The 72,089-nt window shown below is 37.0% G+C and overlaps 1 protein-coding gene, 1 long non-coding RNA gene and 1 other non-coding gene across 5 annotated transcripts; 1 reads left to right on the plus strand and 2 right to left on the minus strand.

The window, feature by feature from the left end:
• Positions 1 to 4,580: 4,580 nt before the first annotated feature.
• On the minus strand, positions 4,581 to 6,230 carry LOC122034154. Its single transcript, XM_042593277.1, has 7 exons — positions 6,132 to 6,230; positions 5,980 to 6,066; positions 5,674 to 5,874; positions 5,402 to 5,572; positions 5,282 to 5,335; positions 5,050 to 5,196; positions 4,581 to 4,955 (listed from the first exon to the last, which is right to left on the minus strand). Exons 1-7 carry the CDS (start codon positions 6,228 to 6,230, stop codon positions 4,581 to 4,583), a joined length of 1,134 nt encoding a protein of 377 aa, XP_042449211.1.
• A 1,762-nt stretch (positions 6,231 to 7,992) lies between these two features.
• Positions 7,993 to 22,640, plus strand: LOC122033322. 3 transcript variants are annotated; one of them, XR_006126495.1, is made up of 3 exons: positions 8,058 to 8,663; positions 10,173 to 10,356; positions 21,605 to 22,640. It is a non-coding gene; the product is annotated as an uncharacterized LOC122033322 (long non-coding RNA). The 3 variants fall into 3 exon arrangements; XR_006126497.1 differs by lacking the exon at positions 21,605 to 22,640 and adding an exon at positions 16,179 to 16,340; XR_006126496.1 differs by lacking the exon at positions 21,605 to 22,640 and having other exon boundaries at positions 7,993 to 8,663; positions 10,173 to 10,440.
• A 26,569-nt stretch (positions 22,641 to 49,209) lies between these two features.
• On the minus strand, positions 49,210 to 49,315 carry LOC122035614. Its single transcript, XR_006127144.1, has one exon. It is a non-coding gene; the product is annotated as a small nucleolar RNA R71 (small nucleolar RNA).
• Between the last annotated feature and the right edge of the window lie 22,774 nt (positions 49,316 to 72,089).

Below are 72,089 nucleotides of genomic sequence, written 5' to 3' on the forward strand. Positions count from 1 at the left end.
TCGGTGGGCGTGCATTAGTTCCTTCTCCGTCCTATATAAAGAGGCTATTGTTTCGCCAAAGGTACGCATGAGACAAGCTTGGCAGCCACTTTTTCCACCACTTACCTGACTTGAGCGTCGGAGGGTCGTCGCCGGGAACCCCTTCCCGGCTAGACTCTTGTGCAGGATCGCCGGAGCTTCGTTCGACCAGCCGGAGATTCACTCCATCGACTAGGAGCGTGCCACGTGCCCAGCGTCCTTTGGTTCAACGATTCGGACAGGATCAATATGCATGGATTGCATTTATTGTTTGTGATTGCTGCATTTTTGTAGTTGCATATGATTGCCATGCATACAGGGACATGAGGTATTTGGTTTGACGAACCTTATGTCAGGATAAGAGGCCCTGGTGAGTACAACTTATTTGTTTGTTCAGTTTTTGCATTTCCTGCTATTGATCAGGAGACTGTACTCCATGATTTTTACTGTTAGATATATCTTGCTATGCATGTCAGCTTAATACCCGCTAAGTTATTGAACTCACCCCGTTGCTTTATTTCTATTTCAGGTTGAGACTGTCAGGAGGTTCCAGTTATTAGTCCCCCACCTCGTGTATATATGGTTTTCTACTTGCAGACTTGGTTTCCTTGTTTTGTGATCTACATACTTGTGATGTGTAGATCTTGTACTCGTGGATTTTACATCAAGTTTTGGTCTACTACCCTTGTTTTTCGCTACGATGATTTTTTGTTGTGGGTTGTGTTTTCCTCGAGTAGGGAGTATGTTAAATTAAACTGTGTGGTTATGAGTTGATATATTGTCAGCCTGAGGCTGTATGATTATAAACTGCCCTGGAAAAGTAATCCACGCAGTTTATAATCATACAGCCTCATGCTGACAATATATCAACTCATAACCACATAGTTTAATTTAATATACAGCCTCAGGGGCGTGACAGGAGACTGTAGGGACTCCCCCGGGGTGTGACATAATCGATTTTTCTTTGCACACGGATATACATTCGGACGGATTGTGTGTAACGACCACTCTCCTTACTACTACTCTCTAAGGGTGGACGTTACTTAACTACTCATTCTACTTAACTGATATTGCTTACTCTAAAGATAGTAACACTTAACCCCCTTTAACTACTCCGGAAAATAAGAACAGAACATGTAACTTACAGCAACTAATGCATGCAATTCAAGTGTAATGACTGTATCATATTAAAATTTCCAGGCAACCTTAGCTAACAATAAGGAAAATAGTTAACCCATCAATGAATTCCCTAGCAGCACGAAATAGAAAATCCGATTCCAAAATTTTCTTATCAACTTAAATAAGGAATTAATCTTAATAAATTCTTTAGCAAGGTCCCAAGGCTTCCATAGTCCAGACATCACACATCCATCCCACACCTCCTTGTCGCCTTCCTTCACTGTAGCTTTCCTTTTCCTTTATCTGTAGTAAGAGGAAATGCAACTATAAGCGGATGCTTAGTAAGCGCTATCTAACTCGTAAAACTCGGATATGCATGTGTACAAAAAGGAATCTAGAAACTGAATGCTTTAAAAGAAAAGCTGCTCATGCTCATCTAATAGCAAAGGAACCGAAATCAAAGAAATCAATACTACAAAGCTAAAGGACCGACTGGTCATACCTGTCAAGCTAACAGAGGAATCAAAACAGACTGAAATGCTAAACATGTAAGGCTGCTCATGCTTGCAAATAGCAGTAAGAAAGTCTAAACAGCATGCTAGAATAAAAGAACTAAACTTACTGGTTTTTAAACCTATGTGAAGCTTATTTCATTTATTCCCAAACTTATACTCTTATACTTCAAAATAATAATCTCTTGGGCCTAGGCTTAGTACCATTGCACGCTCTCTAATAGAAACTGAGGTAGCGAGCCACCAGTCCTAAGAGGGTAAAGACCTTGGTCTTACCAGGGCCAAGACCTCGGAATTGGTCACCTGGATTTATTTAACGACAACCTCGGAAGTCGGGTACTAGCCTTTTCAAATAAAATACATATTATCTTTAAATACTTTTAAAATGAAGCGCCTCGGCATTTCTTCAAACACTTGGTGTATGTTTGATCTCAAATTCTGGAATTTGGGATCAAATTAAATCCTTGGTCTTTTCTTACTTATAACTACTCAAATATATGATCTGTTCATGCTTAATAACTCAACACGAACTAAAAACAAGCAAATTGGGATGCTAAAGGAACATTTAAAACTATATGCTGGAGCGTAGGTAAGGTTGTCCGTTCTAATTGGAAAGCAGAAAAGGTCTAAACGACATGGTTAATAAAGTTGTTCTTGTTCATTGTAGTAACAGAGCAAACCAACATGGTATACTTAAAACACAGGCTATTCATGCTCCCTAAATCAGTAACAAAACTAAAAACTGAAATACTAACATGCACAATCAAGAAGCAAGAAAACTCAACTAACATGCTAAGGGTAAGGGATTGTTCGTACTCCATAAATAGCAAAAGAAAATCTAAACTTGCTGGAATTAGACTTCTATTAATTGTCTGTTGAAAAACTCAAACCAAAGAAGGAAACAAAGATCCGAAACTACTTCTACTACAGGCGAGAGCACTTACCTATGTGTTCTTGAACTTACAGCCGAGAAGAGAAGCTTCTAGGGTTTCAGAGGGCTTGAAATCTCGGCCTCTTCTTTATGCCTACGGGTTCTCCTCGACGAGAGGGTCTCGAATCTGTGAAGAGCTCACGGAATTACCCCTTGGCCAGCCGCCGGAGATGAAGCTGCTTCGTTTTCGCCCGAGCAGCGCCGTCGCACGCGAGAGAGGAGAGGATGAGAGGGTTTTGGTCGTGAGGAAATAACCCGATTCCTTTTTATACCAATGGGTATTCTCGATTTCAGTTATTACTTAAATTTATTTCGCCATCATTTTGATTATGAAACACTTGCTTAAGTGCTTGGCTATCGCGCTTTGCTTAAGTCTTGGATCGGGTCGGAGGTTGCGGGTTCGAACCTCGGTTGAACTTCTTTATTTTTTGCAACTTCTTTCTTTTGGTAAAAATACCAAACGAACTCCGAAAATTTCATAAAAATATTCTAAAATTTCCTAAAAATCTCTAGAATATTCCTAAAGCATTTCTAAATATTTATAAGCACTTTTTAGAACTCCGAACAATGAAATTTGGGGTGTTACATTGCGACCACCGGAGGAAGTTGTCACCATTTAGACGGATGCTAGTGATCTGGACTGAATGAGAGTTGGAATGATGTTGTAGGTCTCAGAAGGTTTTACCATAGTGGCAGAGATTGTAGTAGTTTTGGACATGACTTCTGACATAGCTTTGATACTAACTTAAAAAATGAGGAAGAAATAATTGCTTATACAAAAGAATAGATAACTCTCTTGTTTATAAAGAAAATTTATCATCGAAAAAAAACTAATGAAAAGAAAATTAAATAATAAGAAAACTAATTAAAGTTAATAATTGATAAATATTTTTTTACTATTTTTTCTGATTCGCATATCTTTGATTTTAATAATGACAAAATTTTCAACACTAGCAAATAATAATTATGATTTAATTAGTTTAATTATTTACTGAACATGTTGTTTCGGCTATTGACAACTCCATAGAGATAAATAGTGTTCCACAATAATTTGTTCCCCCTGCAAACAAGTTTGCTTTGACCTTTATCTCCAAATTCAGAAAAAAAAAATGCAATTGTTTTATAGAAATTTATCAAAAGATGAAAGTTTTTTAAGGGTAACATTGGTATGGTCGAGAATTCTATTAAAATCGAACTTATCAAACTAATCATTTATTTTAACAAACCGAACTAATTCAAGTTTGTCACTAAAATCGTAAATCGAACTAATATAAAATAATTAATTTGGCCGGTTATCAAATTAATCAAAGCACTTTCACACTTGATTATAATGTATCAGTTGACTATTGACAGTTCAATTTAATTGTTTTACCTGAATTTAAATTTTATAATTGAAATTGAACAGAATAAATTGAGATTAATTTTTTAAAAATATAAATTTTTGATTTAACCGAGTCAAACTTTTAAAATAAAATGATTCGTTCGATTATTTAGATTTAACTGAGATTTTGCTCACTCCTAAACATGGGATGGTAATGAAGAGGTAAACATCAGTTATCTTGATGCAACCAAGCTACCACAACCAATGCAAAGTGCACTCTTATCTTCGATGGGCTCTAAGATAGAAATGCATGTGCATCAATAGGATTTACAACCATTAACCTAGTTACAATTGATGCACATGCACGAGTTCATATTTGAGTCTAATCCATAGATGTGAATACATAATTCCTCTCTATAAAAGAGAGAATCTCTTGGACATTTGGAAAAGGATTATGATGTAGAATGACTTTGATATTACAATGGAAGGTTGGGTTTGGGCATGAAAAGAATCCATTTTGGATCTGGCCAGTGTTTTATTTTGGCGCGAAATAATTCCATTAAAAAACATATATCTCAATTTAATAAAATTTTCTTGCACAATATGGAACAATAGTAAAAAAGAGTTGACATAAATTTATTAATGAACCTTAGATAATTTGTTACAAACAAAGTTGGTATCACTTTTTGAATCCTCCAGGTCCTCCATAATTAAAAATATATTTATCTTTATCATCAACATAACGATAACCTCCTACACTATAATAATCTTCGATATCAGCCTCAGGATCAATAAAATCCGGATTCAAACCGTACAAGTTATTCATGTGATCCACAAATTGAACTTGAATGAAAGAAGCAGTTTTAGTACGTCCTTCTTTAATTGGATGACCACTACCCATCGGAGGGCTTGGGACATTCAAGTGAGAGTAAACACGTCCACCCATTTGAATAGCGCTTGCATAGTGATCCATCTTAGGAAGTAATTCCTTAGGAAAATACCCAAGAGGTAACTGATCATTATAAGTAACCCACCAATTCCCTGTATTAGAATCCTATAAATGAAAACACACACAATTTATTAATAAGGATTAACCTTCAATAAAAATAACATAGCACATTTAGAAAGGAAAAAAATAAATAAATTACCCTAGCAATTAATATGGGTAGATATTTTTGTTCACCGCCATATGTGGAAAATTGAGAAATAAAACTTCCAGGTCCATAAATATTAGTGGTGCTAACAAAACCAGCGCATTCCAAATTCAAGCATCCTTTTTCCCCATACCCATCACTCTGAAAACACGTAAATAAATAATTTACCTAAGAATATATATATGAAGCTAAAAGAATTAAAAATATATAAAATATTTATACTTACTGTCCAAAAAGTAAAAAATCGAGGATAACTAGAATTGTACAAGGCGGGTAAAACCTGTGAAATTAGTATTAGTGATGATATAAAACTAACAATATTAATAAATGATTTATATTAACTTACATGCCAACCCACTTGGATCACATTGACTTCATTGTCTGGAACATCTGTATCACCATAAAGATATATAGCGCTGGATGATGATTGATCAGGTTGTAGATCTGGAAGCTTATGAGTTGTCATTTTGGCGTACGCTCCATAAAATGGACCGCTCAGAGCTTGCATAATTGCATACTATGTATAATACAAATATTATTTATATTTGAACTCTATAAATAATGAATAAAAATTAAAATAATAATAAGAATAAAAGTGAAAAAAAAATTATAACTCACATGCCTTCCCTCCACCATTATGTGGTTATCTATGGCTTGTGTTCTAAATTGGTTTTTCAAGAGCTGAGAGTCAATGAAATCTTGTTTTTGAGCACGGTGGATAAGAACAGTGCCAAAAGGACAAGTATCATTGAATCCATAAAAAGAAGCTGGTTCAGATTTTGTAAGTTTCATTCCTTTTGGAAGATTACTTGGTTTTAACTGCATGTAAAGATTATTAGGCCAGTTAAAGAGCCAAAGGAACTATATCATGCAATAAAAAGCATCATGTATATCAATTTGACAAAATTTTTTAATACTCAGTACCTGAAGAGTGTGATTTTTCAACAGCGGGTGGTCAAATGCTGGTTGCTTGTACATATCAACACAGTCAAATAGATCTCCAGTTATTGTCTGACAAAAAAAAATATCAATAAAAACATTAATTATAAATTCTCAAAAGAAATATTAATAATGACCTGAATGGTTTTAAGCGAATGCTTAGCTTTCTTGTTCCATGATCTTGCTTGTGTCCCACCAATTGAAATAAACACAAGAAATAAAATACGAAGTAACATGATGTGAAATGATATGAAAGTTTAGTATTGTGATATGTTGTAAATCTTGGCCTATTCTCTTGTATATATATAGAGACAAAAATATAAAAATCATAACTAAAATAAAATAATGAAAGGGAAATTATCTGTATTATTTAAATGTTTACTCATTATATCTTAAAATATATACTTAGTAAGATATAAGAATTATTAAATAAAATAAATAAATAAAAGGAAAATTATTTGCAATCTTTTAAATGCTTAATTTATCATTAATGTAGTCTTGAAATTTATATAAAATTATTGTTAAAATTTATTTAAGCTTATCTTTATTCATGTTAAAATAATAAATTTCAAATACCAAATATAAGCCTCAAAATAAAAAATTAAAATTTATACAAAACGCAAGTAATTATATCTCTATTAATACAATCTTAAAATTTAATATTAAAATTAATGTCTTTAAAGTAATAAATTCCCTTCCATTTATTTTTTATTTAAAAATAAACAAAAATATAAATTACAAACTTAATTAAAATATACCAATGATTTCATTTGTATTTATTATTTTATTTAATGATTCCTATATCTCGCTAACTATTAATTAACTTTTTGGTATGTATGTAGGTAAAAGAGAAAGGTATTTATGACATATTAGATTTGCTATGAGATTCTATCTAAAAGGTTTCATATCAATATAGACTTCTTATATCCTTTTAAACACATAATATTTTTCATATATTTTGAATGTGTAACTTTGATTGTATCTTTAACAATCCTGCCCTCAAACGAAGGACCACAATTATTCTGATGGTCTGGACCTCTCCGTTAGCATCTAGTTATTCTTGATTAGTTCTGGATCTCTCTGATCTGCTCTGGACCTCCCCACAAGTATTTGGATCTGGTTACTCTTGACTTGTTTTGTTCCTCCTCGCGCGCAACCGGTCACCCTAACCTGCTTTGGGCCTTCCCGCGAACATCCAGTCACCCTGACTTGCTCCGGGCCTTATCCGTAAACATCTTATCACCCATTACAAGAAAATCAGCTATTAGCAACGGATGTTTAATTTCTTTCTCTATATAGCGATAAACTTAATAATTACCATCGTTATTAGTGATAGACTTACAATATCCGTGGCTACTAATAACGATTGGGCGATAAACTCCTTTTTTGCTTCCGGGATAACGACAGATGTATGACTCTCACTAATAGAGATGAAAGATTTAATTATCCTTTGTTAATAGTGATGATTTATTTAATTATGCATTGCTGATAGTGACAGATAATTAAATATTTCACCGCTATATTTTATATATGTATGCTGACATAATCTTTTGCTTGTAAATTGAAGCATTAGATAATTAAATATCTGCGACAAATTAATTTTTTTGTGCTATATTTGGGATATTTGGATTCGCTGATAACTAGTATTTTGATGTGATATTTTAACTCTCATACTTGACATTTTTATCCTCTCATTTGCTTAAATCCTGCTTAATATTATGATTCATGAGTTAGAATATATTTATGAGCTTTTTATACTCTCTCCCTAATTTTGACATTATTTTATGATTTTGTAGGGAATTAAAGAAAAGCCATGGATATGAGTCAAGTCAAACTGATTGGCTCAAAACTATAGATCTAAAGTTAATTCAATTTGAGAATATTTGGTCCAAGTCAAATGAAGAGTTGGGTTCATCTAGCTCAATCAAAAAAGATATCACCTTCGAATGGTTTCAACCTTAAATCCAATCCTCAAGCCCAATTTTGAAGTCCAATCTTGAAGGCCAATTTCATAGTCCAATATCAATCTCTCTTATCAAATCCAGATCCAAACTTCCTATGAACCCAAAACCTAAGTCCAAAATCTGAAACCCATTAACCTTACCTCTTCTCCCAATTCCCACACACGGATGCACATCTTGGTTCTTCTTCATTTTAGGGTTCGCGACAAGCCATCACCCGCCGCCACCACTTCTTCCTCCTTCACAATCGGATAGCGGCCTCTTCCCTTTCCTTCACTGCCACTGGCCGTTCATCCACAGTCCATTCTTCTTCTTCTTGATTCCAAGTGGTGAGCGGCAGCGACAATCTTTAAGGCAGTAGTGAATTTCGGGACGACTCCGTTTGAGCTCAGCTCATCAGAGAGGTTTCTTCGGTGTTCTCTTCTACTTCCCTTGCTCCCTAGAGTCCTTACTGTAGTGACAGTAGCAGCGCACTTCAAGAGGCAGTGGCGGTAGCGAGCTTCGAGCATCTACCTCACCAGAGGGGTTCTCCGGTGTGACCTCCACCTTCCAGATTCCTTCAGACAACTTTACCATATGAGGTTCAGGCGGCAGAGCAAGAAGGAGTAGCGGTAGTTCATCCCATTTCACAAAGTATTCTCAAAGCCGGCCAACTTCATTTGGAGAGGGTTTCTTCAAGTGAAGAGTCATCTCATTGTTGTTGTCAAAGTAAGTAGCAGACGGATAGTGTGCTATTGTTTACCAGAGTTAGGGATTCTATCTCTGGGCCCTTGTGTGACGGCAAGGGTAGTCCTTTGGCATTGAAAGTTGAGTGTGGATTGTGGAGTGGTAACTTACTTTTATTCATGTTGATATTTATTAATTATGGTTGAATGCTTGTATTAAACTTGATTCTCCATGTTTGAATTGCACGTACTATTCTTAAATAGTTTCATGCACACAATTGATTTGATGAAATGCTCCAATCATAGTTAGGTTCTAATTCATGCATGTCATGTGTTCGGTGAAATGTCTCTTCAAATAGTTAGGTTCAATTTGATGCATTTTTGTTTGCTTAACTCTTGCTTTGTATTGCTCTTTTAATTGCTCAATTCTATGACTTCATTTAAATATTTTGTTAGATTAGATTAGATTTCTTTAATGCTTAGTTCGTTATCTTATCGCTTTACGCTTTCTATAATCCTGGTGCAATTGTAGTTTAGGTTAGGTTAGCTTTCCTTTACTTGCATTGGCTTTCATTTACTATATTATATTTCATTTAATACTTTGTTATTCCATTCCTTAGTTTAATTATGTTGATGGTGAAATTGTAGAGTAGAGTGACAATGTATTGTGATATCACTATTAATGGGTAGATAGGATGTTGTTCATTTCATTAGGATACATTTCATACTTATTTTTCCATCTTATTTGTTAGGTTTTGAATCAAAATCTAAAATTTCCATTTCCATATAAAAAATCCAAAAACATAAATAACATACAATCCTATGGTTATCATTCCATCGTTGCATTCATTGGTAGATGACTCAAGTGAACCCTATTGTTTAGGATTGTTGACTGGATAGAAAGGGGTTGAATAGATGTTGGCCCCAAAATCATTTACCTTCTAACAATGTTAGTGCGTAGTAGAATAATAACAATAAAAACTAAGAGAGAAAGTAAACGCTAACAAGATTATGTAACATGGTTCGGATATTGCTTGCTCCTACTCCACGAGTTGTCCTTGAGGTGGATGATCCCTCAATCCGTCGGTGGATTAGTCTTCGACAATCTTCGGCTAAAGCTTTCTTCTTCTCGGTGGAGCAAAATAAATTCCTACCTACTGGATTTATCAGACGTTTTTGTGGTATATAATTTCTAGGAATTTTTCTAATTTGGTTATTGTGAAATCTAAAATACCAATTTAGTCATTGAAAATTTTTAGAATTATGATCATTTGGACATGCATAGTTCTTTTTTAATTTTTTTAGTTGATATTTTAATTTTTCATTCTCAACCTTAAGTTTGTTAAAATTTTCCTTTAGGCATTCATATTTTTCCTTTGATTTTAGATATTTAGATCTACTTTTACACAAAAATCTACTTAGCATTTGAATACACTTGTTCAGTTGATCTGAATGAAGCTTATATACCTGCCTTACCATATTGCATTTGTCGGTAGACATTCCCCCTTCATCAATGCTCTCCTTGAAAGTGGCTTTGTCTTTGGGTACGTAGGTATTCGGCTACTAGTACTGTGTCGGTGATCTCTTCGGTCTTGAATTCCTCTGATGACGAGGTGATGTCCATCGAAGAGTCGGATGATGAAATGATGCCCATCGAAGAGTCAGATTCTTCTTTTCTTGGATTGTGGAGTTCCAAGAACTTTCGTAGGCGTCGATTTTTCTGAGTTCTTGAGCAGGTAACACACTCAAAAGATGAAACTCGGCCTTACCATTTGTCATAAATTCTTCCTATTACTTGTTAGTCCAATAATGTTACTCAAGTTCTTTTCCATCTTTACTTTTGGACACTTCAAAGCCAAATTTAATTATTAATAACATATTGAAATCAATTTTAAAAAATATGTCCACGTGTTTCTTCCAAAAAGCGAACTCCCCTTCGAATATTATTGGGTAGATGCTAGATCCAGTCATTTCTTATTGTTTTAGTCAGTGGTTAGTCCTTCTAAAATGCCCTCACTCTGATACCACTTATAGGTCCTAGTGCGGCCGGCAAAAGAGAGATGAATTGCCCTGTAAAGAAATTTAACCCTTTATTTTCCTTTCTTATTTAGCAAAGATGAACACACGTTAAGTAGTTAGAAAAATAAACATAAATTAAAGAATAAGAGATAGAAGATTTACTTGGTTTACAACCGGAGAGGTTGCTGATCTAAGATAAAGTAAGCTCACTAAATTACTCCTTCATTAAAGGCAGAGTAGTCTCTTACCGATATTGAAAGCTTAGAAAAGAAACTGCATAATAAGAAAATGATAGTACAGTGCTTGTATTCAAGTGTTCTTATAAATCTCGAGCCCCAAGCCTTATTTTAGAGCTTCACTAGTCAAAGTAACCATTTGCTAACGTTGCGAATCCCGGGCCCCCAGATCGGGTCCGGACACCCCCAGCTAGTTGTCTCAATCTACTTCGCAATGGCTAAGTGATAAATCATTTTTCCAATCCCAGGCACCTAGACCAGTCTAGGCACCCGGATCAGTATTGACGTAGATCCCAAAGTGATCCGTAGCAACGAGGTACATGTTTGGCACCAAGGTAGTCCGAGCACTCAAACCCTCTCCAGGCGCTCGAAGTTCGAGCACCTCGACTTGGTTCAGGTGCTTGGACAAGGTCAACTCAGAGTTGACTTTGTCTGACTTCGATTCTAATTAATTAGGTGATTCTTCAACCATCCAGAGTTGAGCTCATTCGAACCCAAGTCCGGCCTTCTCCTTGAGCAGTCTTCCACTCTGGTTTCTTGTCCCTCAGAAATGTTGCGCACATCCTTCTCATCCGCCGATGTACTCTTCCGCAGCACCTCATCCTTTTGATGCAAAGAAACCATCGACTCGCTTCCTGTGCTACCCTTCTCCCTAGCTATATCATATCTTTCGCTCGACTTTGCATGTTCCTAAATTCCTGCACATTTAGACACAAGGATCAAAATATAACAAGATCTAACTTGACTTGGTTGACCACATAAAAACTAACCCGGAGTACTTACACTTATATCCACAGCAAATGAGATACATGTCTACAATTGACGAGATGCAATCAAAAGGACGACATTACATTATGAATTGTTAAAAGATTAATCAAACTTGTATGATTTACCCGTCTGTATCTAACTACTGCCTAGGATTAGCATTATCACATTTTGCCATAGATTAAAAGATTAATAAAATTTGTAAAACTATGCACAAAATTAACAATGCATGAGGAAGAACTAGAAGAAACATCGGTCAAACAACCACTTGCTATATTGCTAACAATGGGATAGTAGTTTAGAACAATGAGGGGTTGCTTGAATTTATCAAATACTAAATATTCATTTGAGTATACTTTACATTTATCGCGCAACTTGTGTTCCATTAAGATTGCTGAACGCCTCACTTTCCAAGAATTTAAAGTGAGATCTGACATCTATAGAAGGCATGTGGGCCTTCGAAGACACAGCCAAGGGGTCTTCAGAACTGCCAACACCGCCCCCTTCAATGATGGGTGAATCCTATGGGACGGTAGCCGAGCCCTTTGGGGTTGTGGCCGAGACTGAGGTCCTCGACATCTCTAACTCTATCCCTTTAGTAGTCGAGGTGTCGGCTCCGGTCATTAAGTTGGGGAAGTCCCCCGAGATCATCGAGTCCGAGACTGAGCCTGAGATTGAGGCTAGAACCAAGGTCTGACCCAAGAAGAGGAATTGGACGCCTAGGCAGAAGTCATCTCCCAGATAATTCCAAACAGCACTTAACGACACCGGTTTTCGAATCAGTTATTAACCGGTGTAGTATCACTTAACGACACCGTTTCATCAACGGTGTAAAACCGATGTACTAGCGTATGTTAATAACACCAGTTTTGGCAGCGGTAAATGATCGATGTAATATTAGTTAATAACACCGGTTTTGCAGCGGTGGAAAACCGATGTAATATGTATATTTTTTAACAGCACAAATTTGATTTCCGAAACAATGAAAAACCGACAATAACAAAAAAAATACACAAATATTCACAAATTATACAAATATTCTTCATTCAATAATATCCATAAAATATACAAATATTCACAAATTATATAAATAATCTTCTTACAACAATATCCATAAAATACTCAAACATTCTTTTTACATCAAAAGTTAGCTAATAGATATCAAAATCAAGGTAGAACATTCTTTTAACACATCAAGGTACAACTGTCTCAAATGTAATCTAGCATGCATTCAGCCCACTCGAACATCACTTCATCAATTTCAACTCTGGAGTACTTGAGATTTGTAAACTGTAAAAACACATAAATCCACCATATGTCAAATAACTAAAACAAATGTGCACATGTATCAAATAAAATAGAATACTGAGTTTTTAAAGGCTGCTGTGGAAGATAACGAATATAACATAGAATCTAAAACTTTCATATATGACACTTAGTATATGATGCTTAGAATATAACATAGATAATTTGCTCCTTCTAATTCAAGTGTATAGATTGATAAGAACCGACAACATCATACAACAAATTACTAGGCATGATAATGGTTGAACAAAGAAATATGACTACACAACAAATCTAGTGAAAGAAGCATAGAAGAACAAAGAAAATGTTAATAGTTAACAAGCAAATGAAGAGATATACTATTTATTGTACTACCTCTGATGCCATCTTCCAAATCTCATAAGCAAGAATGCAACTGTGCCCTTTGTATACACATGGCTAATAGACATAATACAATAAGGAGCAAAAGCTATAAAATACATGGGGGTCTAAATCTCTGTATAGGAGATTTGGATGGTTAAGTAGTTTCTATTACTGGCTTTTACTGTAACAGATCAACTGAAAACTGTATATCTGGTTAATTTACAAGTAATGAAGTATTCACAATCAGGAAGCTATTTAATGGTCTTCTTTCTTATCAAGAGCAGGGAATTTTCTTGATGCAAACTAGCCAATTACTGTAATCATAGGGCACTAGGTCACAAAACTCAGAAACATCGATTATGATAGGACGCTAAGATCCTAAGCAGCAATTTTACTTCAGAAAAACCTTGGAAACGATCCCAAATTCAAGAACATAAAGATCCTAACATATCTCACTTACATCCGTCAACTCTGCCTTACAGCACAGCGGACAACAAGAGTGGTGCATGGTCGCCAATTGCACTAGTGAAGGTTCTCCTCTCTTTTTCTCTCAAATTTGATTGGCTGACTATTTATCCTAAAAGCTAAGTTGTTAGGAAAGAGAGAAAGAGACTAAAATATACATTGATATCCTTAATAATCTCCATCTCTTTCTCCAATTCTAATTCCCTCTTTTCGGCCACTCTAGTTACTTTTGAGGGCATTTTTACTAGACTTTGGTTGGCTATTACTGATCTTATTCTTAAGCCAAACCAGCTGATTAGATTGACAAATATTCATTTATGAATCTCTAGTAGCACAATCGAAATCTGATTAAAGACAACCTTAACAGATTGTCCACACTCCAGATTCTGCGAACCACCAGATTGTCAATTGAAGCAAAAAAAGAAACATGATAGCATCTAATAAAGTAGGGTCATACTTGATGGTAGATGTACAAAAAAAATTGGTTCTCAAAATTCAGAAAATACACTTAAACAATAAAAAAAAACTTAGTTTCGAGTCACAAAATGAACCTTTTGCTATGAAACAGGAGCCCAACATTTAAACAATCAAATTAAGATTAGTATTGATTACCCATTTATCTTAATAGGTTAGGTTAAATTCGAGTATCAATGTGTTAGATATTTAGAGGAAGTTGAGCAAGTTCAAAAAATGTAATCAATCCTTTAATCCTAAGGTTACCATTTAAGATAGCTTATCCAGCCACTCTACTCACTGCAGCTCCTAATCTCTAATTCCTTTCTTCTTAGGCAATCATTTAGTCTCCAACTAGTATCTGGTTTGTAACAAAAGCATAGCATCTGGTTTGTATCAAAAAAGTCATAGCAAGCACCAGGGGAAAAACATAGAAATTATCAAAATCACCAGGGGTAAATATTGTATTATTACCATTACTGGAAGTGAATCCTTGTGGTCAACTCCAAAATTTTCAATTATATCTTTCATATATCGCATGATATAAAAACCACATTGCTCCACATCCGGTTGTTGAGGAGCCTATGTTAGAAAAGAAATATTGGAATAACTCCTTCAAGGATAGTGAAACAGTTGCTAATCAAAAGGACATACCTTGACAACTACCTATGTTGGTTGTTTTTTCCCTTTCCTTCCAGCCTCCGCATTATACATTTTCAAGGCCCTACATGCATATAACCCGTGGGAATTGTATTGCCACATCAAAATACTTACATGTTTCAACAAAGGTAAGAAAAGAAGCCAAAAAACTTGCATGTTGACAACATATTTCCAATCTTGATCACGAATGCGGTGACTAAGAGGATCCAACAAAAAAATAATCTCCTTCTCAACATTGATGATAATCAAAATCCAGTGAAAACTACACAAAGAAATATAATTAGTGTATATATGCATCTTGCAAGTTCTCAAAATATGCAAGTGAGAGTGATATATAATGTTATTCTTATTCACCCAACGTTGCATGACACAACAACCAATTGACCAGATGAGGTACCAATTAGCCTACTGCTTAAGTAATAAGCCCTTTTATTCAACTGTTCTTGGATGAAATCTCTATTCTGATTTCTTGATGGTACATATTCCACAGGCACTGGATCCACCAATCTGAAATCCTGCAGCAACATCTTTTCCTGCATCTTTCTACCACTCCAATAACCAATGCTTTAGGAGCACCCACTCCAAATAAAGAAGCACGAACAACTTTACCATGAAATTTCACCTTTTTCTTTGCCAAACAAGTAAAAGAACATCATACATATTTTCCAAGTAGATTAGACATCCGTGGAAGCTCGTTGATTTTCCAGATGAATCAACGTTGATTTCCGCCGAAATCACATTATTCACACCCGCTCCAGAAAACCCACACAGATACCTGCCTGTTCACTGAAGAATACTGGCGACTCAAGTATGGGGCCCGTGATATTATTTATCATCTTGATTTAATCGAATTAAAAAACATCCAGCAATAGTTAGTTATTAATTGACGGATTAAATCGGGATAAGATTGACTAAACTCTTTTAGTTAGAAAATTAATGAATAAATCAAGAATTGTTATCTTCAAGAAAATTAATTTTGAGGTGCTCTAGAATACCTTATCTATCTCAATGCTAGATATAGATTGAGTGCAATCCTTGCAACAACAAGAAAGTTATCCACCAAATATTGTTCAAAGTCTGATTGATACAAGCCTGAACTCATTTCACTTGTTCTAAAAGCTTCCCAACTTGGGCATCTACATGAGATTGAAGTAAGAACAGGAAGTCAAACCATTAAATTTCAGTCTAAAAAATTCCAATTCGATCATAATCAATGATAGCAATTAGTATTACCTCTCCCTTTTTCTTCATTCTGAATCACTCTTCATGGACATGGCCTTTAATCCTCTTCTCCTTTGCGAATTATGGAACAGGAAACAAAAGAACATGAGATGTGAATGGGATGCAGGAATGAGACGAGCAAATTGGTCGAAGGTAGAGAGAGAATTTCTACCTTTCTTGATCCCTTCTTCTCCCTGACTACATACCTCTCCTGTGAGAGATCTGACAGCTATGCTCCAGGACTCACCAACTAGATCGAGTTTGTGAAAGAAATTAGAGGAAAAAAATCAGTTTTTTCGACTGTTTGATCTTAAAAATCGGATTTTTGGAGGGAATGGAAGCGTACGAGTATGCATTTTTGGACGAATTTGGATCTCTTCTTGGGTCGTTGTGGCAGCTTGCAGCCCTTCATCACCATGAAGTCCTCCTCCTTCTCCTTGTTCGACAGCGAAACGAAGAATCGAGGTAGAGAGGCTGCCGAGGCTCTTTCGTCGGTGTTCTCGCCCTTGCATACCAACGCCGCCGATCCCCTGGTCGTGTAGCAACGGTCATCCTTATCCGGCGACGACGAGACAAATCGGGAGTTATGGTTCTCGCTCCCGGCCGATTCCGACCTCCTGTGGATAAATCCGAGCAGTGGTTACTTCCATATCTCACCGGCGACACCTCAAACTAGATCAAACCCTAACTTTTCCGGATCAACCTCCGATCTATTACCTGAGGGGATAAAGAGGCGGGTGCAGGGGGGAATCTTGATCTGCGATGCGGCGGACATTCCGAGACGCGATTCCCCTCCGGACGCCAGATTTTGCGACGGATCCTTTGTCCCTGACCTTGATGCGGCGGAGGCACTTGCGGCACCCCCATTGCAGAGTGATGCGAGGACCGTTGCAGAGCCCATCGCGGCGGAGGAGAGACTGTTTTTGTTTTTTCCTCCTCCTCCTTCTTCTTCTTCTTCTTTCAAACAGGTAAAGGAAAGTGCTGCAAAATCTAAACTCGAGAGTAAAGAAGCATACATAGAAAGCAACCACCACTCCAGCCACGTAATCGGAGGGCAGTTTAATGGAGGCACTAAAGAATCCATGGAGGTAGAGATCTTGCGACGCAAAAGCAGCACCTGATCACAGAACAAGTTAGGTTCAAAGATGTCCCTTTCTTTTTTTTTTTTTAAAAATCTTTTAACAGAACCTATTCGCTGGTCGAGGGAGAGTTGGACAGTCCGGCTGTCGCCGTGAAGCATGAGGTTGGAGTCTCCGAACAGTTGGGTGTAGCCTTCCTCAAAGGAGATGGTGGCGAGGTTGGGCAACTCCGAGAGGAAAGAAGCCTCATGGGAAGGGAGCAGAACCGAACACAAAAACAGGAGGAAGTAGAAAGGAAAAGATAAAGTATGGACTACCGGAATGCGAAGAAGGCCTCCTCTTCTCAACCAAATGGAGGAGTTGGAGGAGATGCGGTGTGGTTGGACGGAGAAGCAAGTTCGTCGTGTCTTGATCCTGATCGGGAGAGGATCTAGGAAGGGGGAAGAGGGAGATGAGGTTGAGTGAGATGGTCGGAGGTTTAGGTTTAGGCTGAGAGAGATGGTCGGATGGTCGGAGGTTTAGGTTTAGGCTGAGAGAGATGTCTCGGTTTAGGTTTACGCGAGAGAGATGGTCGCGCGGAGGAAGGGGCGGGATAAAGATTTAGGTTTGGAGGGAATTCACAGTGTGCAGATTTTGGCTTGTGGGGAAATTAAAATATTTTATTTGGGTTCATTAACATCGGATTTTAAAAACCGATGTTAAAATCGGTGTCTATTAACGAAAAAAAGGGCGCTCATAGACATCGCCTAAAAAATCGATGTCTATGAGCTAAAATCTACGCTCATAGACACCAGTTTTTAGAAAAATCGGTGTAAAATATTCAAAGACATCGGTTTTAGCCTAAAACCGTTGTTGTTCCACTGATGTCTATGAGGGATTTTGTTGTAGTGTATAAATCATTTTCAATACGGGACTATATTTATAATCTTACAACCCCAATAATGCACGAGTTCATATTTGAGTATAATCCATAGATGTGAATACATAATTGCTCTCTATAAAAGAGAGAATCTCTTGGACATTTGGAAAAGGATCATGATGCAGAATGACTTTGACATTACAATGGAAGGTTGGTTTTGGGCATGAAAAGAATCCATTTTGGATTGGCCAGTGTTTTATTTTGGCGCGAAATAATTCCATTAAAAAATATCTATCTCAATTTAATAAAATTTTCTTGTACAATATGGAACAATGGTAAAAAAGAGTTGATATAAATTTATTAATGAACCTTAGATAATTTATTACAAACAAAGTTGGTATCACTTTTTGAAACCTCCAGCTCCTCCATAATTAAAAATATATTTATCTTTATCATCAACATAATGATAACCTCCTACGCTATAATAATCATCGATATCAGCCTTAGGCTCAATAAAATCAGGATTCAAACCATACAAGCTATTCAACTGATTCACAAATTGAACTTGAATGAAATACGCAGTTTTAGTAGGTCCTTCACTAGTTGGATGACCACTACCCATCGGAGGGCTTGGGACATTCAAGTGAGAGTAAACACGTCCACCCATTTGAATAGCGCTTGCATAATCATCCATCTTAGGAAGTAATTCCTTAGGGAAATACCCAAGAGGTAACTGATCATTATAAGTAACCCACCAATTCCCTGTATTAGAATCCTAAAAATGAAAACACACAAAATTTATTAATAAGGATTAACCTTCAATAAAAATAACATAGCACATTTAGAAAGGAAAAAAAAAAAATTACCCTAGCAATTAATATGGGTAGATATTTTTGTTCACCGCCATACGTGGAAAATTGAGAAATAAAACTTCCAGGTCCATAAATATTAGTGGTGCTAACAAAACCAGCGCATTCCAAATTCAAGCATCCCGTTTCCCCATACCCATCACTCTGAAAACACGTAAATAAATAATTTACCAAAGAATATATATATGAAGCTAAAAGAATAAAAAATATATAAAATATTTATACTTACTGTCCAAAAAGTAAAAAATCGAGGATAACTAGAATTGTACAAGGTGGGTGCAACCTGTGAAATTAGTATTAGTGATGATATAAAACTAACAATATTAATAAATGATTTATATTAACTTACATGCCAACCCGCTTGGATCACATTGACTTCATTGTCTGGAACATTTGTATCACCATAAAGATATATAGTGCTGGATGATCCTTGATCAGGTTGTAGATCTGGAAGCTTATGAGTTGTCATTTTGGCGTACGCTCCATAAAATGGACCACTCATAGCTTGCATAATTGCATACTGTGTATAATACAAATATTATTTATATTTGAACTCTATAAATAATGAATAAAAATTAAATTAATAATAAGAATAAAAGTGAAAAAAATTATAACTCACATGACTTCCCTCCACCATTATGTCGTTATCTATGGCTTGTGTTCTAAATTGGTTTTTCAAGAGCTGAGAGCCAATTAAATCTTGTTTTTGAGCACGGTGGATAAGAACAGTGCCAAAAGGACAAGTATCATTGAATCCATAAAAAGAACCTGGTTCAGATTTTGTAAGTTTCATTCCTTTTGGAAGATTACTTGGTTTTAACTGCATGTAAAGATTATTAGGCTAGTTAAAGAGCCAAAGGAATTATATCATACAATAAAAAGCATCATGTATAACAATTTGACTAATTTTTTTAATACACAATACCTGAAGAGTGTGATTTTTCAACAACGGGTGGTCAAATGCTGGTTGCTTGTACATATCAACACAGTCAAATAGATCTCCAGTTATTGTCTGACAAAAAAAAAATCAATAAAAACATTAATTATAAATTCTCAAAAGAAATATTAATAATGACCTGAATGGTTTTAAGCGAATGCTTAGGTTTCTTGTTCCATGATCTTGCTCGTGTCCCACCAATTGAAATAAACACAAGAAATAAAATACGAAGTAACATGATGTGAAATGATACGAAAGTTTAGTATTGTGATATGTTGTAAATCTTGGCCTATTCACTTGTTTATAAATAGAGACAAAAATATAAGAATCATAACTAAAATAAAATAATGAAAGGGAAATTATCTGTATTCTTTAAATGTTTACTCATTATATCTTAAAATCTATACTTAGTAAGATATAAGAATTATTAAATAAAATAAATAAATAAAAGGAAAATTCTTTGCAATCTTTTAAATGTTTAATTTATCATTAATGTAGTCTTGAAATTTATATAAAATTATTGTTAAAATTTATTTAAGATTATCTTTATTAATGTTAAAATAATAAATTTCAAAATTTATACCAAATATAAGCCTCAAAATAAAAAATTTAAATTTATACAAAATGCAAGTAATTATCTCTCTATTAATATAATCTTAAAATTTAATAAAAATTAATGTTGTTAAAATAAGAAATTTCCTTCCATTTATTTTTATTTAAAAATAAACAGAAAATATAAATTACAAACTTAAAATATACCAATAATTTCATTTATTATTTATTTATTATTTTATTTAATGATTCCTATATCTAGCTAACTATGAACTTTTTGGTGTGTATGTCTGCAAAGAGAGAAAGGTATTTATGACATATTAGATTTGCTCTTAGGCTCTACCCAAAAGACTACATGTCAATAGAGATATCTTACATCCTTTTAAATATATAATATTTTTCATATCTTTTGAATGTGGGACTTTGATTGTATCCCCAATAATCCTCCCTCAAACGAAGGATCACAATTACTCTGATGGTTTGAGCCTCTCCATGAGCATCTAGTCATTCTTGACCTGTTCTAGGAATCTCCGCGAACATCCAATCACTCTGACATGCTCTGGACCTCCCTATGAGCATTTAGTCACCCTAACCTGCTCTGGGCCTTCCCGTGAGCATCCAATCACCCTGACCTGGTCCGGGCCTTATCCGCAAACATCCAATCACCCATTACAAGAAAATCAGCTATTAGTGACGGATGTTTAATTTCTTTCTCTATATAGCGATAAACTTAATAATTACCATCATTATTAGTGATAGACTTACAATATCCGTGGCTACTAATAACGATTGGGCGATAAACTCCTTTTTTGTCGCTGGAATAACGACAGATGTATGACTCCCACTAATAGAGATGAAAGATTTAATTATCCATTGTTAATAGTGATGATTTATTTAATTATCCATTGTTGATAGTGATGGATAATTAAATATTTCGCCGCTATATTTTATATATGTATGCTGACATAATCTTTTGCTTGTAAACTGAAGCATTGGATAATTAAATATCTGTTTCTAATAGCGACAGATTAAATTTTTTTTTTGCTATATTTGGGCTCGCTGATAACTAGTATTTTGATGTGATATTTTAGCTCTCATACTTAGCATTTTTATCCTCTCATTTGCTTAAATCTTGTTTAATATTATGATTCGTGAGTTAGGATATATTTATGAGCTTTTTATACTCTCTCCCTAATTTTGACATTATTTTATGATTTTGTAGGGAATTAAAGAAGAGCCATGGATATGAGTCAAATCAAACCGATTGACTCAGAGCTATAGATCTAAAGTCGGTTCAATTTGAGAATATTTGGTCCAAGTCAAATGAAGAGTTGGGTTCATCTAGCTCAATCAAGAAAGATATCACCTTCGAATGGTTTCAACCTTAAACCCAATCCTCAAGCCCAATTTTGAAGTCCAATCTTGAAGGCCAATTTCATAGTCCAATATCAATCTCTCTTATCAAATCCAGATCCAAACTTCCTATGAACCCAAAACCTAAGTCCAAAATCGGAAACCCATTAGCCTTACCTCTTCTCCCAATTCCCACACATGGATGCACATCTTAGTTCTTCTTCATTTTAGGGTTCGCGACAAGCCATCACCTGCCACCACCACTTCTTCCTCCTTCACAATCGGATAGCGGCCTCTTCCCTTTCCTTCACTGCGACTGGCCGTCCATCCACAGTCCATTCTTCTTCTTCTTGATTCCAAGTGGTGAGTGGCAACGACACTCTTCAAGGAGGTAGTGAATTTCGGGACAACTCCGTTTGAGCTCAACTCATTGGAGAGGTTTCTCCGGTGTTCTCTTCTACTTCCCTTGCTCCCTAGAGTCCTTACTGTAGTGACAGTAGCAGCGCAATTCAAGAGGCATTGGCAGTAGCGAGCTTCGAGCATCTACCTCACCAGAGGGGTTCTCCGGTGTGACCTCCACCTTCCAAATTATTTCAGACAACTTTACTATCTAAGCTTCAGGCGGCAGAGCAAGAAGGAGTAGCGGTAGTTCATCCCATTTCACAAAGTATTCTCAAAGCCAGCCAACTTCATTTGGAGAGGGTTTCTTCAAGTGAAGAGTCATCCCATCGTTGTTGTCAAAGTAAGTAGCAGACTGACAGTGTGCTATTGTTCACCAAAGTTAGGGATTCTATCTCTGGGCCCTTGTGTGACGGCAAGGCTAGTCCTTTGGCATTGAAAGTTGAGTGTGGATTGTGGAGTGGTAACTTGCTTTATTCATGTTGATATTTATTAATTATGGTTGAATGCTTGTATTAAACTTGATTCTGCATATTTGAATTGCACGTACTATGCTTAAATAGTTTCATGCACACAACTGATTTGATGAAATGTTCCAATCGTAGTTAGGTTCTAATTCATGCATGTCATGTGTTCGGTGAAATGTCTCTTTAAATAGTTAAGTTCAATTTGATGCATCTTTGTTTGCTTAACTCTTGCTTTGTATTTCTCTTTCAATTGCTCAGTTCTATGACTTCATTTAAATATTTTGTTAGATTAGATTAGATTTCTTTAATGCTTAGTTCGTTATTTTCTCACTTTACGTTTTCTTTAATCCTGGTGCAATTGTAGTTTAGGTTAGGTTAGCTTTCCTTTACTTGCATTGTCTTTCATTTACTATATTATGTTTCATTTAATACTTTGTTATTTCATTCCTTAGTTTAATTCTGTTGATGGTGAAATTGTAGTGTAGAGTGGCAATGCATTGCGATATCATTATTAATGGGTAGATAGGATGTTGTTCATTTCATTAGGATAAATTTCATACTTATTTTTCCATCTTATTTGTTAGGTTTAGAATCAAAATCTAAAATTTCCATTTCCATATCAAAAATCAAAAAACATAAATAACATACAATCCTATGGTTATCATTCCATCGTTGCATTCATTGGTAGATGACTCAAGTTAACCCTATTGTTTAGGATTGTTGACCGGATAGAAGGGGGTTGAATAGATGTTGGCCCCAAAATCATTTAATTACCTTCCAACAATGTTAGTGCGTAGTAGAATAATAACAATAAAAACTAAGTAAGAGAGAAAGTAAACGCTAACAAGATTATGTAACGTGGTTCGTAGATTGCTTGCTCCTACTCCACGAGTTGCCCTTGAGGTGGATGATCCCTCAATCCGTCGGTGGATTTGTCTTCGACAATCTTCGGCTAAAGCTTTCTCCTTCTCGGTGGAGCAAATCTCTCATAAATCTCTCTTCCTCTTTACAAGATGAAAACTTAGATTTAGGAGGAAGAGAAAGACTTGGAAGCTTGGAGGCAAAGACTAAGAGAATGTTAATCAAAGCAGTAACCTCTTTTAATGCCCCAAGCTCTCTTTAAATAGAGTAGAAAGAGTTGATCACAAGACAATTCATTTCCTGCAGATTGTCGATTGACACTTCCATCAGTCGACTGGGGCTACCGTTGGATGTAGACAAAGGCTACTCCGCAGAATCCTGGATTCTGCAACGGTCGCTAACAACCACTTACCAGTCAACTAATAGCTACTGGCTGAGCGAACAGAGTACCTCTGTTCACTCCCAGTAGACTACTCAATTGACTGGACCAGTCGACTACAACTTCTTCCAGTCAATTGGTCCCAGTTACACACTCACACTCATCCTCTTCTGAGTCGCCCTTTGAAGCTCTCTTCCTTGGCCTTCGTCCCTTAGATGCACTAGAGCCCACGACTCCTCTCCATGCATCCTTCATGTTGCCTTGAAGTTTGCTTCCCTTGTCTCTACTCCATTGCTCCTTATCTGACGGTCCCTCGGATACATTCCACATCATCTTTCACCGTCTCAAGGACCCGAGCCCTAGGCTGAGCTTTCCAAGCTTGGTCGTACCAAGCTCCTCATGTGTGTTTCACCAAGTCTTGCATGACTCAAACACATCAAACCAATATTAAACCTAACTTAAACTCTTTGCACACATCAAAATCATAATTGTACTCGATCAAACCTAGGTCGATTGCACCCACACCTATGATATACTAGCGTACATCAATTCAGTATTTAATTCTTTTGATATCGTATCATGATAGTACAATCTTATCAAATTGGTGTTGTTATCGAGGAGTGTTAGTGGTGTTTGGTGATATTAGGATTATTTTTCTATTTTTTTGAAGAAAATAAATTGTTTGGTGACTTGATTCTTTTATGCTTTATATATCTATGTATTTTGTCATGATTACTTCCTGTGTCTAGTGATTGCATTGCCATTGTTTCAGGTAAGATAGGAAATTTCTTTGAGTTCAACATGGATCTTTATTCATAGCAATTTGGTGGCTTTAATGAATATCACAATTCAGATACTGGGAAAGTGAGACACATATGTACTAATTGTGGCAGTCTATCTCATCCAGTTGCTATAATCCACCTCATCCGAAAGACTGCTAGATTTTTTATGGAACCCCATTATTCCTAACATCAATATCAAGATGCATATGATTCAGCTCCTAACACCTATAGTCATGATTGGGGTAATTATTCATCTCAATATTTTCAACCTTAGATTCCAGAGCAACATGGGTACTTCCAACCCCAATACTATCAACCCCAATAGATTCCTGAGTGGTATGGGGATATACAATAACAGGCTATTGAGCATCCTCGGTGTTACAATTTAGACTAGATGGACCATCAAAATTTCATGCATGGGAATGAGCAACAACAATTGAATCAATCTTTTTCAGCATATCAGAGGCCATTGGGATTCCAGGATAACTCAATTCTTACATGGTCATAAATATTTCAGCAAGTTGAACCCATGTTCTTGGATACATTCAAGGGCTCTAATGAAGAAATCCTTGTGCAAGGATGTAAAGAGTTCATGCAGGTTACCTTACAATTGCAACAACAAGCCACTCTTAATGCAATAAAGATACAAAATTTGTAGATCCAATTTAACCAGATGACATCATCCATTAGCCAAATACTAGTACAAGGCATCGGTCAGTCTCCCTCAAAGGATATTTCTGATGGTATTAACATACCTGAGGAGATGAATTGTAGAGTCAGTGGTATTCTTGTATTTGATTCAGCTATTCTATAGAACTCCTCCGTTTCTCTATGCTATGATAATGGAGTTGTAGTTGCTGTAATTATTGTTGATTATGCATGTAAAATATTGGATGAAAATATTGATGTTACAAATATGGTGGTGAAGATATTATTATGTCAAATATGGAGGATAATACTTGTGTGTTGCCAGCTACTCATGCTTATGATATTATTGTAGATGATGTTGAAGTAGAGACAATATCCACAGAATTATGTTCTTCAGTTGTACAACCAGAAGTACCAGAGTTAGAGCAATAATCATTAGAGTGGGAAGTTGTGGATAGTTGGAGGCCTCCAGACTTGACACTTCCACTATTGTTGAAGTCTCTATTGATGTTGAACAGGACCCCATTATCTCTTGTCATAATCGAGCTTCTAGAGTGGATGCTCCAGCTGAGTGACCTTCATCCACTAGAGAGATTTTTCCCGGAGGCGATGATATTGGACGTAGTAGCTTAGGACCATTCTGACCACATGAAGAAGGCTCTCACCTCACCTCGATCTATTCCACCTTTGGCGTGGATTTTATTATTGAACCATCTTCAATGGCTGAGATATATTGTTTATTGAGTTATTCCCTTTCGTATGTGGATATTACTTCTAAATCACCTTCAGCTGCCAGGAGTCAGGGGAGTTTTTGTGTTCCCTTCCCTTTCCTTTTCTTTTTCTTTGTAGATATATTTGCTTTAGTTGTATTGGTTGTTTTGGTTATCTTGTTTAGTTGTCTTGTTTTGCTTGTCAAGTGATTTTCAGGTTTTAGTTTTGTCGATTTTGAATAAATTCCCCATGCATATCTTTATATCATCTTAAAAGTTGTAAAAGCTAGGTAAGTTTGATCGTCGAACTTTGGAATCGATTGGCATGATTGACTTCATTGATTGTAAATGGTTACTAGTGTGATGATGGATTTTATTTTGATAAATTGAGCTTGACCATTTTATACCCAGTGAGGGCATTATCCGTTCTTATTTATCTCCCTCATTATGTGTGGTTTGCACTCTTGATGATCGTTACTCTAGAACTTACTTTGCTCCTTTTTGAGACCACATTTAGCATAAGTTGCATGATTATGATAAAGGCTATCTTGTTTATTTCCTCCTATTCTTTGTGATGCATGATTGTTGATAACATCCTTTTCATCCTTGGTTGTTTCCATCTTTTTTCCCCCTTATCTTATGTGACTTGTCTTGCTATTCTTTTGAATATTGAAACATTGGTTTGTTATCTTGTTGAGTCTATTCTCTAGACAGTCAAATTTTATGTGTGTGTGTGTTGGGGGTTGGAGAGGTGTATACTTTTGGAAGAGAAAGACTAGATTCGAAATGTAGCATGAGTGAGCCGTGCTTGATCACCATGGTCAAGCCATGCTTTATCTTTTTGAGCCATATTTATTTTTGAGAGATATTTTGTATTGTTGAGAGACTTGTATTAATAGCACTTCATGTTGAAAAGAAAAAAAAAGAATAATAAATGTAGGCACCACAAACAAGAATTAAAAAAAGAAGAAAAAGAAGAAGAAGAAAAGAATATATTTTGGTATGTCGTGTAATTTTTATTTATTTGAGTGATAAATGATGATAGATTTTGATGTGCATTTTTTGGAGTGCTACTTTGAGCTTAGAGTGTATATGGATAAGCATGAAAGAGAAGGGAAATAGTGATTTGTTTGTAAGGAATGCTTATGTGTATTGTTTAGTTGAGCTCAACATGATAGCATTCCTATTGTCTCATGTCTTCATTGTTTTCTTTCTTACATTTTATACCATCTTCCTTATTCTTGTTCTCCTCTTACTTCTTTGTGATTCTAATAAGTCCTTCAGAATCATGCTATTCTTGTGTTTATAGTGGTGGAGAATAGGAAAAAAGCAAGCATGTGGTAGTACGACATCATGAGTAGCTTTGAGAGTGTTGGCGCAGCGGGCCGGCAAGAGGGGATGGGTGAATTGTCTGAAAAAGAAAAAGATACCGTCCTTGTTCTTTTAACTCTAAGAATGCAACAATAATAAAATAATAGAAAAGAAAGAAAACTTAGGGATTGACTTGGTTACAACCTAGGTGGTTGTTAATCCAAGGCGGTTGAACATCTCACTAAGAATCTCCTTATTTGAAGGCGGAGAAGCCTTTTACACACTGAAAGCTCTAAGAGTTGCTAGAAAGTTAGTACAAGAGTTGATTTATTATTTTCTAACTCCAGGGACCTTTTTATATCTCCTAGAAACTCTATCTAAGGGCTTGAGGGCGCCTCCCAAGGGGTGGAGAGCGCTTCTAGCCGAGGCGAGTGGATAAACTTTTATCCACTCGCAAACGGTCAGTTTGACCGGTTTGAGGGCACTCTCAATAGCCTTGAGGGTAACTCGGACTCTATGGAGGGTGCCCTCAAGGCATGGAGGGCACCCTCCTGCCTGAAGAGGCGGAGGCGCCTTCAACACTGCGTTGAGGGCGCCTTCAGCTTGCTTTTCCAGCTCCTTTTCACTCATTTTATTCTTCCAAATTTTCAAGTTATAAATTTTTAAATTTTTCAAATTTTCCAAGTTTAAATAAAATTTGAAACAATTTCCAAATTAGAAATTTCCAAAAATAATTTAAAATATTTAAATAGTTGATAAGAATTTAAAAGTATTATCTTAATTGTTTGTTAGTTCGTCAATTAAACATTTAATTTGATAATTGACTTCCAGACTATGGTGAGACACTAGGCCTTCTTGGTTATTGGATCATCAACCACTTCTAGACAAAGACTTTTAAGAAATTGAAATATTTAATTTCTTTTGAAAGCCTTGATTAACAGAAGGTTCTTTCCTACTAGGTTAATTAGATATCTAGGGGGTACATATCCTTTTGGTATTCTTCTAAGTTGACCTTGGTGATGTTTAATATACCAATTTAATTTACCATAAATTTTAAGTTTTAATAGCATGCATGATCATTTTTAAAATTTTCATTTTCTATCTTTAATTTTTCATTTTCTAATTTTAGATTATCACACAATTGTAGAGGGCGGGCTTTTGCTAAATTCAATTTTAATTCAGCATTTTTCTTTTCTAATTTAACTAGATCTTTAGTAAGACTCTTAATAAATTGAAAGGACTGTTTGGGAGATAGAGCACATACCTCACTTACCTCAATTTGTGATGCTCCCCCTTCATCGAAGCTTTCTTCTTCTGATCCTTCCCCTTCATCTATGCTCATCTCTGAGCTGGTCTCATCTTCTTCTTGATGGTTGGCCATTAGCGCTAGTCCCAAGAAGGCTGCTACTTCAGAATCAGAGGATGAAGAATCATCCCAAGTGGCCTTCATGGTCTTGTATTTGGAGGAAGTTGGTTTTTTGTGCTTGTCCTTTTCTTTCAATTTTGGGCAGTCATCCTTGATGTGTCATTCTTCGTTGCAGTTGTAGCATCAGACAATTCTTTTGTTTCGATGATGCCTACTTGACTGTGATTTAAACTTATTAGACTTAAGAAATTTATTGAACCTTTTTACTAGTAGAGTCGTTTCGCCTTCATCGATGGATGTCTCGGACTCTTGATCTTCCGTCCTTACCTTTAGGGCAACGTTGAGGTTTGTCTTTTCTATGTCTTTTGAATCTGTAATTCGAGATTCATGAAGTTCGAAGGTAGAAAATAGATTTTCTAGCGTACTTACCTCAAAGTCCTTAGAGATGTAGTATGCATCTACTAAGGATGCCCATTCTGAAGTTCTTGGGAAGGTGTTGAGCACATACCAGATTGAATCTTGGGTTGTTACCAATTCTCTGAGATTGTTTAGCTGAGTTATCAGCTCCTTGATTCATGCTTAGAGTTGCACTACCTTTTCTCCATTGTTCATCCGGAGATTAGTTAGCTGAGTTCGGAGGATATTCCGCCTTGCTAACTTGGCTTCTGAAGTACCATCGTGGAGCTCCAGAAACTTCTCCCAGAGATCTTTGGTGGAATCATAGCTGTCGATTCAGTTGACCTCCCGGGGAGAAAAAGGATGCTGAGCATATGCAACTCTTCTTTCTCGTTCGCCACGAAATCGACTTGCTCTTTCTTCGTCCACTGATATTCTTCTTTCTTGGCTCCTTTCTGATATGTAGGTGCTACAAAATTGTATTTCATTGTTAATAAAATATCGAAATCCATTTTAAAAAATACCTCCATTCGGTGTTTCCATGTTGCGAAGTCTCTGTCAAATTTCGGGGGATGAATACTTGCACCGACCATCGTTTTGATCTTTGCTGCTTCAGATGGCGGTTAGTCCTTATGAGGCTGTTGGGCTCTGATACCACTTGTTGGTTTACCGGACCGACAAGAGGGGAGGGGTGAATTGCCTGAAAAAGAAAAAGATACCCTCCTCGTTCTTTCAACTTTAAGAATGCAACAATAATAAAATAATAGAAAAGAAAGAAAACTCAGGGATTGACTTGGTTACAACCTAGGTGGTTGTTAATTCAAGGAGGTTGAATAGCTAACTAAGAACCTTCTTCTTTGAAGGCGGAGAAGCCTTTTACACACTGAAAGCTCTAAGAGTTGCTAGGAAGTTAGTACAAGAGTTGATTTATTATTTCTTAACTCCAGGAGCCTTTTTATAGATCCTGAAAACTCTATCTAAAGGCTTGAGGGCGCCTCCCAAGGGGTAGAGAGCGCCTCCAGCCGAGGCGAGTGGATAAACTTTTATCCACTCGCAAACAATCAGTTTGATCGGTTTGAGGGCACCCTCAATAGCCTTGAGGATGCCTCAGACTCTATAGAGGGCACCCTCAAGGCATGGAGGGCACCCTCCTACCTGAAGAGGCGGAGGCGCCTTCGACATTGCATTGAGGGCACCTTCAGCTTTCTTTTCCAGCTCCTTTTCACTCATTTTTTTCTTCCGAAGCTCCGATCACTTGGGTGATTGCGGCCAATCGAAATAGGGCATACCCGAACACAATTTTCGGCCTTCTCCTCGAGCAGGCTTCCGCTCTGGCTTCTCGTCCCTCGAACTTTGCGTACGTTCTTCTCGTCCACCGGTGTACTCTTCCGCAGCTCTTTCGTCCTTCGGACGCACCAAGCCCGTCGGCTCCCTTCCCGTGCCGTCCTTCTCGCTAGTTGCGTCTTCCGCTCGACTTCCTGTGCTCCTAAGCTCCTACACACTTAGACATAGGGATCAAAACCAAACAGGACCTAACCTAACTTGGTTGATCATATCAAAACAACCACGGGGCCCAATAGAGAGAACTCTACTTTTGCATTATTTATGTGTGAGAGAGTAACCACTATTGTCTTGAGAGGTTTATCATTCTTAGTCTATTCAAGATTCATTGAAGTCACCATACTTATTAACAAATGCAAGAACTAAGTTCAGGAATGCCTTAATTTTTGAATATTGACGATCCTTGGTAACTATTCTTTTATCATCTTCCACATATGATTGGGTATTGTATTGGGGAATTTAATTGTTTTCTTATTTTATTTTACTTGCTTGAGACATACAAGAACAAGTGTGGGGGATTTGATAACTAGTATTTTGATGTGATAGTTTAGCTCTCATACTTAGCATTTTTGTCCTCTCATTCGCTTAAATCTTGCTTAATATTATGATTCGTGAGTTAGGATATATTTGTGAGATTTTTATACTTTCTCCCTAATTTTGGCATTATTTCATGATTTTATAGGGAATTAAAGAAGAGCCATGGACATAAGTCAAGTCAAATCGATTGGCTCAAAGCTATAGATCTAAAGTCGGTTCAATTTGAGAATATTTGGTCCAAGTCAAATGGAGAGTTGGGTTCATCTAGCTCAATCAAGAAAGATATCAACTTCTAATGGTTTCAACCTTAAACCCAATCCTCAAGCCCAATTTTGAAGTCCAATCTTGAAGGCCAATTTCATAATCCAATATCAATCTCTCTTATCAAATCCGGATCCAAGCTTCCAATGAACCCAAAACCTAAGTCCAAAATCTGAAACCCATTAACCTTACCTCTTCTCCCGATTCTCGCACACGGACGCACATCTCAGTTCTTCTTCGTTTTAGGGTTTGTGACAAGCCATCACCCCCGCCACCACTTCTTCTTCCTTCACCACTAGTAGGTGACCTCTTCCCTTTCCTTCACTACCGCCGATCAAACATTTATAGTCCATTCTTCTTCTTCTTATTCCATGTGGCGAACAATAGCGACACTCTTCAAGGTGACAGTGAACTTCAATGATGACTCCGTTCGAGCTCAGCTCACCGGAGAGGTTTCTCTGGTGTTCTCTTCTACTTCCCTTGCTCCCTGGAGTCCTTGTCATAGTGACAGCGGCAGCGCACTTCAAGAGGCAGTGACGGCAGCAAGCTCTGAGCATCCACCTTGTTGGAGGAGTTCTTTAGTGTGACCTCCACCTTTCGGCTTCCTTCTGACAACTTTACTATCTGGGGTTCAAGCGGCAGAGCAAGAAGGAGTGGCGACAGTTCATCTCATTTCACAGAGTATTCTAATAGCAAACCAACTTCATTTGGAGAGGGTTTCTTCAAGTGAAGAGTCATCCCATCATTATTATCGAAGTAAGTGTTAGAGTGTATACTAAAGACCTAACTTTTGGTATAAATATTTATTTGTAAAATAAAGAATCACATTGGTCAAATGTCTACATTTATGTTAAGTGTAGTTGTTCAATTAATTTATATTGTACATAACATGGTATGTGATGTCACACATAGAAGATCATGTTATCAGTTCTTTATAAATTATAAACAGTTGCTCACGACTAAGATGGATAGGAACAAATTATTAGAATAGTCGTAGTATAATTTGATATTAGTTTATCTTGACTATAAAATTACACAAGTAAACTCAGAGTGTATTGAGATGGATCATTTAAGGTAAGTTCTTTTTATACTGACTTAATAAAAGAACAAGACCTTTATTATTATGGAAGTGTGTGCTCTTAATCATGATATAATAACAAGCACATATTCTTAATATTCATTTCTTTGATTTATCAAAGGGTGCGATTTAGCTTGATAAATCAATAGGCCCGATAAGTTGGGAAATGTTATTATTTATATGGTGTGTTGTTGATTATAGAATGAAACTGTGTCCTAGTAATCTAGGTTAATAATGCCCCCAAGAGGAGCTCATAAGGATTGTCATGTAAATCCTGCAGGTGGATTTAGTCCAACATGACGATAAATATCACGCCCCGGAGGAGTCCCTGTCCGAAGAAATTTCGGCAGCATCTCCCCTGTACGGCGGACAATCTGAAACTTTCTACATATCCATATACCTCAGCCACATGCGGCTGGAATAATAACAGTAAATAAATAATCACCCACGTAATTTATATAACAAGTAAACGGAAGAATAATACTCTGACTCGAAATCAACCCTACTCCACTACACTCGTAAAGCTCAAATCCGACAAACTCACCTCTTCTGCCGTCCAGACAGGCATGGAGTAAAACATAACCAAACCACAACAAAGTCCATCAACGATAAGAATCCATACAAGATCCATAAGTAAAACAATCCAAAACATAACAAGTTCAAAACATAGTCTAATAAAGAAGAAAACCAAAAGATCAATAAGTCCTTGTGGTCTGCAGGGGACTAGCAACTGGAACTCTCTCCTGACAGCATCAACATGAAAAATATCAACAATGGAGGCGGGGTGAGTCCAACGCTCAGCAGGTACAATTGATATACATAGTAAGGAATTAACATTTAACACTAATCATGCGTACAGTCTCCTGATATAAGAAGGATAAAATGCAACTGAAGTAAACAGGAGAAAACCGTACTAACCAGGACCTGGGTATAAGGACAAACAGTCTGAGAGGTATAGAAATCCTGTATGCATGTCAATCATAGGCACTCAAACAATATGCAGCATATAAATGCAGCAAACACAAACATAAGAAATAAATGCATCATGCATATGATGCCAATGATGTGTCCTGGTCACCCCTGACGCTAGTCGATCATCTCACACCCAATAGTGAGGCCGAGTGGGTAGGGCTGTGACAACCGTGCACTCTGTCGTCACTGCTCCTGATGAGTGACTGAGTGGACGGGATGTTGTCGGAGTACACCTATCCTCCTACCCCAAATCATAAATGGGGGAGCGCAATGCTCTCAACTCCCGGTACACGATGACGGGGAGAAATCCCTGCCGGCTAACACGTTGTGTCACACTACCCATGAGCGGACCAACGGTGCCTAACAGAGTCCCTGCTACAACACACTCTGCCTGAATCGACCACTAACCCATGAGTGGTGGTGTGTGCAGATCCATATAACTGGCGATGTGCTCAACAATAATGGAGCGAACTATCGCACAGCATGCAATCATGCAAATGGTGCATGTCACTAACCACAAAATATCCTGACCTAATCTATATATATATAAAAGTGCATCATAGGTCAACGAATCAAATCAAATCAAAGGTACACAGAAGGTATAAAACCTAGGTCCTGAACATGGTGAATCATGGTATATAACTACCCCTATAAGCATGTATCAACCGGTAAGGATTACATGAAATGAAAAACAAGCAATCAATCAATCATGTAACAAGTATCGGGTAGTGATTAACCGGAACAAATAAGAACATGATTAATGCAACTTGTTAAGTTCACTACTATGTATATCAAATGACATAAGTCAAAAGTACCCGCCTCCAATCGAAAAGTCCAATCTGGTCCGAATACGACATCGAGATACTCGTCTCGCGTCAAAGTCCTGTAATACCAATACACAGATATTTTATTTAGCTAAAAATTCAAATGAATTGCTAAATAAAATTCCCAACACAATTTAGGGCAAAACCCTAAGTCATAATCATTAACCTACCTAATTAAACACATATAATTTAGTTACTCAACATGTATCAAATAACTAAATCAAACTCCTAATTCAATTAGGAAAACCCTAATTATCGATCAACCTAAATCTACAAACGTTAAACCCAAAAACCTTACCTCACTTCTCACAGCAAGAATGTTGCTGGAAATTATGGCTGCCGGACCCAAGAGTAGAGTTGCTGCTGGATCTAATGTAAACAACTACTGGATTAAATTGCTGAACCAAGAAAAACCCCACAGCAAGTCTTGTTAAGAAATTTTTTCATCACTGTCGGTTCAAGATGAGATCACAAACCAAAAATACCTAATTTTCCTTACCTATCTCGTAGCTGTGCTTGTTGATCCACACCAGGACTGTTGCTGCCAGCACAAAATAATTGCTGCTGGAATCCCAAGCTTTGCTTAACCGTGACCTAATTCCACCACAACGAAGGATTGCTCAAGAACAGAGGAGAGGTGGAACAGTGAGGGGTGGCGCTGCTCCGTGCGACGCCGGCTACTATCTAGGGCACGGCGGCGATCCAGTGGTGACGGCGGCTTCGGCAGACACAGTGGTGGTGGTGACGCAGCGCCGGTGGCTAGGGCTCAGCGTCGACTATGTTCGGCGTCGGAAAGACGGCGTCGGCTAGGGCACGCGAGGGCCGGCGCTAGGGCAGAGAGGGCTCGGTCCGGTTGTGCTCGCGCGTCGCCGGCGCTTGGACAGGGAGGAAGAAGAGATCGGCGCGAAGATCAGAGGGGAAGGAAGGTAGAGGCTTCCGGTGGTCGGCTCGGGAGGAAGAAAATAAAGGAGAAGGTGGAGGAAACCACCGTGCGGTTAGGGCTCGGGTTTGCGCGGGGAAGAAGGCTCGGGGACGGGGGGTTTCGGCGAGGCAGAGAAGAAAAACAAATAAAGAAAATAAAAGAAAAAGGAAATCTAAATATAAACATTTCCTCACTTAAATGGGGTGGCCTAAACAGGCTTTTCCGGGCCCCATTTTTATCCCTGTTAACTTGTCTGTACGAGCTCCGAAAAATTCTCGAAAAATATCTAAAAATTCTGGAAAATTCCCTTACGATTATTCGCCTATTTTCGGTATTTTACAATAAAGTTGAGTGGTACTACTCTTGGACTAAGATATTAAATAAAGTGAGTTATCAGTAACTCATTTAATTAGTGGACATTCGACATCTTAAACACAGGGAGATTAACACACTCATGAAAAGCAGGAGCCCAAAATGTAATTTGGGATTGGTGCGGTAATTCAATAATAATTCTTTAGTGGTATGAATTATTATTGATGAAATAAAGTTGGGTGTTCGGGGCGAACACGGGAAGCTTAATTTCATCGGGAGACCAAAACCAATTCCTCCTCTCGGTCCCTATCATAGCCTCTTATTTATAAAGTATTATACCCACCTATACCCACCTTCTTACCCACCTTAAGGTGGTCGGCCAAGCCTAGCTTGGAGCCCAAGCTAGGGCCGGCCAAACCAAGGTGAGTTGGTTCCAAGGTGTGGCCGACCCTAGCTTGAACCCAAGCTTAGGTGGTAGCCGACCATAATTAAAATAAAAAGGATTTAATTTTTAAAATCATTCTTCTGTGGAAGCCATGGTTTTAAATGAGAGTTTAAAATTTAAATATTTCCTTTTATAGCTTTCTACAAAAGATTAAGAGAAAGGTTTGATATCTTTCCTTATTTGTAGTTAAAATGAAGATTTTAATTTTTGAGAAAAACTTTCCTTTTTTGTAACCATCCTTATGGTTTTAAAAGAGAGTTAAAAATTATAAATCTTTCCTTTTATAGCTTTCTACAAAAGATTAAGAGAAAGGTTTGAAATCTTTCCTTATTTGTAGTTAAAAGGAAGATTTTAATTTTTGACAAAACTTTTCTTTTTTGTAACCATGTTCATGATTTAAAAGAGAGTTTTAAAAATTATAAATCTTTCCTTTTATAGCTTTCTACAAAAGATTAAAAGAAAGATTAGATATCTTTCCTTATTTGTAGAATTAAAAGGAAGATTTTAATTTTGAATAAAACTTTCCTTTTTGGGATATCATCCACATGTTTTAATAGAGAGATTTTAATTTATAAGAAGTTTCCTTTTATAGCCAATCATGAAGGGAATTTTAATAGAGAAATTTTTATTTTAAAAATTTCCAGAAACAAATAAGGAAATTTTAATTTTGTGTTTAAAACTTTCCTTATGTGGAGGGATTAAGGTGGCCGGCCATATATAGTTTAAAAGGAAATTTTTTTTAATCAATTAAATTTTCCTTTCCATGGCAAAAAAAATAAGGAAGTTTTTATTAAAACTTTCCTTATTTGCCAAGACCAAGGATTTTAAAAGAGAGGGAGGGGGTGCCTTCATGCAACATAACTCTCTTCTATTCCTCTCCTCTCTTCCTTGGTGTGGCCGACCATATCATCTCCTCATCTCCTCCTTTTCTTCCTCCTTAGTGGCCGAACCTCATCAACCTCTAGGAGCTTGTTTTGGTGGTCGGATCTAGCTTGGAGAAGAAGAAGAGAAAGGAGGTTTTGTTTCCTAGTTTTCCTTGGAGCTTGGTTGGTGGCCGAGACTTATAATTTCTTGGAGAAGGTTGCTTGGCTAAAACTTGGAAGAAGGAAGAAGAAGGGCTTGGGTGATTCTCATCTCGGTAGATCATCACCCACACGACGTCCGAGATAAGAAGAGGAATACAATAGAAGATCAAGTGGTTATTGCTTACAAAGAAAGGTATAACTAGTAATTATTTTCCGCATCATACTAGTTTTCTTTGTATGAATTCCAAACACAAGAGGCTAGAGATTCTAGGTTTCGAATTTACATTTTGATTTATGTTTCTTTTCTTTTTCGATCTTGTGATTTGATTGTTCTTAGTGGTTAAACCTAGGGTTACTATAAGGAGATTAAATATTGAATTTCTTTAAAAGTCTTTGTCGAGGTAGTGGTGGATGATCCCATACCCAAGAAGGCCAAGTGCCTCGCCATGTTTGACCTGGGAGCCGATTTTAGAAATAAATATTTAATCAACTTTGTAACATGGGTCTGACTTGGATCAATAGTGTTAAGTTCCGCTTGCGATCTAAGTCTAAACCACTAAGAACAGATAATTTAAATTTGGAATCAATAATATTAAGTTCCGTTTGCGATTCCAAGTTTAATTTTTAAAGAATACATGGTAGTTAGGAAAATGTTCTGACCTTGTACAAAATTTTTGTACAGAGGAACAAGTAGGTATTATGAGTAGCAACCAATAATTGGTATCAGAGCTAGGGTTTGCCTTTGTGTGTTTGGTTTTCAGTTTAATTATGCACATGTCATACATAATTTAGGTAGGATAATAGTAGGATATGCGAACTCTGTGGTTGCAGGCTCCAACTATTATGGCTTATGGTTATTGTGTGTGATTGGACCCTTGGACATGTCAAGAGCATTTTATTGTGTGTGCATGATTGTATTTAACTATGCCACAATGATTATATTTAACTAATACAGCAAGAGCTGTATTAGCCTTAGGATTTTATATTTATGTTCGATTTAGACTTGATGTGCATTCCCTTGTGGAATATAGGATCGATGTATGTAAAATTTTATTTCTATCGCGGATCGTATCCTTGCGAGGCGTGGTGCTATTGGAGGACCACAGGCGCAGCGGAAAAGAAAGCTCGATGGACCCTACGACATGAACCCTAGGGCTAGTAGCACGCGAAGGACAATGATGGAAAATGCCATAATAGTTGGAAAATTAATTTCCATATTTATTGCTTTTATTTACTGTGATGTGTGTGATGTGTGCTTGCTAGGTTAAAATTCCTCACCTTAAATAACTAAGTGGGAGAGGGATTTTTAAATAAATTTCACGGTCTCCATTACTGGTTTGTAAGTGATGCAAACAAACTTGCGCGTTGGCTCTGAGTGCCTTCCTCCATATCGGATGAGTTTGTTTGTGGATCACTAGATCAAACTTCCATTTTGGATGATTATAGGAAATTAATTAGGAGCATGTGATCTTCCCCATTGGAAGGGGCACAATCTTATTTAATGGACTAAGTATCAAGTAATGGTATACACTTAGGCGCATTTAATAGTATCCTCTCCATCGGAGTCACTACTATTATTTTTGTGACCAAAGGAAAACCAACTATTAATTTGTCATAAAGATAGGTTGACAAGATAATAAAATTAAAACCCCCTCTTACAAATGTTTGGATTTTGTATATGTCCACACTATCGTGGCATATAAAATTCACGGTGTTTGAGGTAATTTTATTTGTCAGGTTGACAAGATAATAAAATTAATGGGTAAAACCCCTCTTGCAAATGTTTGGATTTGTATACGTCCACACTAACGTGGCATATAAAATTCACGGTGTTTGAGGTAATTTTATTTGTCAGGTTGACAAGATAATAAAATTAATGGGTAAAACCCCTCTTACAAATGTTTGGATTTGTATACGTCCACACTATCATGGCATACAAAATTCACGGTGTTTGAGGTAATTTTATTTGTCATAAAGATAGGTTGACAAGGTTATTAATGGGTAAAACCCTCCTCTTATAAATGTTTGAATTTGTATACGTCCACACTATCGTGACATACAAAATTCATGGTGTTTGAGGTGTTGGTGAATTTAAATGATATTATTTGAGGAATCAATATTATTTTAAATTCTAAAGTCTTGACCAAATGTTTTGTGATTCTTAGGATTTCAAATGTTTTACAATCCCCTAACTGTTATACTATAGAATAGACTTAGTAGTCCCAATTATAATGATTGAAAACAAAACTTGGACATATAGGGGGACTACCCTCTCAAAAATGAGAACAATAATGGTATGTCTTATTCATTAGTTGTTAAAACATGTTTAGTGGTGATATCTACCGGTATCTGGTGTGTAGATACGAGAGCCACTAATCATGTCTGCAATTCATTGCAGGGGTTCCAGGAAACCCTACGACTAAATGAAAGGGAAAACACCGTATACATGGGCACTGCTACAAAAGTAGCAATTGCTGTAGTGAAAGGTGTTTATCCTCAGATAAGAATAAAATATGGAAATTGTCTTTATGTACCAAGTTTAGAAAGAACTAGATTTCAATTTCTAAACTATTCAAAGAACTTGATATTTTGTCTCTTTTGATAACAAAGTTGTTATCAAGAAAAATAGAGAAGTTATCTGTTCTGGTACGTTGGTTGGCAATTCATAATCCAATAACTCCCACGATGCAACAAATGGAAATTAATAACACATTTTCTAACTCTAATAAGAGAAATCAACCTTCGGAAATGAACCAATCATATTTTTGACATATAAGGATAGGTCATATTAACTTTAGTAGGATTCAAAGGATGGACTTTTGGGTTCATTGGTGGTGAAAAACTTTCCAACCTGCGAGTCTTACTTGGAAGGAAAAATGACCAAGAGGGCTTTTAAGTCTAAGGAGTATAGAGCCAAAGATGTGTTGGAATTGGTTCATTCTGATTTGTGTGGACCTATGACTATCCAGACAAGAGGTGGTTTCGAATATTTCATTTTTTTTATAGACGACTATTCGAGATGCGGGTACATTTACTTGATGCGCCGTAAGTCTAAGTACTTTGATAAGTTCAAAGAGTACAAGGCTGATGTGGAGAAACGTCAAGGTAAAAGTATCAAGACACTACAGTGAGATTGTAGTGGCGAGTACCTCTTAGAAGAGTTTAGGAGTCACTTATCAGAAGTCGGGATTCAATCCCAACTGTCTGCACCTAGTACATCCCAATAGAATGGTGTGGCAGAACGAAGGTATAGGACTCTTATGGAAATGATTAGATCGATGATGAGTTATTCTGAATTACCTAATTCGTTTGGGGATATACTCTGGAAACGATAATGAACTTAGTACCTTCTAAGTCAGTACCCTCTACTTTCATAGAATTGTAGAATGAGCGTAAACTAGTCTGAAGCATATTCGGATTTGGGGTAGTCCAACACTTGTGCTGAAGGGAGACACTGATAAGTTGGAATTACAAACAGAAGTTCGCTTGTTTGTGAGATATCCTAAAGAAACGAAAGGAGGTTTGTTTCATAGTCCTAAAAATCAGAAGGTCATTGTTAACACCAATGTTCGATTTTTAGAAGAGGACTTTGTAATGAACTACAAGCCCATAAGTAAAATAAGAGAAGACACGTCTAAAACTAGTACCAACTGTACAAGATGAGATACCACAAGAAACTACAACACGTGTCACAAATGATGCATAATTACAGATAGTGCCTCGTCGTAGTGGGAGGGTTGTTAGGAAACTTGAAAAGATTCATATTTTGAGAGAGTCTTTAGACTTGATCCCTGGTGAACATGAACCTGATCCCCGAACATATGATGAAGTGCTCCAAGATAAAGATGCAGCAAAGCGCAATGAATACAGAAATAGAATCTATGTATTCTAATCAAGTCTGGGAGCTAGTAGAACCATCAAATAGTGTAAAAGCTATTGGATATAAATGGATCTACGAAAGGGAAAGAGGGACAGACAGGAAGGTGGAAACCTTCAAAGCAAGGCTTGTTGCGAAGGGGTATACTCAGAAAGAGGAATCTATTATGAGGAAATCTTTTTCGCTTTTTGGTAATGCATAAGTGTATGCATTTAGTCCCACATTGCTAAGCTAAGAAGTTTGGAAGGCCTTATATATGGAGCCTTTCCATCCTTGCTTAGCAAAGTTAAGGGGACCTACATGTATCCGCGGGCCGAGCCCAAATCAGGTGGTTTCGGGGGGTTCAAGCTGGAAATCCATAAACCGGGCGCGACGCATGCGATCATCGCGCGCAGGGGGGGTGCAAATCCCCAGCTCGTGGGCCTCACGCTTACAGGCGGCGTCGTTAGTTTTTGCAGAGACAGTTGTAGGACCGTTGCGGCCGGCTAGAAGGGGGGGTTGAATAGCCCTGTAAAAAATAAACAAAAACCCTTCCTGACTTTTCAACAGAACACTTGTAAAAATAATCAAAGCAGTAAATTAAAAGCAGAAAAGAAAGAGGCACAATTGTTTACTTGGTTACAACCGGGGAGGTTGTTAATCCAAGGAAAGGATGAAACACACTATCAATCTCCTTCAGGCGGAGAAGCCTCTTACATCGTTGAAGCACAAAAAGAAGGAAGCTAATCTAAACAGTGGAAAGCGCGTAAGCGTTGTTACAATTTCTGAACTGATTTAGAGCTTCTGGACCAAGGCTATATTTATAGCCTTGGTCGGAGCGCCTGGAAGGGTTCCGGGCACCCTGGGGGGATAAATTTTATCCCCCAACATTCAGATCGAGATTTGACTCGATCAAGTCAAAATTCAATCTCCGGGCGCCCCGGACTGCTCCGGGCACCCCAGACCCTAAGTCAACTCCGGTTGACTTTTTTCGCCTCGATCCGAATCTTCAACTCTGGTTCCGCTCGCTTGGGTGATCTCTGCCATCCGGAATAGGGCTCACCTGAACCCAACTTCCGGTCTTCTCGAGCGGGCTTCCCTCCAGCTTCTCGTCCCTCGGAATCGTCGCGTGTTTCCTTCTCGTCCGCCGGTGTACTCATCCGCAGTCTTCGTCCCTCGGACGCACCGCGTGCTGTCCTTCTCGCTAGCTGCGTCTCTTGCTCCCTGAGCAATCTTTCGCTCCAGCTTTCGTCCCTCGGAACCACCGCACGCTTCCTTCTCGTCCGCCGGTGTACTCTTCTGCAGCACCTCGTCCCTCGGACTGCCGTCCTTCTCGCTAGTTGCGTCTTCCACTCGACTACCTGTGTTCCTAAGCTCCTGCACACTTAGACACAAGGTTAGAAACACACAGGACCTAACTTAAATTGTTGATCACACCAAAATAACCTTGGGGTTCCAACAATCTCCTCCTTTTTGGTGTGAACAACCCAAGTTAAGCTAGGGTAAAAATAGACTTAAAATAAACTTAACTAAATTTGCATTTAAGTGCAAAAATAAAACAAGCTAATATTTTGGTCTACCTCCCCCTAGACTTATACTAATCCTTCTCCCCCTTTGATCACAAACAAATGGGGTTTCCAGAAAAAATCTAAGGGTTAAAGACCTAGAAAATTTTGAGATCCTTAAAAATTTATAATAATTTTGACATAAAGAGTCTCTGGCAAAAAAAAATTTAAGTAAAATTTTCTAAATGAAATTATAAAGAAATTCTAACTTAGACATTTTTTGTAAAAACATTACAAAAATTTCTAAAAAATTTGAAGTGGAAATTTTCAATTTTATAACAACCTTTAACAACAAAAAATCTTCTAAGGATTTTTCTAAGTATTAAAGAAAATTTTCTAAGAGAAAAAAATACAAATTTTTTTTTTCTAAATTAAAAAAATTTGAAAAAAAGATCTTTGAAAATTTTTCTAAGTACTTAAACTTCTAAGTCAATTTCATGTAAAAGTATTTTTAAAAAAAATATTTTGAAAAAATGTTTGAAAAACTTTGAAAGCATTAATCAATTCTAATTTTAATGCTTTGACAGAAAGTTAATTAAATATTTATTTCAATATTTTGGCTTTTAGGTCGTGGCGAGGCACTAGGCCTTCTTGGTTATTGGAGCAACAACCACTTCCTTAGACAAAGCCTCATAGAGAAATTTATTGTTTAATTTTCTCACTGAAAAGCGCTAATTATAATTTTAAAAATTAGACTAAGTAAAATTTAGGAACCCAATAAAGGTTCCAGCTTACTGGATTAACTAAAAAAGTTTAGGGGCATACTTTCTTGAAATGTTCCTAATTTATCCCGGGTGATATCTAAAGTACCAATTTAAATTATTAGATCTTCTAAAATTGGTTTTAGATGGACATGCATAGTTTTTCAAGTTGTCTATTTGTTTTTTCAAATTTTGATTTTCTAATTGTAATTTTTCATTTTCCAATTTTGATTTATCTAATTCTTCTAACGGGCAGGATTTAGCTAAAATTATTTTTAAATTTTTTATTTCCTTTTCTAATTTACAGCAGTCTTTAGTTAATAACTTAATGAACTTAAAAAGTTTATCGGGAGGAAGAGAACGTACCTGACTTACCTTGTCGAGTTCATTGTCCGTGTCTCCCCCTGAACTGCTGCTTTCTTCTAACGAAGTTCCCCCTTCATCGATGCTTTCGATGCTCATCTCGGAAGAGCTTGAATCGTAGTCGTCGTCTTGATGACTCGCCATCAGTGCGAGTTCGGAGAATGCTTCGACTTCCGATTCGGACGACGTATCGTCCCACCTCGCATTTAGGGCCTTTCGCTTTTGGATAGGCTTCTTACCCTTCTCCTTGTTCTTGATCTTCAGCTTGGGGCAGTTGTCCTTGACATGCCCTTCTTCATCGCAGTGGTAGCAGCTGGTCGTCCTTTTCTTCTTCCCCTGCGGAGGGTTAGTAGATCTGGATTTACAAAGTTTCTTAAATCTTCTTACCATCATTACCATTTCCTCGTTGTTGAGAGAAGATTCCGACTCTGGTTCGTCTCTCAAAGCTTTGAGGGCGACGTTGTTCTTGGGCTCCTTCATTCCTTCACATCTTGACTCATGCACTTCAAATGTTGAAAAGAATTCTTCTAATGAAATCTTTTCTAAGTTTTTATAAATGTAAAATGCATCTACTAATGATGCCCATTTGGTATTTCTAGGAAAGGAATGTAAAGCGTACCTGAGCGAATCTCGGTTACTTACCTTTTCTCTGAGATTCGAAAGTCCGGTAATAATTTCTTTTATTCTCGAGTGTAGATGCGCGACTGACTCGTCTTCCCCAAGTCACAGGCTGGTTAGCTGATTGCGAAGCAGATCTCTTCTGGCGAGCTTGGCTTCGGGCGTCCCTTCGTGCAGCTCGAGGAACTTTTCCCAAAGTTCCTTTGCCTAGTCATAGTGCCCGATCCTGTTGACTTCTTGAGGTGGAAGAACGCTTAGCAGATGGTATTCTACTTTGTCGTTCGCCACGAATTCAGCCTGCTCCTTTTTTGTCCATTGACATTTTTCCTTACCTTCTGGAGCTACATAGCCAGATTCCATTGTTAAGGTTAATTCAAAGTCTATTGTAAAAAATACCTGCATCAGATTCTTCCAAGTTGTGAAGTCCCCTTCGTATTTCGGCAGGTGGATGCTTGGTTCGGTCATCTCGTTGCTTCATTCGACGGTTAGTCCTCCTGAAGCGGCTTAGCTCTGATACCACTTGTAGGACCGTTGCGACCGACTAGAAGGGGGGGTTGAATAGCCCTATAAAAAATAAACAAAAACTCTTCCCGACTTTTCAACAGAACACTTGTAAAAATAATCAAAGTAGTAAATTAAAAGCAGAAAAGAAAGAGGCACAATTATTTGATTGGTTACAACCGGGGAGGTTGTTAATCCAAGGAAAGGATGAAGCACACTATCAATCTCCTTCAGACGGAGAAGCCTCTTACAGCGTTGAAGCACAAAAAGAAGGAAGCTAATCTAAACAGTGGAAAACGCACAAGCGTTGTTACAATTTCTGAACTGATTTAGAGCTTCTTGACCAAGGCTATATTTATAGCCTTGGTCGGGGCGCCTGGAAGGGTTCCGGGCGCCCTGGGGGATAAATTTTATCCCCCAACGTTCAGATCGAGATTTGACTCGATCTGGTCAAAATTCAGTCTCCGGGCTAGTCCGGGCGCCCCAGGCTGGTCCGGGCGCCCCGGACAATTCCGGGCGCCCCGGACAATTCCGGGCGCCCCGGACAGTTCCGGGCACCCCGAACCCTAAGTCAACTCCGGTTGACTTTTTTCGTCTCGGTCCGAGTCTTCAACTCCGGTTCCACTCGCTTGGGTGATCTCTGCCATCCGGAATAGGGCTCACCCGAACCTAACTTTCGGTCTTCTTGAGCGGGCTTTCCTCAGGCTTCTCGTCCCTCGGAATCGCCGCGTGTTTCTTTCTCGTCCACCGGTGTACTCATCCACAGTCTTCGTCCCTCGGATGCACCGCGTGTCGTCCTTCTCGCTAGCTGCGTCTCTTGCTCCCCGAGCAATCTTCTGCTCCGGCTTTCGTCCCTCGGAACCACCTCACGCTTCCTTCTCGTCTGCCGGTGTACTCTTCCACAGCACCTCGTCCCTCGGACTGCCGTCCTTCTCGCTAGTTACGTCTTCCGCTCGACTACCTGTGTTCCTAAGCTCCTGCACACTTTGACACAAGGTTAGAAACACACAGGACCTAACTTAACTTGTTGATCACACCAAAACAACCTTGGGGTTCCAACAACAGTCTCTGGTTTGGTTCTGTCCGCGTGAGGAAGCAAAGCGACGCACGCTTTGGGAAGCAGTGCTTCAGAGTGAATAAATATGCAGTCTGCTTTCTGATTCTTCACTCAATCAATCTGTGCGCTGCTTTGCTTTCTCTTCTTCCTCTGTGTGTTCGTCCGCTCCCTTCCTTTCCTTGTTCTGAGTCTGAGGCTTGGTTCCGCGATCTGAGGTTGAGTCCGAGTGCACCATTCGTCTTAGAGTGCACCTACGGATGACGCGAGTGGTTGTCGGATCTTGGGAGGATTTTGCCAGAGAGCCTCTGCACCGTGGGCGGCAATAAATTCTCTAAAGATAGTCGGCATGCCGACGCTTCAACCGGAAGATACCAATTTCTGAAACTTACTCTTATATTTACCTGTTTATTGCATGCTTGCTTTTTTGGTGCAATTTACTACTGTTTAGTACTCTCGTACAAATTTAGTACTCTCGTACAACAACAATATTGTCATAAATCAAGGAAGAAAATACAATGATGTTCAAAATAATCTTCAACTCATAAACATACTTTAAGGTGTACTTTAAGTGTAATATCCATAAACCAATGGTTAATTAAGAGGGTCCATTCAATTTAATTAAGAATTTATTAATATAGATAGATTTAAATTAATTAAGTTAACAGATAATGGAATTTGGATTAATCAATTAAGAAAATAATAGGATATATTACATATAATATAAAATATATAATTAAATAAGAATAAGAAATATATATATATATATAACGTGTAGTAAATATGGAAATAAAATATAAATAATATATTATGTATAATATAAAATATATGATATAAATCATATGATTAGAAACATGTATATAAGAAATTATAATATGATATATGTATATAGGAATTATAAACGTGTAATGTAATATGTAATATAATATGTATATAAGAAACGTGTATGCAATTAATGACTTAGTATATAAAAAGAAAGATAAGGTCTTAAGCTCCCCTTTTATTTAACCTTATCCTCAAAAGCCTCACCTTGGATGTTGCCACCGACCCTAAGAAGTTTCCCCGCCCCCTTTTGTTTCTCCATCAGTGCTAGAGCTTCAAGGGAAGACAAGGAGTTAGGAGCTAAGTATTTAAGGCATGTTCTCGACCATGTTATTGTTTTATTTAGCTTCTATGTCTTGTGAATTTCAGATACCTTAGATTGGGTTAATGTTTCATAGATGTTCTGGAATTATATTGTGACCTTATTGCTTTTAGTTCTATTGTGGTGTAAATTAGCCTCAATGGGTAAATAAATTTCACTTCGGTGTCTTCTGTTTAAAGGTAGGAAATTTAGTCATCTTTAATTACCAATTTACAGTACCCTTTTCGGATCAAATATGAATTTCATATGATTTTTATACCATTAACTAACGAATCTGAAATTATATTGTGGCCCTGCTACTTTTAGTTCTGTTGTGGTGTAAATTAGCCTCAATGAGTGAATGAATTTCACTACAGTGTCTTTTGTTGAAATGTAGGAAATTTATTTAGCTTTAATTACCAATTACAGAATTCTTTTAGGATCAAAGATGAATTTTATAAGATTTTTATACCATTAACTGATGATGTGTGTAAATATTATGATCGTTTATACATATTTTAACACACATTCACTTGCTTTATGCATATATATTGTTTGCATGATCGTCTCTCTTATCATATACTCATCATAAATACTCTTTTATTCAGAGATCTGCTCTTTGTTTGACTTTGTGTTGACAGGGATAACTTTTGGAGCAAAAATAGCGATTGACGATGCACCGGAACAAGGCAGAGAACATGGCCGTGCAACCTCGCATGGCCGTGTGGCCAAACAGAGGAAGAACAGTGCATAGTCGTGCGGCCAAACAGAGATGGATCCGTGCATGGCCGTGCAAACCTGCACGGCCGTGTCCTAGGAGCAGTGCTCCAGATCCACACGGTCGTGCATCGCGACCAGAGGAAAAAGAAGGCACAGCTGTGCCACATCTGCACGGTCGTGCCGCGGCGCCGTGCCCTAGCCTATAAAAAGGGTTCTAACCCTTATCCTAAGAGGGAAGTGAGCCGTCAAAGGGTGAATTGCCTTGGTGTCGTTCCATGCTTTCCCGGACCTCCGTCCAATGATCCTTCATCACCACATCAACTCCAGAAGCAAAGGATTGGATCCGAAGATTACTCGTCATCGTTGGATAAGCATCCTTTCTCTTTCTCTCATCTTGTTTGAGAATTATATGCTTAATTACATTATATCTTTAGATTTTTCTTTGGCGTCTATGGAGTAGATTCCTTATTCTAGGATTAGGGAGTAGTTGTGAATTGCTTTTGATGTAAGACTCACATTTATGTCTTTATTCATTGGATGATTTCGCTTGCTTTGTTTCAGCTACTATGCATAAGACTTGTTGCTAGATTTCTATATCGTATTAATTGATTGTGTAGGAATTGCTAATCTCGTAGAGAGAGTATCTTAGATCGTATACCCGAGGGGCCCTAGTGACAGGGGTAACCCGTTCACGGACATCTAGGGTATTTCCTTGAAAGGTGAGGCAACTTCTCCACAAGGAAGTAAGAGACCAAACCAAGCCCTTATTTCTATCCTTAATGACACCAATTAGAGTTGCATTCTTGTGATCTACCTAGGTGCCCTAGTGACAGGGGTTAACCATAATAGGATTTCAAAGGGATCTTCTCTATTTAGTGCTCAAGGATAGGTGCTTTAACTTCCAACGAATACATGTTGATGGACAATGAGTAAAGGATAGAACATGATATATCAATACCACCACAATGAAACCGAACTCCTAGAACTCTTCATAAACCAAGTTAATTACTTTCTCTTTACTAGTTCTCGTTTCTGTTTCCCAATCTCTTTTCTTTAGATAACTTACAACCATCGGTAGTTTAGCTAATCCTAAGTGAACCATTGCTAGTGCTTATAACCAGTCCTCGTGGGATCGATAATCTTTATTACTGACGACGAATCTGTGCACTTGCGGAATCGTTACAAGTTTTTAGCGCCGTTGCTGAGGACTGCGTCTATAACATTAGCGAAAATCATATTAGATTAGACTAGACTTGACTTTGTTTTCTTTATTTCTCCTTTTTCTAATTTCTACATTTCAGAGATAAATAATTTTTTTTCTTTATTTTCTGTATTTTTATTAAAACGCTTAAAAATAATAATATTTTAACTCTTTTATTTACTTTATTTCCTTTTATTTTATTTTGTTTAATTTTACACTCGAAATATTCCATATCTTGTTCTTGCATGTGAAGAGCTAATCTTTCAAGACAACTTCTACCGTTCGATCCAGAGATCGATAGGACTTTCCTGAGAAGAAGAAACTTACAAAAAAACATTTCAAGCCGAACAAGAATCTTCATAAATGGCTGACAAACTGTTGAAGGATTACACAACACCTTATGCACGAGGGGTTTGGTCTAGCATCACTCAACCGTCAATCGAAGCTAACAATTTTGAAATCAGGCCTGCAGTAATCCACATGGTCCAGCGGAATCAATTTGGAGGAGGACGACACGATGATCCAAATCATCACTTAAAGCTTTTCTACGAGTTTTACAGTATTATGAAAGTGAATGGGGTCCCTCCAGAATCAGTAAGGCTACTTCTTTTTGGATTTTCCCTGAAAGACAGAGCCAAGCAGTGACTAAACTCTCTTCCAACAAATAACATAACGTCTTGGAAGCAGTGTGAGCAGAAATTTCTGGACAAATTTTTCCCGCCAAGCAAAACTCCTCACATGAGGAATTTGATCGCAAGCTTCAAATAGATAGAATCAGAATCATTATTTGAAGCCTTGGACAGATTCAAAAGTATGCTGAGACAGTGCCCCCATCATAACCTTGAGAAATGGTTGGTTCTACACACATTCTACAATGGAATCAACTATCACACGAAGGTATCCCTCGATTTTGCAGCAAGAGGAGCATTAATGAATAAGAGCCTTGATGAAGCTGAAGAGATCATAGAGAATGTGGCACAGAACCACCATCAGTAGACAACCGAAAGATCTAGTGGTTTTTTCTCAGGGAATTCAATAAAGGCGTCAGGAAAATTTGATGTAGATGCAGTCACACTCATGTCTGCAAAGCTGGACGCTCTGACCAAGAAGCTTGAGGCCATGGGAAATAACACGGCCAATGCAATAGTATGTGTTTGCAAAACTTGCGGAAGTATGGATCACGCTCAAGATACTTGCCCCCTAAGGCTAATACAAGCACAGATAAACCAACTTGAGCAATGTGATGTGATAGTCAGTTACAACCAAAAGCAAAACAATCCGTACTCCAACACATACAACCTTGGATGGAGGAACCACCCAAATTTTTCGTACCGGAATAATCAGGACCAAGGACCAGCAAAACAAAGCTATCAACCTAGGCAACAGAGCTACTCACCTGGACAACAAACTTATCAACAACAACAACCTTCACAACTGTCTAGAATCGAAAAGATTCTTGAAGAAGCTCTCTCAAAGCAAAAAGAGATGAAGAATGAGATCAAGCAATTGACTCAAAGACTGAAAAATTCGAAAAGCATCAAAAGATGCAAGACAGCCAGATAGCCCAGATAGCCCAGTCCTTTTCAAGAGTACAGGGAACATTTCCAGGAAAGCCCGATATAAACCCGGTGGAACACTGCAACCGCATCGAGCTGAGGAGCAGACGAACTTTGGGAGACCCCCAAATCACTACTCAGAAAGGACTTCACTCAGAGGAAGAGCACTCTCCCCTCATGCCCAATCAGACCCAAAACAAGGGTAGAGAGGAGATCACCAAGAAGGTTGAAGGAACTCTTCAAATTCCTCCACAAAGTTAGACAATTCCTGGCCCTCAGAAACTGATAACATCCCAAAAGGATGAAGAGTTCAACCGATTCCTGAAGAAGATTAAGGAAATTTAAGTAGAAGTACCTCTGATAGATGCACTGCACCAAATGCCGAAGTTCACAAAATTTTTAAAGGGTATTTTATCTAACAGGAGGCAGAAAGGTGACTTTGAGACTGTAGCATTAACGAAAAATTATAGCGCTCTACTTATGGCAAATATTCCACCAAAACTTCATGATCCAGGGAGTTTTCCATACCTTGTAAAATTTGTTCTGAACTCATACAGAAAGATTTCTACGACTTGGGAGCCAGCGTTAGACTACTTCCGTACTCGTTATGTAAGAAGTTAGGACTCTAGAACATTAAACTGACTACTATGACATTGCAATTAGCTGACCATTCATGTAGATACCCAATGGGAATAGTGGAAGACGTGCTAGTAGAAGTAGGCGGATGCATCATTCCCACAGATTTCATTGTCCTGGATATGGAGGAGGATCCTAAGATACCAATCATCCTTGGGAGACCATTCCTTGCCACCGCTGGAGCCCTCATTGATGTGAAAAGTCACAAGTTATCCTTGGAGATCAACAATGAAATGTTAGAATTTGATTTATCTGATTCTTCTAACTGTGTCTCCCCTTCTCAGGGAAATTCTAGCAAGATGAATATAGACAAAGCTGAGGAATGCAGTTTCCAAGAGAGGTCCCTTTCAGCGAGCAATAAGAAGTACATTTGTCCTGCATGAGTGAAACTAAAGGTGTAGACTGGAGCATTGACCTTAGGAGGATAGTCGTGCTTCCATGGGTTTAGTCCACACTAACTGAAATGGGGTCAAGCTAAAGGCCTAAAACAAGCGCTTCTTGGGAGGCTACCCAAGGGTTTTTCATTTTAGTTCATTATTCCGTTTATCATTTTATTTCTCTAGTAAGTTTAGTCGAGTATTGTTATTATTTTTTATTTTTGGGTATTCATTTTCAGGATGTGCATAGCCTCCACGAGCTGGCCATGAGCGTTTCATGGGTGTGGAGGCGTTAGAGGAGCCAAAATGGCGAAAGGTGAGTCACCGTGCGCTTAAGGGAGTCGGTCGTGTGACCCCACACAGTTGTGCAAAGCCAACAGGGGGACAAAGGCCATTGGTCGTGCAGCCTTGCACGGCCGTGTGGCTAGTGCAGAGAAAAGAAGGACACAGGTCGTGCCAATTGGCACGACCGTGCGATCAAGGTAGAGAGGAAGAAGGCACGGGCCGTGCCAATTGGCACGGCCGTGCAGAAACCCTACTTACCCTGTCATGTCTATAAGACACGGTCGTGCCCCTACCCGTGTGTGCCACCCACCCCTCTAAAAAGCCCTAGTTCTCATCTCCCTTCTCTCCCAAAAGTTTTCTCCTCCCCACTACACCTCATCAAACCCCGATCCCTACCTCTACAATTCATCTTTACTTAGATCTACATCTAGATCTAATACTTCTTCAGGCCACAAATCCGGAAAGAGAGAAGCAACTCCCCTATTTTTCTTCTTTCTCCTCCTCTTCCATCCTCAAGATCCATCTCCACCTACAAGAAATTTCTCAAAGTTCACCTTGCACATCATGTCGTAAATCTTGAAGAGACTTCGTTGAGGAAGCGGTGGATCTGGCGAAGGAGATGCACCAGGAGGCAACAAAGGCAAAGGGAAGGCTTCTTCTTCAAAAGGCAAAGGAAAAAAGGGTGGAGCGCGACGAAGGTAATGAAAATGAATTTAATATTATTTTTAGAAATCATGAACATAGAGCTAGATATGATATCCTTGTCACTAGAAGAATTATATACACTAGATATATGGATCCCACTACTTTGGATATGCTAGGAATTAGGGATGACGTGGATTGGATGATTAGTTCCTTAGACTAGAAGGATATTATGTACACTCATTCACCGACTTACCCCCGCCTAGTCCTTGAATTCTTGAGCTCAATTGATGTTAAATTTTTTTCTGAGGATGACTACATAGGGGTCATAACTTTTAGGTTGATGAATAAAGAAGTTCGATGGATGTTTAGTGATTTTAATAATTATTTTGGTTTACCTACTGGTGGTGCTCGTAGATTTGATGATGAGATTAAATGGAATGAATTTTGGATGTCAATAACCGGATCAAAGAACCCTTACGAACCCTTTAGAGCTAAGACATCCTGCATGCAAAACTCGACCTTTAGATACCTTCACCGAGTGATGAGCAAAACGATCTTTGGTCGAGGAGAGAGTGATGGGGGTGGTTAGAAAGGTAGAGCTTTATTCTCTTTGGGCGATGTTGAATAAAGTGGATTTTGATTTTGGATTTCATTTCTTACAAAATTTGTTGAGGGCAGCTAAAGCACCTTCAGGGATGATAGTGTTTGGTGGATTGATCACCCAAATAGCATTCAATCGGGTGGTGAGCTTGATGGGTTAGAGGTCATTCATGGTAATGACAAGATCAACATTGATTCTTGTCTTGCAATGAAGATGATTTGTCGGGATGAGAATGAGTTCGCCTTCCCTAGGAATAATGGTTTTCCATTACCCTTTTCTTGCCCCGAGCGCACTTCAATTCGCAACCCCGTGAACTGGGTGATTACTGACTTAAACCCCGAGACTATTCCGTCCCTTATAGAAGATACCGAATACCACCAAGAGCCCTCGTCATCAAGATTCTCACAACCTTCCGGATATCCGGAACCTCCTAGGCACTCTTTTGCCTATGGTACGAGACCTTCTAGATTTGATTTTTCTAACTTCCGTACCTCCTTAAACTCCCTTCATGAGAAGCAAAATACCCAACACCAATTGTTGGAGGGTCATTTCAAGTTATCTGACAACCAGTTTAGGGAGGTACAAGATCATTTTCAGTTTACTAGGGATTTCCATAGTCAAGTGTCAAGATTCGTTCAAGACTATGAGGTTGACCAAGAAAGAATGAGGAATTTTATGGATGCTATGGATATTACTAGACAACAAGTAGATGCCCTTTATCAATATCATCAACACATTGGCCATCTTCATGGCATGCCTAGATTTTCCTCCAGCACACATCGGGGACCCCCTTATCCCTCACCCCCGCCACCGTATTGATTTCATTGAGACGATGAAAAGCCTAAGTCTGGGAGGGTGTTGTGCCTACACAACCTGAGTCGAGTCGAATTTTTCTTTTCTTTCTGCATATTTTATTAGTCTGCTTTGTTTATTTAGTTTACTTTGTTTACTCGCATTTTATTAGTTTCATACTTCTACTTGCATCTCATTTGCACTTTCCTTCCTACTTGTAATTCTTCATCATTTTTTTTTGAAAAAAAAATATAAAAAAAATAGTTTTGAGGCATATTTGAGAAAATCAAACCTCCTACTTTTTCTGCTAACTTGTCTGATAGTAAAATGACTAGAATTTTCTTAGTTCATGTGTTGTCAAGATAGTGTTAGTATGTTTGGTATATCTCCTTTCTCTATCTTTAGTAGCATGAAATAACCTAAGTATTTTATGGAGTTTGGTATAAGTCTTGGCCTAATTTTAAGGATCTTATTTTCACTACACTTAAGTACTTAAGCTTGAATAGTAGAAATATTTTTGAAATGTTATGATTCATCCAAATTGTTTAGTACTTTTGTTCCCATGGTGATTTCTTGTTTACATTTTTGTTACTAGATGACCTCGGATCATGGAAACTCATTTGGAAAAATCTAAATCCCAATATATGCATCTCGCATTTGTGATTAGTGCTACACCTCTATAGCACCAAAAAAAAACAAAAAACAAAAAAAAATGAATAAGGGATAAAAAGCAATTGTTGTGAGTAGAAAATAATAATTTACCCCTTTGAGACCGAGTTAGGTTATTGGGGAAATAAATGTTATGTTTCTCTTGATTCCGAGTAGTATCCTTTGAGAACTTGTGTAATTTAAGGAAAACGAACCAAGTGTGTAGCAGGTAAGTGCCTATCACCGGAAACATTAGGAACTCAATTGTATGACGACTTAGCTAAGGCAGAGAATTGAAACTTAAAGAGTTTGAGTTACTTATTGCATCGAGCACAAAGAACTTGTGCTTAGAGTATACTTAGGTTACTCCACAATTGTGCTTATCAATGAAACTAGTTGATAGAGTTAGGCGAATGCACTAGGGATTATGAAACACTGTAGGAACTCATGAACATAGTTTGCAGCATTTTGCTTGAGGACAAGCAAAGGTTCAAGTCTGGGGGTGTGATGTGCATAAATATTATGATCATTTATGCATGTTTTAACGCACATTCACTTGCTTTATGCGTATATATTCTTTGCATGATCGTCTCTCTTATCATATACTCATCATAAATACTCTTTTATTCAGAGATCTGCTCTTTGTTTGGTTTTGTGTTGACTGGTACAACTTTTGGGGCAAAAATAGCAATTGTCGACGAGGCAGAGAACACGGTCATGCAACCTCACACGCCCGTGTGGCCAAACAGAGGAAGAACAGTCGAACATCCTAATCTTTTAGGAATCGCACGTCACGACCTCTTGCCAAAATTGCACATCCGGACTTTACCAATCGGGAATCACATATCCTGATTGGACCCATGAAGTTAATCAACCCTGTACACTCGATAATAAGTTAGATCATAATACATCTAACTTTACCCTATTTGTCATTCATTAAAACTCAAGTTTGATCATTGGTACCAAATGCACCAACAGGATGTACCCATTTGAAAGACTTCTAAGGAAATTAAAGAATAATATTTGTAACAGCAAGAGTTGAGAGATCAATATGTAATGTATATTTGGTTGAAGAAGAAACTTTCTTCTGCTCTTATTATTTTGCTGGTCATGTAAAAATGCAACATCGTAAGTATCTTCAAAATTCTAATGATAACCAATAAACTCAAAGATGCTTTCTATTTTCAGGTTTTATGGTAAGACAATGGGTGTAACTATTACTAGATGGTTAAATGAACAGAATATCACACTACGAGGACATACATACTCTTGAACTGTGAAAAGGTCAAACCATACATAAGGCAATAGTTTAGTTATAAATATAATACAGTATTGAAGAATACTTGACATACTATCTAATATATCTTGAAATTACCGTCTTTGAAAGCTTGACGAACAATAACTACATCTACAAAATCTATTAATAAGTATAGTGAGGTAGAGACCAAGTTAGAGAATGAATTTGCATATTGGTTTCAAATTTATGTAGGTTAGTGATTAAATTATTTATTACAATGCAACTGTATTATATATACATCTAATTTATATAATTATTATAGTTATAGGTGAATGATCGTAGAATATCAAATGTGAAGATGAAAGACTAAAAAATCTTACATCATGACCTCTCCATAATATAATAGTCTACTTAAGTTATTATGTTAATGGCTTCAAATTTCATGTGACCCAACGTGATTCACAAAGGCGTATGTATAATTCTAGTGTTTACTTGAAAGGATCCATAAACAACAATGATACTCAATTTGATTATTATGGTAGACTTGAGGAAATCATCGAGATTGAGTATCCAACTTTACCTTTAAAAAGATGTGTATTGTTTAGATTCTCATGGTATGATCCAACTCCAAGAACAAGTAATAAAATACATCATTTCTACAATTTAATTGAGATTAACGCAAACAAAAGATTCAACAAGTTTGAGTCTTTCATCTTTGCGGTACAATTTGGTCAGGTATTCTATCTTGAGTATATAACAAAGAGAAGAAGACCTAATAAATGGTTAGTAGTATGTCAGATAGAGCCTCGGTCAACCATAGAAATGTCAAACATCATAACGGGTCAAAACCATGATGCATATCAAAAATGAAGAAGTCGAGATATACTCAGTTGATTCAGAAATACAATCTACATCACAATTACTTGTAGATGTTAATACCACTTACGAGGAAATAGATGGTGGAGAGATGTCAAGTAGTAAGAAAGTTGATATACCAATATAATGGAGTCTAGTGATGATAACTTATAAGATATTAATTTAGTTGATTCAAAATAGCATCAGGTGATTACAAATTATTAACAATGTCATGGTATATTTTATGATTTTATTATTTTTTTTCATCTCCCTAGTTGTCAATATTATATCAACTATGTATATCTTATACTATGATTTTGTAGATATAATCATGCCGTCAGCACAGAGTCCACGTTGTGGCTAGATTATTTTGTGAGTTGTTGATGCCTGGTAAGTAATTATGTATTTAATAATTATTCCAGTACTTTAGCTTCTTTTTAATAATCAAACATATCTAATACATGATATTTTTCCATGCAGTTTTGTCCCAGATGGTCACCAAGTAGCAACATATATATCAAAAAAAATTAAAGAATGATTGTCTCCTGCCGGTACTACATGGTGGCTCATGACCAAGATATGAAGAATTTTTATTACTGAAAATTTTTGGTAAGTATTCAGAATAGAAACATATTTGTAGTTAACATGATATTAATTGTCAAAATATATCATTGCAGAAGAGATGTGTTTGGGAGGAGGGCTAGGAGGAAATGTTAAAAAAAAAAAAATAGAATGTCTACTACTCTAAATTGTACAGGGATATGTTGTACAAGTGGAGGCAGAGGAGCACCAGGCCATTTGAGGTCCCTAACGTAGTTTGGCAATCTTGGAGAGCCATTTGGACTGCCGAGCATTAGTAGGACAATTCAGTGATTACACGCAGCAATCGTAATTCAGAGCCTGTTGGGCCGAGCACCGGATCCACAAAGCATACTACTGGATCTCGTTCGATGGTAGAGAATTCCTCTAACTTGGTTTGTTTAAACTTAAGTTATATAAATATTTCTTACATATGTTTTGTTATTTGTTTTAATGTATTTACATTTTCTGTACATAGGCTGTAAATTATAGAGACCTCCCACTTGTTAGAAGATGTGTAATAAAACTCATAAGAAGAAAGATAGGTCATTTGTCGATCGATGTTCCTCAGCAATTAACGTAAGAATATTAACTTTCATGAATATATTTATACACTTTATGTGGAGGTTACTAAAATTATTATTTTGACACAGGAAGCAATGTCTACTAGAGTTGCTAAGGCATCTCAGCCTAGGGCAGAGGGAGAGGGGTCACAGTATCTTTTCACTGATGCAGTTAGTGGCATTTATTATGATATCATAGGTGGAAAGAAGAAGGCATCCCTCTATGGGCTTGGCTCATCTAGTGAGGTACGAAATTGTGAGAGGAAAATGAGTACTTGTGGACTCGACTATCGTCATTGGAGTAGACAATGGCCAGGACAGATGTAGAGATACAGGAGATGCGACAGCAATAGGCTTAGACTGAGGCAATAGTTCGTCATATGCAAGCATTTGCAGCAACGTTCTCTCCGGATTCACAGATGGTTAGCCTGTATTATTTGGAGTCCTAGGACACCCAAGATCTCGATCATTCTCCTACAGAGTATCACTTATCTTAATTTTTAATTTTAGTCAAAATAATATTATTTTTTAATAATTATATGCGTATCTGATTGTATTATGCATTTCCATAATCATTTTAAGATTTGGCATATTTTTATCCTAGGAACGTAGGTATGTATTTTTAAAGAATGCCCGCTAGCTAAACTACTTATTAGTTTAAGATATGCAGTTATATCTTTCGTAGTTTAATATCACATTTTCTATTCACAATTAATCTCAATGAAATTTCATATAGGACGAAGAAATGATTTTGTTCCTTATTTTGATTATGATGCATTGTATTGGATTATTATGTATTAGACAAACTTTATCTTGTATTAGATTCGGATGTGTGTTTGGATTTATTATTATGTATCTAGTTCATTTTAGTTCAGCTAGATTGTTGTGTTATTTGTGATGTGTTATGCGTTTGTTATGTATTATGAATTTGTTATGTTATAATTATTGATGTGTAGTAAGTTTATTGTGAGTTTTGTTGTTAAGTATTATGAGTTTATTGTGAAAACCATCGCTTGTGATGGTTGGAGAGATTTAGATTTATATGTAAATAGGGAAAACAAAAAATAAAAAAAGAATTAACAAACTATAGAATAGATTAGTGATGGATATTTGATTTTCCGTCACTAATAGCGACGGATATTTTTTAAAATCGTTGCTATTAGCGATAAATTTTTCAAATATTCATCGCTAATAGCGACGGAAAGTCAAATGTCCATCGCTACTATCAGGGTTGCAATACTTTTATGATACATTTTGATACATAAAACAAGATATTAGCGATGGAAAATTTAAATATCTGTCGCTAATAGCGACGAATAATCTAAATATCCACGGATATTCAAATTTTTCGTCGCTAATACTTTATAGAGGTTTTTGCTCCGTTTAGCTAGTAACGACGGAAATTTAAACATTCGTCGCTATATATAGCGATGAAAATATAAATATCTGTTGCTACAATATCAAAGAATGAAATTTGCACGACAGGATGCTTTCTGTGGCTATTCCGTCGTAATATCTATTTAGTGATGGATAAATTCCGTCTCTATTTCCTACATTTTATGTAGTGACCCTGACCTAATTTGGGTCTCCCTGCAACTTCGTTTAAGGTCATCCCATATGACATCTGATCTGGATCATGACTCTAATACTATTTATTATAATCGAAGGAATGTACGCATATCTCCATAATTATATGATATTGTCCACTTTAGGTCTTAAGCTCTCATGACTTTACTCTTAGGCTGCGTTTGGTAGGGCGTAATCTGCCTTGTAATGTAATCCTGATTACATTACAAGGCAGATTATTTTGTTTGTTTCACTTTTAAACTTGTAATGTAATGTAATCTGGATTACAAAATGTAGTGAAGTTTTGTAATATGGATTACAAAGCAAATGCTATGTAATCCGATTACATTACAAGGTCACCGTCCCACCAAAATTTAAATACCGAATATACCCTTAGTCCATCGTCGGCCCCCGTCCCCCACCGCCGACCGCCGTCATCGGCCGGCCGCCGACCGCCGCCGCCGGCCGGCCGCCGACGCCGGCAGCCCACCACCGCCGCCGACCGGCGGGCGGCGGGCGGCGGGCGGCGGCGATGGTCGGCGGCCGGCGGCGGCCGGTAGCTGTCGCAAACTCCAGCAGAAGTGCGGCGACCGTCAGTAGAGGTCGTAGGACATTTTTGTCATTTTGTAATAATACAAATTACATTCCTGATAAAAAATAATATATACCAAACAAAAGAATGTAATCATCCTTGTAATCAAATATTACATACATTATATTTCCAAACGTAGTAATGTAATCAAAATTACATTACATTACATTACAAATTTGATTACATTACAAGCTAGATTGCATTACACCCAACCAAACGTAGCCTAAAAGGTTATATCCAAAAGATCTCATGTCAATAAAAAAATTTTATATTTTTTTAAATCTATTATCTTTTTTATATTTTTTTAATGTAAAACATTAATTGAATTCTAACAAACAAGCTGGTGCTATAGGCATAGGCCTATGAAAATAGCCCAGCAACAAATGCGGCCTAGGCTGGTGTCTAGACAGGGCACTGCAGGGAGTCCTAGCTGTTGTTGCCTTGTTGGGATAAGCTAGAGCATATTAAAAGTAGCCTCGAGTTATGTATTGACTAGTTGTTCAGGATTAGAGCTTAGATTGGGTACGTCCAATCCTAATGAAGATTGTACATCATTGTTTACTTCGAATAATATTTTTTTATTTATTAAAAACACTAATCTCTCACAAAAAAATGCAGTTATATATTTATATTTTTGGATATACTTTGGCAAACAATGCTACAATACACATACTTAATCCTACAAAATCATTAAGATCTTATTGTTCTTTATTGCCACAGAAAAAGATCAAACATTTAGCAGAAGCTCTACTTAGTTAAAAGCACATGACCGTGTAATTTACCAAGATTCTAATATCGTCCTTTGGTTGATTTATCTATTTTCGCCGTCGTCTTATTGATGTAGAATGAATATATGTACACAAATTGCGATTCTATTAGTTTGTTAATCTTTTTATATAGAGAATTATAAAATTAGTGTACATCACATTCATTTTCTAAAGGCTAGAACTTACCTTCTTTTAATAGACTGAACCCATTCATTTGTTAGATTATTTTCAGATTGAGCCAGAGAACAGATATATGATTCTTTAGCAAGGATGAAAACTATGACCAAACTAAACATCTTTATAAGGCAACCAAGACAACAAATATGAAAAGAAGCAAGACATTTTTAAGAGGAACTTGTGATAATCACATGATGCAAAAGGTCTTCTCAAGCATCTGGAGACAGCTCATATAATTCTGTGCTTGCCTTTTGATTGCCAAGGGGATGATGTTTGCCCATGAGACTTTGACCTGTGGAGTTTGGTGCATCTATGAATTAACTTGGATATTGGGGTCTTGACAAACTTTTAGGTTATGTAATGTACATGGTAGAATTGGATGCCTACACTCATCCAAACTAGGATGATCATTTCAGATGCAAATTGATATAAAGCATTTCACCTAAGCTAGCATTATCAAATCTACTTGCTGCTTCCTTGAAACACAAGCCTATGTAAATTTTGGCATTCAAAATTTAGAGTTGTATGCTTTATTGTGTTTTCGGTAACAAAATGATAGATAAATACACTATTATCTCTATTTATGTCAATGTATATATAAGGTGCAAATACAAAATAAATTCAATCCCAACTAATTAATATAAATAATAAACTAAAATTCTAGCAAATAATAATTATGATTTAATTAGTTTAATTATTTATTGAACCTGTTGTTTCGACTGTTAACTACTCCATAGAGATAAATAGTGTTCCACAATAATTTTTCCCCCTCCAAACAAATTTGCTTTGACCTTTATCTCCAAATTCAGCAAAAAAAATGCAATTTTTTTATAGAAATTTATCAAAAGATGAAAGTTTTTTAAGGGTAACATGAGTATGGTCGAGAATTCTATTAAAATTGAACTTATCAAACTAATCATTTATTTTAACAAACCCAACTAATTGAAGTTTATCACTAAGACCATCCACACCAGTATCCTCATCCAAAATCTAAAATTTAGGGTAAAAGAACTACTTTATTAAATTTAGATATCTATTTTCCACTACATGATACATCAGCTTCCCTATAATTTACCATATGTTTATTTTTTTATTATTTTTTCTCTTTTCTTCATATTTTTTATTATTAGATGGAGGAGAGAGATAGAGGAGAGAGAAATTTTTTATTAATAGAGGAAGGAGAGAGAAATTTTTTATTATTAGAGGGAGGAGAGAGATATAGTATTTTAATGTTTAGGGAATGAAATTCATTCCCTAAATTTAAAGAACTACTATTCATAAAATGTATATTTAGGGAATGAGTAGGGTACCTAATGCGGATGTTTTTCTAATGCAAAATATAAAATTTAAGATAAAAGTTTAGTTTAGGGTAATTGATGTGGATGCTCTTATTAAAATAGTAAATCGAACTAATATAAAATAATTAATTTGGCTAAGACATGGGAGGGTAATGAAGGAGGTAAACATCAGTTGGCTCTAAGATAGAAATGGACAGAAATGCACATGTATGTTGGACTTCCTTGTCTAAGGCAAGATTAGGACTTTCTGTTCCTCTTGATTCATAGTGGTATGATATTATCTACTTTGTGCCTAGACCTTCATGACTTTGCTCTTGGACTCTCCCCAAACAGCTTCATGCCAATGGAAATATCTTTTTTCTTATAAACTCATTATCTTTCCCATGTGTTTTCGATATAGGACTATATTTATAATCTTATAACCCCAACAATGCACGAGTTCATATTTGAGTGTAATCCATAGATGTGAATACATAATTGCTCTCTATAAAGAGAGAATCTCTTGGACATTTGGAAAAGGATCATGATGTAGAATGACTTTGATATTACAATGGAAGGTTGGTTTTGGGCATGAAAAGAATCCATTTTGGATTGGCCAGTGTTTTATTTTGGTACGAAATAATTCCATTAAAAAAATATATCTCTCAATTTAATAAAATTTTCTTGTACAATATGGAATAATAGTATAAAAGAGTTGATATAAATTTCTTAATGAACCTTAGATAATTTGTTACAAACAAAGTTGGTATCACTTTTTGATACCTCCAGCTCCTCCATAATTAAAAATATATTTATCTGTATCATCAACATAACGATGATCTCCTACACTATAATAATCATCGATATCAGCCTTAGGCTCAATAAAATCAGGATTCAAAACATACAAGTCATTCCACGGATCCACAAACTGAACTTGAATAAAATAAGCAGTTTTAGTAGGTCCTTCATTAGTTGGATGACCACTACCCATCGGAGGACTTGGGACATTCAAAGGAGAGTAAACATGCCCACCCATTTGAATAGCGCTTGCATAGTCATCCATCTTAGGAAGCAATTCCTTAGGAAAATACCCAAGAGGTAACTGATCATTATAAGTAACCCACCAATTCCCTGTATTAGAATCCTATAAATGAAAATATACAAAATTTATTAATAAGGATTAAACTTCAATAAAAATAACATAGCACATTTAGAAAGAAAAAAAAATTACCCTAGCAATTAATATGGGTAGATATTTTTGTTCACCGCCATACGTGGAAAATTGAGAAATAAAACTTCTAGGCCCATAAATATTAGTGGTGCTAATAAAACCCGCGCATTCCAAATTCAAACATCCTGTTTCCCCATAACCATCACTCTGAAAACACATAAATAAATAATTTACCTAAGAATATATATATGAAGCTAAAAGAATTAAAAATATATAAAATATTTATACTTACTGTCCAAAAAGTAAAAAATCGAGGATAACTAGTATTGTACAAGGCCGTTGAAACCTGTGAAATTAGTATTAGTGATGATATAAAACTAACAATATTAATAAATGATTTATATTAACTTACATGCCAACCCGCTTGGATCACATTGACTTCATTGTCTGGAACATGTATATCACCATAAAGATATATAGTGCTAGATGATATTTGACCAGCTTGTAGATCTGGAAGCTTATGAGTTGTCATTTTTGCGTACGCTCCATAAAATGGGCCACTCACAGTTTTTATAATTGCGTACTATGTATAATACAAATATTATTTATATTTGAACTCTATAAATAATGAATAAAAATTAAAATAAGAATAAGAATAAAAGTGTGATAAAAATTATAACTCACATGACTTCCCTCCACAATTATCTTGTTATCTACAGCTTGTGCTCTAAATTGGTTTTTCAAAAGCTGAGAGTCAATTAAATCTTGTTTCTGATCATGGTGGATAAGAACAGTGCCAAAAGGACAAGTATCATTGAATCCATAAAAAGAAGCTGGTTTAGATTTTGTAAATTTCATTCCTTTTGGAAGAATACTTGGTTTTAACTGCATGTAAAGATTATTAGGTCAGTTAAAGAACCAAAGGAACTATATCATGCGATAAAAAGCATCATGTATATCAATTTGACTAATTTTTTTAATACTCAATATCTGAAGAGTGTGATTTTTCAACAACGGGTGGTCAAATGCTGGTTGCTTATACATATCAACACAGTCAAATAGATCTCCGGTTATTGTCTGACAAAAAAACATATCAATAAAAACATTAATTATAAATTTTCAAAAGCAATATTAATAATGACCTGAATGGTTTTAAGCGAATGCTTAGCTTTCTTGTTCCATGATCTTGCCCGTGTCCCACCAATCGAAATAAACACAAGAAATAAAATACGAAGTAACATGATATGAAATGATATGAAAGTTTAGTATTATGATATGTTGTAAATCTTGACGTATTCTCTTGTTTATAAATAGAGACAAAAATATAAGAATCATAACTAAAATAAAATAATGAATGGGAAATTATCTGTATTCTTTAAATGTTTACTCATTATATCTTAAAATCTATACTTAGTAAGATATAAGAATTATTAAATAAAATAAATAAATAAAAGGAAAATTATTTGCAATCTTTTAAATGTTTAATTTATCATTAATGTAGTCTTGAAATTTATATAAAATTCTTGTTAAAATTTATTTAAACTTATCTTTATTAATGTTAAAATAATAAATTTCAAAATTTATACAAATATAGGCCTCAAAATAAAAAAAATTTAAATTTATACAAAACACAAGTAATTATCTCCCTATTAATATAATCTTAAAATATAATAAAAATTAATATTAAAATTAATGTTGTTAAAATAATAAATTCCCTTCCATTTATTTTTATTTAAAATAAACAAAAAATATAAATTACAAACTTAAAATATTCCCATAATTTCATTTATTATTTTATTTAATGATTCCTATATATCGCTAACTATAAACTGTTTTGTGTGTGTGTGTGTATGTCTTTAAAGAGATAAAGGTATTTATGACATATTAAATTTGCTCTTAATTAGATTCTATCCAAAAGGTCTCATGTCAATAGAGATATCTTACCTTCTTTTTCATATATTTTCAATGTGAGACTTTGATTGTATTCCTAACAATCCTTCCCTCTGATGGTCTGGACCTTTCCGTGAGCATCTAATCACTCTTGACTTGTTCTGGGTCTCTCCGTGAGTATCCAGTCACTCTAACCTACTCTGGACCTCCCCGCAAGTATCTAGATCTGGTCACTCTTGACTTGTTTCAGTCCTCCCAGTGAGCATTCGATTACCCTAACCTATTCTGGGCCTTCCCGCGAACATCCAGTCACCCCTGACCTGCTCCAGGCCTTATCCGCAAGCATCCGGTCACCCATTACAAGAAAATCAGCTATTAGCGATGGACGTTTTAATTTCTGTCTCTATATAGTGACAAACTTAATAATTACTGTCGTTATTAGTGATAGACTTAAAACATCTATCGCTACTAATAACAATTGGGCGATAAACTCCATTTTTTGCCATCAGGATAATGGCGGATGTATGACTCTCGCTAATAGCGATGAAAAATTTAATTATCCATTGTTAATAGTGACGATTTATTTAATTATCCATCGCTGATAGTGATGGATAATTAAATATTTTGCTGCTACATTTTATATATGTATGCTACATAATTTTTTGGTTGTAAACTGAAGCGTTGGATAATTAAATATCCATTGCTAATAGCGATGGATTAAAAATTCATCGCTATATTTGAGATACTAGGGCTCGCTGATAACTAACATTTTGATGTGATATTTTAGCTCTCATATTTGGCATTTTTATCCTCTCATTCGCTTAAATCTTACTTAATATTATGATTTGTAAGTTAGGATATATTTGTGAGCTTTTTATACTCTCTCCCTAATTTTGACATTATTTCATGATTTTGTACGGAATTAAAGGAGAGCCATGGATATGAGTCGAGTTAAACCGATTGACTCAAAGCTATAGATTTAAAGTCGGTTCAATTTGAGAATATTTGGTCCAAGTCAAATGGAGAGTTGGGTTCATCTAGCTCAATCAAGAAAGATATCACCTTCTAATGGTTTCAACCTTAAACCCAATCCTCAAGCCCAATTTTGAAGTCCAATCTTGAAGGCTAATTTCATAGTCCAATATCAATCTCTCTTATCAAATCCAGATCCAAACTTCCTATGAACCCAAAACCTAAGTCCTAAATTTGAAACCCATTAACCTTACCTCTTCTCTCGATTCCCACACACGAATGCACATCTCGGTTCTTCTTCGTTTTAGGGTTCGCGACATGCTATCACCCGCTGCCACCACTTCTTCCTCCTTCACAATCGGCGAGTGGTCGCTTCCCTTTCCTTCGCTGGCACTGGCCATCCATCCACAATCCATTCTTCTTCTTCTTGATTCCAAGTGCTAAGTGGCAGCGACACTCCTCAAGGCGGCAGTGAATTTCGGCGACGACTCTATTTGTGCTCAGCTCACCGGAGAGGTTTCTCCAGTGTTTTCTTCTACTTCCCTTGCTCCCTAAAGTCCTTACTATAGTGACAGTAGTTGCGCACTTCAAGAGGCAATGGCGGCAGTGAGCTCCGAGCATCTACCTCACCAGAGGGGTTCTTCGATGTGACCTCCACCTTCCAGTTTCCTTCCGACAACTTTACCATTTGGGGTTCAGGCGACAGAGCAAGAAGGAGCAGGGGTAGTCATCCCATTTCACAAAGTATTCTTACAGTCGGCCAACTTCATTTGGAGACGGTTTCTTCAAGTGAAGAGTCATCCCATCGTTGTTGTCGAAGTAAGCAGTAGACCGACACCAGAGTCAGGGATTCAGTTAGGGATTCTATCTTCGGGCTCTTGTGCGACGGCAAGGGTAGTTCTTTGCCATTGAAAGTTGAGTGTGGATTGTGGAGTGGTAACTTAATTTTATTCATGTTGATATTTATTAATTATGGTTGAATGCTTGTATTAGACTTGATTCTCCATGTTTGAATTACATGTACTATGCTTAAATAGTTTCATGAACACAACTGATTTGATGAAATATTCCAATCGTAGTTAGGTTCTAATTCATGCATGTCATGTGTTCGGTGAAATGTCTCTTTAAATAGTTAGGTTCAATTTGATGCACCTTAGTTTACTTAACTCTTGCTTTGCATTGCCCTTTCAATTTCTCAGTTTTATGACTTCATTTAAATATTTTGTTAGATTAGATTTATTTAATGCTTAGTTCGTTAATTTCTCGCTTTACGTTTTCTTTAATCCTAGTGCAATTGTAATTTAGGTTAGGTTAGCTTTCCTTTACTTGCATTGTCTTTCATTTACTAAATTAAGTTTCATTTAATATTTTGTTATTTCATTCCTTAGTTTAATTCTGTTGTTGGTGAAATTGTAACGTAAAGTGATAATGCATTGTGAGATCACTATTAATGGATAGATAGGATGTTGTTCATTTCATTAGGATAAATTTCATACTTATTTTGCTATCTCATTTGTTTAGAATATAAAAATCCAAAATTCCCATTTCCCTATCAAAAATCCAAAAACATAAATAACATACAATCCTATGTACAAAAAAGTATATTTCAAGAAAATTTCTGATTAACGCAATAGGTAAAAAACTATATTAGGTTCCAAAATTATATCTAGATAAAATCTTTATGCAGTTGTTATTTTTAATTTGATTTAATATTTTTTTACTTAAAACTATCTAACTTTTTCAAATAATTTTTTGTTAAATCCTTATGTTGAAAATTAAATAGATCTTAATTTTTCTAAAAAAGTATTTTATTTCTTATCCGTAGGAAACTTTTAAAATTTTTTGACCTCTATATTATTTTTTATAATTTTTTCAATAAAAATCATATTTTAAAATTAATATTACTTCATAGAGTTATTTTTAAAAATTTTATTTTTTTATGATAAAACATCATGTTCTCTGTCAAAAAAAATTTTGTCAACATTTTTTTGACTGTTATTTAATTTTCTACGACTTTTTTTTTGGTCAAAATGCTAATTTTTAATATTAAAAATACTTGAATATTCAATTTTTGTAACTTTATTTTTCTTCAAAATAAGTTCTATTTTACATAATTAGAAAATTTTACAAGATTTTTTGAACTTAAAATCTATTTTCAAAATATTTTTATAAAAATATATCCCTCTATATAGGATAATTAATTACTGCTTTAATTAATGTTGTCTTTTTAAAAAAATTTATCACTATTTTAGATAAATATATTTAACCGTTACAAAAATTTTATAATTTTTAAATGATAAAAAATAATTTTAAATTATTTCTTTTAAAAACTAGTTTTAAAATCGTAAAAATTCAGTTTTCAAAAAAAAAATTCTTCTAAGTGTTAGTCACTAATTGTGTAAACCCTACATTAAATCTAAGGGAGGTACATTTTACATTTTAATTTGCATAATTAATGCTTTAATTTGCATATTCATTTACTATAATGTTCTGATTTACCCTAACTTAATTTGGTTGATCCACATCAAAAATAGAGAGATTGTAAGTACCTCATGATGGTTTTGATGTGATCAACTAAGTCAATTTAGGTCCTATGTATTTGATTTTTGTGTCTAAGTGTGCAGGAGCTTAGAAACACAAGAAGTTGAGCGGAAGACGTAGCTAGCGAGAAGGATGGCACGGGAAGCGAGTTGACGGGCTCGGTGTGTCTGAAAGACGAGGTGCTACGGAAGAGTACATTGGCATACAAGAAGGAAGCGCACAGTATTTCCAAGGGATGAGAAGTCAGAGTGGAAGACTGCTTGAGGAGAGAAGGCTGGAATTGGGTTCGAGTGAGCTCAATTTTGGAAGGCCAAAGGATCACATAAGCGACCGGAGAAGGAGGCAATGCTCGGAGAAGGCGCCGAACGGTTAGCACATGGTTGACCGGTCTAAGCGCCCAGACAAGATGGTCGAGGCGCCCAGACTAATTTGGTGCCAACCAAGGCACCTTGTCAAGTGGATCATCGTTGGGTCGCTATCCGAGCACCTGGAGCTGGTCCGGGTGCCCGGGAGTAGATAATAATTTATCTTCACGTCATTGCGAAACACATTGCATGGAGATCGACTTTGCCATGCTAGGGAGCCCAGATAGGTCTAGGAGCCTAGATAGGTCTAGGCGCCCAGATCGAGCCACGTTAGCCATGGTCAAATTTGACCAGTAGGCTATAAATAAAACTTTGCTCTTAGTAGTTTAGAACAACACTTGTAAACGAGTTTTGTACTTCAGTTTCCAGTTTTGTTCTTTACTTTTCTGAGCTTTTAACATTGTAAGAGGCTACTCTGCGTTGGAAAAAGGAGATTTTAGTGAGCTACATTTGTCTTAGATTAGCAATCTTCTTATTACAAACCAAATAAATATTCTTGCCTCTTTCTTTATTTTATGCATTTACTTTCTGTTTCTTAACAAGTGTTCGTTTAACTTAGTCCAAAGATTGAGAAAGGATATTCTTGTAATTTTAGGCAATTCACCCCTCTTGTCAGCCGCCTAAAAACCTACACAAAGCCCAAGTGGATTGAGAACCTAACACTTGGCAAATATGTAGGATTGATGCGCTAGAGGGTGAATAGAACTCGTGTCTTTCATGTTCGTTTAAAAATGTTCGAGTAAAACACATAGGAATAGAGATAAGAAAGAAAGAAAACAAAACAATTGCTAACATGTTTCTTTTTCTTGGTTCAGAGCTGTGACGACTCCTACTCCAAGGCCCGCACGTGAGAGTGCTTTCGTTGGGGAAATACTAATCAATCAGAAAGTTACAATAGATTATTATAATTTAAATATAAGTAACTTGAATAAAACAATATCGACGACTTGAAGGATCAAATCTTCAGCGTAGTTATTGTCGGAGCAGCTTTCGGGCGTCAAGAAGGTATTTTCAGAGCAGCACGAGGAAGCGAAAGTTGTTCAGAATGTTGTGTTTCAGGTGCTAGTCGAATGTTGCTTTTATAGGCTATTCTGAGTGCCTGGATCTCTTCCGGGCACCTGGACCATGACGTAGGATCGTCCAATCAGCGTGCTCCAGCATGGCGAAGAGATAAAGTTTGGCGTTCCGGACGCCCAGACTAGCTCCAGGTGCCCAGACCGCAAGGCGCCTGCCTAGGCGGCCAGTGATGGATCGAAAGCGCTAGAGGGGCTGTGAATAACGCTCATGGCTATTTCGTTTTTCGAAATCCGTAAATCGTACGTGAAACTAATAGAGTAATAAGTAGCGGAATAAAGACAGTCAAACACAGAGACACAGGGAATTACTTCGTTAGGAGCCTAAGGCGACTCCTACTCGAAGGCCCGCGATCCTTGATCACTTCCGGTGGGCAACAACTATAATATCGTGAATAAGTACAAGGAAATAAGTACAACTGGAATTGAAATAATACCGACAACAAAATAATAACTGAAGCTTTAGGTCGTCGACGACTGTAACAGCACTTTAGAGTCGTTTCTTGAGCAGCACACAGCAGAAGGAAAGCTTGTTGAATCGTTGTGTTGAAGCTGCACCTCAACCCTCTTTTTATATGACATTCAGGGCGCCTGGATCCTTTCCGGGCGCCTGGAGTATGACGTGGCCAACCAACCAGGATGCTCCACGTGGCGAAGTCGCGCAGGGGATAAAAGTTGGTCCCGGGCGCCCGGACCTCTGGGCGCCCGGATCACCTTTTTCCAGCAGGTTCCTCACCTGCAAAACAAGGTTAGTCCGAGCAAAATCCCTTGCAAGACAGTGTTAGAATCTGATAAAACACAGTAAGGAATAACTGACAGTCTTCGGACTGTCCGAGTTTGACTTCGGATTCCCAACCGAAAACCCTAGGTCGACCCGACGCCTACTGTTCCCTCTACGGGGAACGCGTCCTCACCTACTCCCCTCAGGAGAGATTACCTGATGCCAGTCCGGTCCTCCAAACCGACTGGACTTTCCGCCTAGGGTTACCACCCCCTATGACCTAGGGTTACCGCCCCTTAGGATTTTTCTCCACCTAGGGTTACCACCCCCTATGTAACGTCCCACCTTCTACTACTAGGCTGTAAGGCGAATCGCTACAGTTTTGCTGTGCTAAGCTGCGCGGAAAACTGATCTAATTTGAGTTTTTGCTAATTATCTGATTAATGTTAACTCTGACACTAACATTCCGGGTGTACCTTGGAGTTGTACACATGCTAGGGGAGGTATTTACAACTGGTAACACCCTCCGGATCGATCCACAGACCGATCTGCTGATACTGGTACGGTCACAAGACCCTGGGTCGGTCGGCTGTCCGATCCCGAAGCTACATCGCTTCTGTCCCCAGCTGGATCGGTCTACCGACCGATCCAGGAGTGTCCTGATCGGTCGGCACGACCGATCCAGGTATGTCTGGATCGGTCGGCTGACCGATCCAGGCACCTGGAAATCGGGGACTCGCTACTGTGTTGTACTGGATCGGTCGGCTGACCGATCCAGGAGGATACAGTAGCATACTGTATCTGGCTGGATCGGTCGGCTGACCGATCCAGTGACACAGCCAGGCCCTGATCGGTCGGGAGACCGATCAGAGTCTGATTTCACCCGGGGAACTCTGATTTCCAACACTTTGGCGTGCCAAAACCCCACATAACATCTAACTAATGCATCATAAACTATTCTAACAACATGTAATAACATTTTAACGACATAAACTAGTAATCTAACTTAACATAGGGCATAGTTTAGGAATTCATGGCAACACACAACTAAAAGTGCCTAGAACATGAAAACCAAAACCAATAAATAAAATGCTAAAGTAAATGCTAAAGAGTCTAATGCTCAATTTGCTACGTCCCCTAAGGACCTTTGATTCCAGTTCCATACACACACTTCCTCATCTGCATTGACCTCCAGCCTCCACTGCTAGTCCACTTTTCCTTTACCTTTATCTGCAGTATAAGAAAAGTAGTATCTGTAAGCTAACAAGCTTAGTAAGAAACCATCTACCTCACAAAAACATGCGACGATGCAATATGATTTTTAAAGCATGTTATTTGAAATAAACTGACTAGGCTAAACATATAACCATGGCATATGATCATACAAGCATAGCAATCAAGAACTGAACATGAGCTATCGTAATGTGTAAGCAAGGAAGAGCTAAACTGGTACTTAATTCAAACTCAACTAACATAACTGATTTTTTATGAGTTTTGAAAACTAATACATAGTAAGTGAAAATACATAATCATGCTGTTTGGGCCCGGCAGCTGTACTTGCTGTGCGTGCATCCCTAACTAGACTCAGGTTTGCAAGTCCCGAATTTAGTAGGGTTAACTAGGTTATCTAAACCTAGGGACGACTGTGGGAGTCCAACCCAATGGATATCTGATCCAGTACAGTGCCACTGAAAATAAAATACTGAATATAGCTAACTGTTTTAACTTGC

The sequence above is a fragment of the Zingiber officinale genome, chromosome 11B (assembly GCF_018446385.1).
Source record: "Zingiber officinale cultivar Zhangliang chromosome 11B, Zo_v1.1, whole genome shotgun sequence".
Taxonomy (NCBI): Eukaryota; Viridiplantae; Streptophyta; class Magnoliopsida; order Zingiberales; family Zingiberaceae; genus Zingiber; species Zingiber officinale.

What these genes read in the sequence shown, in the direction of transcription:
- LOC122034154 (XM_042593277.1), bottom strand. Translation starts at nt 6,230, where the DNA reads ATGTTACTTCGTATTTTATTTCTTGTGTTTATTTCAATTGGTGGGACA. An exon ending in ATTCGCTTAAAACCATTCAG is followed by an intron (nt 6,067 to 6,131) that starts GTCATTATTAAT and finishes TTTTTTTGTCAG; the next exon opens with ACAATAACTGGAGATCTATT. An exon ending in TACCCATATTAATTGCTAGG is followed by an intron (nt 4,956 to 5,049) that starts GTAATTTATTTA and finishes TTTCATTTATAG; the next exon opens with GATTCTAATACAGGGAATTG.